This window comes from Panthera uncia, assembly GCF_023721935.1.
Source record: "Panthera uncia isolate 11264 chromosome C1 unlocalized genomic scaffold, Puncia_PCG_1.0 HiC_scaffold_4, whole genome shotgun sequence".
NCBI lineage: Eukaryota > Metazoa > Chordata > Mammalia > Carnivora > Felidae > Panthera > Panthera uncia.
In genome coordinates this window covers 90,526,753-90,597,949 of record NW_026057585.1, presented here as the reverse complement: position 1 = coordinate 90,597,949, position 71,197 = coordinate 90,526,753, and the positions used below count along the sequence as shown (strand labels likewise).

The 71,197-nt window shown below is 45.5% G+C and overlaps 1 protein-coding gene and 1 non-coding gene across 2 annotated transcripts; one reads left to right on the top strand and one right to left on the bottom strand.

The window, feature by feature from the left end:
- Positions 1-24,199: 24,199 nt before the first annotated feature.
- Positions 24,200-58,877, top strand: MICOS10 (mitochondrial contact site and cristae organizing system subunit 10). The gene is made up of 4 exons (XM_049617947.1): positions 24,200-24,349; positions 54,903-54,950; positions 56,006-56,115; positions 58,634-58,877. Exons 1-4 carry the CDS (start codon positions 24,286-24,288, stop codon positions 58,646-58,648), a joined length of 237 nt encoding a protein of 78 aa, XP_049473904.1. The 5' UTR covers positions 24,200-24,285; the 3' UTR covers positions 58,649-58,877.
- On the bottom strand, positions 39,096-39,202 carry LOC125913791 (U6 spliceosomal RNA). Its single transcript, XR_007455090.1, has one exon. It is a non-coding gene; the product is annotated as a U6 spliceosomal RNA (small nuclear RNA).
- Positions 58,878-71,197: the final 12,320 nt, after the last annotated feature.

The following is a 71,197-nucleotide window of genomic DNA, read 5'->3' as shown; positions in this document are numbered from 1 at the left end:
TCGTGTTTTAGTGTTCCATTTTCCAGATTCATAAGGAATCCCTTTGTCTTTCTTCTTAAGCCATCTGTTTATCCATAACAACTTATCTGATTTTGCTTTTGTAAACTGAACTAAACCATTTAAAATATCTGATCTTCAGGCGCCTGGGTGGCTTAGTTGGCTAAGTGTCCAACTCTTGATTTCGGCTCAGGTCATCATCTCGCAGTTCGTGAGTTCAAGCCCCACATTGGGCTCTGCACTGACAGCACAGAGCCTGCTTGGGATTCTCTCTCTCTCTCTCTCTCTCTCTTTCTCTGCGCCTCCCTCTCTCTCTCTCTCTCAAAATAAATAAATAAACTTAAAATAAAATACCTGGGGCGCCTGGGTGGCTCAGTCGGTTGGGCATCCGACTTTGGCTCAGGTCATGTTCTCAGGGTTCGTGGTTCAAGCCCCGCCTGGGGCTCTGTGCTGACAGCTTGGAGCCTGGAGCCTGCTTCGGATTCTGTGTCTCCCTCTCTCTCTGCCCCTCCCCCACTCACGCTCTTTCTCTCTCAAAAGTAAAATAAACATTAAATAAATAAATAAATACATAAATACATAAATACATAAATACATAAATAAATAAAATACCTGATGTCCTACTTCTTACCAGGATAAATTGATTGTACATCAAGGCATCAAGAGCCATATTGGAGAATGATGTTCCTCAAATCAGGTATGACAAGACTTTTTAAGGAATACATGTTGGATCTACTTATGGAGTTAATGCCTACAAAGATCTCTAAGAAACCTGACCTGGTACCTGGTTTACAAGTGCAAAGGTAGGATATTTGGAATATTTGGGGGACCTCAAAAAGAGAAGAACTCACCCAAATTTACAGCTATGACAGGTGAAAGAAATCTGGGTTGGGTTTCTTAACCTAGGAATAACAAATAATAGAGCCTCCTGAAATTCCAGTTGGAGATTCCTTACGAAAACTTCCAGACAAAAGTTAATTTTGTAATTGTTTAAAACCGAATGGCTTTAAAGTTTGCAAAGCAAATTTGGGAGGTCCTTAGGGCAAATTAATACACTCACCGCACCTGTATAAACTATCAGACCAGATTATGAGGCCAGGCTTTATTTTGTGATCAAGAATAATTTTTCTTTGAGATTATTATGATCATAAGGGGTTTTGCAGGGACCACAGGGACAAGTTGGGAGGACCTTGAAATTTAGTGGGCATCTTGCCTGGCCGGTGAACCAGTTACCTCTGCCTTTCCTTACCACTGAGCTACTTTATAGCTCAAAACTGTAGAAAGTTGACAGTAACGGAGATGCTTCTTGTCTATTGAAATGCAGATTGTGTCTAGCAGAGTGTAATTGATTACCTGTGGATACTGACCAACCTAGCCAGTTTTGCATTTGTTTATAGATTAATTTCATTGCTCCTTATCTCCCTATAATTGTGTATAATTACTCCCTATCTCCCTTTAATTGTGAACCTAACTGGTTCCCCCATCATCTAATAAGTTCCATAAAATCTTCAATACAGGTTCATCCCATATCCTTATGAGAGTCAACATGTTATCTTTATTGAAAATTATCCTTTGGGTCTCTGTTATGTAGGGTGCATAGAACAGTGCCTGATACCCAGTACAGGCTCAATAAATGTTAGCTTTTTTTTTTTTAATGTTTATTTATTTACTTTGAGAGGGGGAGGGGAAGGGGCAGAGAGAGAAGGAGAGAGAGGATCCCAAGCAGGCTCCACACTCAGTGAAGACCCCAACGCGGGGCTCGAACCTACGAGCCGTGAGATCATGCCCTGAGCTGAAACCAAGAGGTGGATGCTCAATGGACTGAGCCACCTGGGTGCCCCAATGTTAGTTTTTTAGGTAAAGGATTCCAATTACCCCTATCTTACAGGTGAGGAGAATAAGGTGCAGGGAAAGTAAACAAAGTTGCTTAGACGACACAGCGCGTCAGAGGTGGAACAGAACTAGAAGTCAAGTCTATCTACGCCTCCAAGCCCCTGATTTTTTGTCCCCCTCCCACAGTCCTCTCTGGCTGTGCTCTGCTAACTCCCACTCCTTCTTCAGAGATGGAGTCTTTCTGGATCCCTCTGGACCAGGTTAGCATCTCCATCCCCAGCTCTGTATCCTCCCCTATTAGGCCCACAGCCTAAATATGTTGCAACCATCAACGTCTTCATCTAAAGGATGAGCTGCATCGGGCCAGGGACCGAGACCTTTTCCATCACCATCCAGCTCAGAGCCAGCATGCGGCAAATGCCCACGTGCGAGTGCAGGAAGTAAGACATCCTGTAGCCATGGCATTTTCTCCCCCTGGGAAGGAGAGCAGGGGTGCTTTCTGGAACTGCCTAGAAGCCCTCAGCATCTCCGTTCTCTGCCAGCCCAACGCTCCCTGGGCTCCTGTCGGCTCAAGCGGCATCAAACCTCTTAAAGAGGATGCCCGGAGCCACCAGCCCCTCAGGACTTGAGTTCCTGGGTTTTGTTGTTGTTTCCCCACCCCCCAAATCAAATTCCAGAAATCCAGGTTTAAAAATAACCAAGAAATGCAATCTTCTCCACCAAGCCGCTTGGCAAAAACAAATCCTCCACAAAGACCAGTGTGCAGTCTTACTTACACACTTACTCATTTTCAGACGCCAGCTCAGCTCTGTTCTGGGTGGGGAGGAAGAGGGGCCCGGGGCTGAAGGGCAAGGGCACGGGAGCCAGACACAAGCTGGGCTGGATATTGGGACGACCCGGCACGGCAGGCACACGCCCTTGTGGGAAGGCAGCTGTTTGGGACCTGCCGTGAAGTCCGGTTTTCCTTGGAGTCCCAGCCTGCTGGTCCCCAGCCCTGGATCGGGCAGAAGATCAAAGCAGCCCTGGAAAACGGCCTCCATTAGTGATCCAGAATTCACTCTCCTTCCCTGGGGAGACATCAGCTTCTGCTCGAGCCTGCCTTTCCCCATCATTACTTAGGGAACTGGCTGGTGGTAATAGGGAGTAGCATTTAAACTCCTGCTAACAACAACCTCAAACTCCTTCCTCTTTTCTACATGGTCTATTTTCTGACCTGTCATCTTTCTTAATGCCTATTTTGTGGGCGAGAAAAATGTGTGATGGAAGAGAGGAAATTCAGGACCAGGGAAGGCTTGGAAAACTGTCAAAATTTCATATTTCCTCCTCCTTTGAATCAGCATTTATGTCCCTCAATGGGGTTTTCCTGCATATGCTTGTATAACTCCCTTTTAAAACAATTTTTGCTGTTTTTTCCTTTCCCTGCCCCTGGGTAAGTCATTCCAACGACTACTTTCCACCTCAAAAGAAAGTAGTGGACAGGAAAAAAGTGGTCGTGTGGTCTGTTGGCTACAACTCCCAGTGGAGCCGGGAGCCTTTGGTTCTATTCTGAGCCTTTTTTGGGAACAGGACGAAGGAAGGGGACGCGAGCCTTGCCCTTTTACGGGAGCTCCCGGGACCCTGTGCCAGCAGGAGGAAGTTGCTTACTTCACATCAGAAGGGAGCCGGAACCGGCATTTATGAAACACCTACGAAGTGCCAGGCCCACTTAATCCTCATAAGGTTGTGAGATAGGTTTTGCGACTTCCACATGACAGATGAGGAAGCTGAGGCTCAGAGAGATGTGGAGCGGCCCCAGGGTAGCACAGCTTGGCAGCTGGGAACTCAGCCTGGTTCAGATTCTTAGGTCTGAGCTGTTTTCACTACAATGTGCAACCCGCCAACCATGTAACATTCATTGAGTTACTGAATTTATTGAGCACCTAGTATGTGCCACACACCCCCCCCATTGTAATTGTGATCAAAGCAAAGATCCTTTTTTTTTTTTTAATGGAGCTTATATTCTAGTTGGGGGTGGGGCGGAGGCAGGAGGTAGACAAAAAATACACATAATAAATACGTAAATTATGTAACATGGTGTGTCTTATATGCTGAGGACAAAGGAAAAAGTAGAGGTGGCTAGGGGTATTGGGAGGACTGGAGACCCAGTTGTACACTTAGGATAATCAAGACAGACCTCATGGAGGTGGTGATGTTTGCGTGAGGATTTATAGGAGAAATTGGCGGGGCGGGGGGCACCTGGGTGGCTCAGTCGATTGAGCATCCAGCTCTTGATTTCAGCTTGGGTCACGGTCTCACGGTTTGTGAGTTCAAGCCCCACCTGGGGCTCTGTGCTGACAGTGTGGAGCCTGCTTGGGATTCTCTGTCTCTGCCCATCCCCCACTCCTGCACGAATTCTCTCTCCCTCCCCCCCCCCCTCAAAATAAATAAACCCTTTTTAAAAATAAATAAAAGAGGGGCGCCTGGGTGGCTCGGTCGGTTAAGCGTCCGACTTCGGCTCAGGTCATGATCTCACGGTCTGTGAGTTCGAGCTCCGCGTCGGGCTCTGTGCTGACAGCTCAGAGCCTGGAGCCTGTTTCAGATTCTGTGTCTCCCTCTCTCTCTGACCCTCCCCTGTTCATGCTCTGTCTCTCTCTGTCTCAAAAATAAATAAACATTAAAAAAAAAATTAAAAAAAATAAAAATAAATAAAAGAGAAATGGGAGTTGGGGGCGGTGTTTGAGCGAAGTTATCACTGTCCGAGGCAACAGTCAAGTCAGTGCAAAGACAGGAAGGTGGGAGTTTGCCCAGTGCGTTTGACCGATAGCAAGAAGGGGAGGGTGTGTGCATGTCACAGAGATGGCAAGGGGTCCTTACCCAGGAAAGGGCCACTCTGGTGTGTTGGGTTGTGTTGGGAGTAGACCTCAGGTGCGGGGAAGAAGCAGGGAGAGGGGGAAGGGGCTGTGGCGGTGGCCAGCTAAGAGACCCTGCCGTTTTGGAAGCAGTGGAGGTGGTGAGTGGAGGTTGGATTCTGGATTTATTCTGAAGGCAGAGACAGCAGGGTTTCCTGATGGGCTAGATGGGGAGTGTGAGAGGGAGACGTCGGGGCACCTCCGAGGTTTCTGCTGGCCAGAGGAAGGTTTTGGGTGGGGCAGATCTGGGCAGGGAAGGAAGACCAGGAGTTCTGGTTTCGGACATAGTGAGTTCGAGACGTGCAACCTCTCTCCATACGGGGCCAGATAAATAACATCCAGGGCAAGACTGAAGAGGCCAATTTATGAGGAGTCTCCAAACAAACCAGCCAATTTCAGAGTTTCCCCAACATCGCCTTCCTCTTAACCAGCTTTTTTTTTTTTTTTAAACTCGGTGCGGGGGAGGGGTGTCCATGAACTTGGATGGGAAAAAATTACATCTCCCCCCGCCCCCAACCTCTTACTGGAATGTTGCATTTCCTTCGATTATGAATGTAGGCAACGAACCTCAGGAGACTTAGCAAGGCTGGCGACTGCTACCAATAAGAATCACAGACGTTTTCGTTTTACATCATCGGTGCCACAGATTACCCTCAAATGCCTTTTATCGTTATCACTTCTTTGAACTTATGGTAATTATTAGATGTCACCCCATTTTATGATTTCATGCGTTAACAAGCACGTGTATTACCGCCTCATAAATTTGAATTTGAGACATTTTTGATGACGATATTTTATCATACTTAGTTTCCCTGGTAATCTTATGCATTTTATTGTTTGGGGAAGTCTCATCAGCTCCCCCCGACTGTCACAGGGGTCCCTGGCACAAAAGAGTTAAGACCCTGATCTAGGTTAAATATCCTTGATGAGAGAGGAGCAAATATAAATAAATAAGTCACTAAAATCTCTTGATCTGGGGCAGGAACCATGCCAGGAATTTTATAGACATTCCCTAAGTTAATCCTTACAGTTGCAAGGTGGATATTCTCATTATTCCCCTTTTACAACTGAGGAAATTGGGGCTCAGAGATGTTAAAGTCACCCAGCCGCTCGCTCAGTGAAAAATCGGCCATTCAAACTCAAGGCTATATCTAAAGTCTGTGTTTATATTTTAGTAAGACAAATTGGCTCCTATGTTGAGTCCTACGGGCCCCTCTGGGTCAGCACAGTGTCATAGCCAAACAGCAGGGTGGTATTGGGTAAGAACTGAAGACTGGAGTTGGTCTGCCTGGGCTAAGATCCAGCCTGTGTGGCTTGTTTACCTGTGACCGTGGCTGAATTACTTGCCTGTGCCTTCATTTCCGTGTCTATCACATGGGCCCGATGGTGATAAAAATGCCACCGGCAGAAATGTGTTGTGGGGTAGATTGTGACATCTAGAACAGTGCCCAGAATGTAGAAGGCGCTTGCTTCATAAGGATTTATTTTTCTTAAGAGAGAAACAGATGGGATTTGAATGTCAGTGCAACTTCTTACTAACTGTGTGGTCTTGGGCAACTCACTTAACCTCTCTGAGCTTCATTGTCCTCATCTGTAAGTGGAGATCATAAAACCTGCCTCGTAGGGTGGTGGTTAAGAATCAAATGAGATCATCAGGGTGCCTGGGTGGCTCAGGTGGTTAAGCGTCCGACTTGGGTTCAGGTCATGATCACACGGCTCGTGAGTTCGAGCTCCACATCAGGCTCTGTGCTGACAGCACAGGGCCTGGAGCCTGCTTTGGATTCTGTGTCTCCCTTGCTCTCCGCCTCTCCCCCGTCTCAAAAATAAATAAACACTAAAAAAAAGTAAAGAAAGCGTGTGTGTTGAAAAGAAATGAGATCATTAATACAAGATGTTTAGACATTCACTAAGGAGTATAAGCAATCCGTAATAGATACGTGCTCAATAAATGTTAACATTAATTAATTGATTATTATCTTTCTACCTCTTTTCAACCTTGTCAGTTTTCCTAGTCCTTACTCTGGTCTTTATTAAGCTCTCCCAATCCCATTCCTTTACTTGGGAATTTTGTGGAATACCTAATATAATCGAATGCTTAAGGTTAAACCCAGACATTTATCACGCAAATATTTACTGAGCTCTTTCCATATGCCAGTTTAAGTTTATTATTATTGTTTTAGTAATTTACACACCCAACATGGGGCTCAAACCCATGACCCTGAGATCAAGAGTCACATGTTCCCCCAGCTGAGCCAGCCAGGTGCTCCACCAAATTAATATTTGACAATAATAATTTCATATCAATATATTGGACATAGGTCCATACTGTCTTGTTCTAGACAGATCTTCTCTACACTGGGCCCCGCAGCTCTCTGGCCCCATCCCTCACCACCGAGAATTGCTTTCTTCTCTAGACATGCAGTGCCCGTTCACAGTCCTATGCCTCTGCACATGCTTGGCCCTCTGCCTGGAACGTCCTTCCCACCTGACAAATGCTTCCTTGTTCTTTGGGGCCCGAGTCAAATGTCCACTTCCTCCATGAAGCCTCCTTGGTCTCCCCGAGGCAAATGGCCACCGTACCTGAGCCCTCCCGGGGACGTCTGCTTATTTTACCTAAACAGCACCAATTTCATAATTGTCCTTAGTTGTCCTTTAGGGAACCATCCCCTCCTTGCTTTTTGGTCCAGTGGGTTGATCTTAACCCCACCTCATCCCTCATTCCAGGACAGAGCATGTGACTAGGACTAAGCGATCTGAGTATTCTATTCCCCTAGCTGGTGTGACCGGTTCAGGAATGGACTCAGAGTCAAGCCTAATCAGTGAGATTCGAACCTGGGACTTTTTGTTTAGGCCAGTTCTAATTAGGTTTCTGTCCCTTGCAATGGCCATCAAGAGTCCTGACTAGTACAAGCCATCCCAGAGTAAATTGTTGTATGATCTCCCTGTTACCTTCTGTCTGTTTGTCTTTCTCTCTCTCTCTGGACTATGAAATAATTCAGGGCAGAGACTGATTCTTGGGGCACCTGAGTACCTCGGTTAAGCATTGGACTCTTGGTTTCAGCTTAGGTCATGATCTCACAGTTCGTGAGATCATCCCTGAGTCCGGCTCTGTGCTGCGGGTGTGGAGCCTGCTTGGGATTCTGTCTCTCTCTGCCCCACCCCTCTCTCAAAATAAGTAAATAAATTTAAAAAAAAGATTGGTTCTTATTCATGAGATGATCTGGGGTCCAGGTCCCTTCAGATAAACGGCAGGAGAGTTGACAAAGTCCTGGAACAAGACTGTGTGTATATATACTCTTTCCGTCCCATGTGGATGGGAACTGCTTCTGGTCCTTCTGTCCGGTAGGGAGGGAAAAGAATGCATTTTACAGTTCGGTGACCCTGTACCTCACATCTGAGTTTGCATTAATCTGCTCTAGCAAAAAAGACCCCACATCTGGCACAACAGGTGCAATCAGTGTTGCTACTTGGTGGGGTTGACAATAGTCCACTGTCATCTTCCAGGCTCTCTGCTTTTTGCAAGGACCACAACAGTGAGTTCACGCTCCACTGGCGACAATGGTGGTAGTCACCTTTGGCCTTGTATCGTTTCTCCAGGGCTTTCGTAGCCTCCGGCAACAGCCGTCCAATTCCAGTCTTTGAAACTGTCCAACACCTGGTATATTGCACCCTGTGGTTCATTCTCCTCTCCTACTTCCTTCCAGTTCACCACCGGTGACGATTTGCCTAATTGCGCCACACCTGCATGCCAGAGGTCACCGGTACTCTGCAAACCACCAATGACAGCGTCTTCATGGCCAGGCAACCGGCAGGTGATCCAGCTCTGAAATCCCATTTTACTTTGTTTCCTAAAGCCACTTTCAGTATCGACGGACATAGGTTACGTTCCTCTGTGAAGTTGGCATGCAAGAAGCTTTGGGAGGGGGTGTGATGGGGATGCTCTCAGGAACGATACCTGTAAACGAGTGAGAGAAGCAGCATCGCACAGAGGGAGAAGCCGAATAGCGACCAAGTAGCTCTGAAGCTCCCAATAGAGCCGCAGGGAATTCTGAGGTGGATTTTCAGGGTTGTCTGATCGAAGCAAGGGGGCTAGGCATTTATTGTCCCTCCTGGACCGGTCATTCACGCAAGACGCCTTCAGGGAGGGCACTTGATCCGGGGTGAGGCACGCCTCTTTGGCTGAGCTGGGGCAGTGAAGGCCTTGGCTAAGGATTGCAGGATCTGCGGGAACACCACAGCATCCTCTACGGAGACTCTTTCTCATACGGGTATGCAGGTATCCCACGCACATGTTGTATATTAGATATTGTGAATATCTTTTTTTCAGCCTGTCATCCGTCTGTTAGCTCTCAGTGTCATTTGTTGAGCAGACTCTCTTAATTATGATGTGACCAAATTAATAGATTTCCCCCCTTACTGATTTGTCCTCATTCCTTAGGTCGTGAAGATATCCTCCTACATTATGTTTTTTCAAAAAATATATTTTTACTTTCAAAATTGGATCTTTGGTCCTTCCAGAGTCCACTTTATTTTGTTTTTATTTTTTTTCTTAAAGTTTATTTATTTTGAGAGAGAGAGAGCTGAGGAGGGGCAGAGAGAGAGAGAGAGAGAGAGAAGTAGAGAGAGAGAATCGTAAGCAGGCTCCATGCTGTCAGTGCAGAGCTGGAGGCAGGACTCGAACTCACAAACCATGAGATCATGACCTGAGCAGAAATCAAGAGTTGGGTGCTTAACCAACGGAGCCACCCAGGCACCCCAGGAGCCCACTTTATTTTTTTTTAATTTTTTTTTAACATTTATTTATTTTTGAGACAGAGAGAGACAGAGCATGAACGGGAGAGGGTCAGAGAGAGAGGGAGACACAGAATCTGAAACAGGCTCCAGGCTCCGAGCTGTCAGCACAGAGCCCGACACGGGGCTCGAACTCACGGACCGTGAGATCATGACCTGAGCCGAAGTCGGCCGCTCAACCGACTGAGCCACCCAGGCACCCCAGGAGCCCACTTTAAAGGTGGGTATGATGTAAGCATCCTATTTTCTTCCTTTTTCCTCTGTATCATGAAACAGTTCTCCTTATTTTCTTCATCTCTTTGCCCTCTGCTCTCACCACTGTCTTAAGATGCCACATCTGAAGAGAATCATTGACCTCTTAATACTCTTCTTCCGAGGGCACTGGTAATGAGCACCGGGTGTGGTATGTAAGTGATGAATCACTGAATGCTGCTCCTGAAACCAATATTGTGCTGTGTGTTAATTAACTAAAATTTAAACTAAAAAAAAGAAAGAAAAGAAAGAAATTTCAGTACTTCCAGGGGAGTGACTTTCTGACTGGTAGGTCCAGCCCTGGCCTCTCTTGTCAATGCCAGTGACAAAGTTCAAACGGAACACTGGGCATTTTTAGTATGTCCAGATTCAAATTAATCTCACCCGTCAAAGACATTTTATGTGACTCACCTATATTTTATACATTTCCAGACCGTCCAACATTCTAGCACAGTATCTTCTCCCAACTAGGTGCTCAACCTACATTTATTCAAAGAATGGGAGCCTCTTTTATGTTTAGTCACATTAAAAGCCAAAGTCAATTATTTTTATTCAAAAGATCCGAGTGACGTAAATTTCAGAGGCAAGTTCAGCCACGAATCAGCTTATCTTCCTCCTTGGGGAAGAGAGCAGCCATCGCCTGGTTGGTCTCCCTCCTCCTGTCTTGCAGTATCCTTCTCTCTGAGATAGAGTAGGGAAGGAGCAAGAGAGTTGGCATCGGCCAGAGCCATAGCCACTATGCCCTACTGGCAAGATCTTAGTTTTGGAGTCAGAGAGAGCCTGCGTTGAAATTCTACACCCTCCCCTGCTTCCGTATCTGTAAAAGTGGGCAGGTAAGAAGGCTCAAGCCAGATGGCTATTAGAAGAATAAAAGAAGCAACACATTGAGGGTGCTTTGCACCCAAAAGATGCTAAAGAGAATTGTGAGATCCCTTTTCCTTCTCTCTTCTTGTATCCCTCTCCTGCGTTTGGCTTCAAGACGAAGACAGAAGTATCTGAGCTCTCAGGATGAATGGTCCCTATCTGAGCATCCTGCATCACCAAAAGGGAAAGTCGGACTGCAATTCTCATTAATCTACACGACCTGCTGGGACGCCTGGCTGGCTCAGTTGGTGGAGCATGCCACTCTTGATCTCGGGGTTGTGAGTTCGAGCCCCACGTTGGGTGTAGAGGTTACTTAAATAAACCTTAAAAAAAATCTATACAACCTTCCCCCTGCATCCGTAAGGCAGGTTGAGGGAACTACACCTGCCCCCAATTTACAGATCAAGAATTGGAAGTGTCAGGTACCGTCCCTGGAGCATCAAACGAGCACTTTACAGTTTATAACAGCTCAGCCCTCAGGCTCTTTAGGAGGAAGCTTGCTCGGAGTTTCAGATGGGCCGCGGAGGAGATAACATCAAATTGTCCATCCACCATGATCCTTTCCAGTGATGTGGGCAGCGTATTCAAGCTGGCGCAAGTTCAACTCACCAGAAGCATCCCCCATTTGTCTCGGGAATCCTTCCAGGCCACCTCCTTGGTTTTCCACCCTGCTACTCTTTGTTCATAAATTTCTCAGTCCTCAGCTTTCTTTGTTTTGGCTCCATACTATGGCTCCCATCCTCCACCCACCTCTGTGCTGGATGGTCCTCTGGGCTTGACTCACTCTCCCGGCTCTCAGCAACCACACGGATCCGAGTCGTTGCTCGGTCTTTGTGCTGCAATCTCCCACACTGCTCCCACCAGTGAGAAGCAGCCCATCTGTCAGAGCTGCTGGATGCGCCCTGCCTCTCACCAGGACCACAGGGGTCACGGTGGCTGCCAGTTTCAAGATGGCAGAGTAAGGGCATCTCTGCCTGCCCCCCCCCACCATCGTTAAAAAGCACTCCAAAACAGGATATGAAAACAAAAGTATTGTTTATTAAACCAGGAGAAAACAGCAGCCCCTGATCACACAGGGATCAGGAAAGAAGAAAGGGCCAAGCACCCCATGAAGGGCCAGGCATCCATGTAGACATCAGAGCATTCTCCCAGAAATACCAGACTAGACTGGGAAGACAGAGGGTTCCTCTTCTGCATTTGTTTGCGGAGCTTAGCATAGGACTAATCAAACGCAAGGGGAACAGTTAGAAATGGTTTTCCTATGTTGCTAAGTGGAGCTGCCTTTATTTCTCTCAGAGAGAGGGCCCCTCCACACCCAGATGCCCAAGAAGAAAACCATGAGCAATAATACCCTGGCCTTGATATTTAGCATTTTGTTGCTTCAAATATTGTTACAAATTCGCGGAAATCTGCTCTTTCATTAGCTCAGTCTTAGTCTTTCATTATTTTCACATGAACTTGGTTCCTACGGCAGTCAGGACTTGATAATTACATTTAGCTCTTTGCCAGTATGAGTAAGGAACCAGGTAACAGCCCTGACATTTAATATTTAATTGTTTTTGATCAGCGTTAATTAGTCGCAGATGCACACCAGATTCCCATTGAATTAAATACCCTTGGGAACATATTGCGGGCTCAGGGACTCTAACCACATCAAAAAGTAAACGTTCAACTTTAGAAGTTGGGCCCTGGAGACCCAGGCATCCATGGAGAAGAAATTCCAGATGTCTCGCATTCTCCCTCTCTCGTCAGAAGTAAACCTCCTCCTTCCAGCCCCGTGGAGTCTAAAACCTCAGGGTTCTGCGGGGGGGGGACTTCCAGGCCGCATCCTCTGTCTACACCACCAGTTTCACCCTTTTGCCTGAGTCATTCCCATCTGCCTACCGACATGAGGAATCTCTCTGACCCTAAACACCTGCTCTGGACGCCACCGCCTCTCACGCTATTACCCCTTTTCTTTACTCCTCCGTAGAGAAGAACTCGTTGAAAAGGTTGTGTACACTTACATTTCCAACGCGTCTCCTCCTGGTCAAGCCCACTGTCTTCGGTCTTTGGCCCTGACCCCTCCAAGGAAACTGTCCTTGTCAAGGTAACCAAAAGAACCACCCTTGGTGCGAAATCCAATGGCCGGGTCTTCGTCTCCCTTCAACCAGGTCCTTCACATCCTCTTTCTTGATGCATTTTTTTTTCCTTCATTTGGCTTCCAGGAAACCATTCCTGTTGGATTGCCTCCCACCCACGGGCGTTCCTTCTGATTCTTGTTCGCGGATTCAACCTCCTCTCCTGAGCCTTTGAATGTTACGGTGCTGTGGGCTCAGCGCTCAGTCTTCCTTTCTCCTCTGACGATGCTCGTTCCTTAGGTGATCTCAGAGAAGCACACACATGCATCGAACCCCCCGTTTTTATCTCCGGCACTGACCTCTCCCTTGCTTTCTCTGCATTTCCACTTGAATGTTGGCTGAGCCTCAGTGCCTTAGAAATCAGAGACTGAGGGGGCACCTGCGTGGCTTATTTGGTTGAGCCTCCAGCTTCAGCTCAGGTCATGATCTCGTGGTTCGTGACTTTGAGCCCGTGTCAGGCTCTGTGCCGACAGCTCGGAGCCTGGAGCCTGCTTTGGATTCTGTGTCTCTATCTCTCTCTGCCCCTCCCATGCTCATGCTCTCTGGCTCTCTCTGTCTCAAAAATAAATAAACATTAAAAAAATTAAAAAAAGAAATCAGGCCACACTCACACTTGGGCCCACTCTACAGGAGAAGCATAATCCCAGGGCGGAGAGAGAGGGAAAAGGGAAATGAGGCAGGGAAGGAGGGAAAGCAAACACAAGGCAGTGTGTTATCTAGCCAGCCACATGTTCACAAGAGAACACGGCTAGTGGCTCAGTCACACGGGAACATTTCCAGAGAGGCTGGGTGTGTGTGTGTTGGGAGGGACCACAGCACCTCAGTGCTGCCTCTCAGGAAGGAGGTTTATTTCTGGCCGGCAGAAGGAAAAAGAATCCTTCTGTTGGCTCCTTCTTATCTCTCATCCCTCAGTGATAAAAGCTTCCCCCTGCACTCGTGGGTTGTGGTCCTGACCTTTGTGGACTCCTTAGGATGCCGACTCTCTCAGCCCTGGTTTAGAACTTAATTTAGGCTTTGAAGTGTTTGGAGGAGCTATAGCCTCAGTGTCTGGACATGTGGGCCCCGTGGGGGCTGCTTATGCAGGTTCTGGTACAGCAGGCGTGATGGAGACGAGCTGGAGCCCGGTCCTTGCACCGAGAGAGACTGGGGCAGCAGTCTCAGCAGGAGGCCACTAGCTGTGGTGGCCATGTCCTTTGAGTGTGCAATCAAGGGGGGTGGGGAGGATAAGGGTTGGAGAAATATGGGGCAGCACATGAACTGGCTCTCCTAGGCAGTCCAAACTTAAGCTAGCCAGAACCGAATTCCTGTACCTGTTCCTCCACCCAAAATCCTTTTTCCTGTTTTGGTGTGTGTGTGTGTGTGTGTGTGTGTGAGCTTTGATTCCTCTCTTTCCACTTGCTCACTCCCAAAATCTTACAACCCTCCTTAAGTCCTCTTTCTTTTTTCCTCCAACCCACATTCCATCTATTAGCAAATCCTCTCAGCTCTACCTTCAAAATATACCCAGAAGTCTCCTTTCCCATAATTCTTAGATGATCGCAGCTCTCCGCTTCTTTGTCCCAACATTCTATTCTGAACACAACGGTAAGAGTGATGCTTTTCAAACACAAGTGAGATGGTTACTCCTCCCCTCAAGGCTTTAATGTCTTCCTGTCTCACTCAGAGTAAAACCAGGCTTTGCCATGGCCTACAAGGTTCTGGGCTGTCTGCTTAAAAAAAAATTTTTTTTTAACATTTATTTATTTTTGAGACAGAGAGAGACAGAGCATGAACAGGGGAGGGTCAGAGAGAGAGGGAGACACAGAATCTGAAACAGGCTCCAGGCTCTGGGCTGTCAGCACAGAGCCCGACGCGGGGCTCGAACCCACAGACTGTGAGATCATGACCTGAGCCGAAGTCGGACGCTTAACCGACCGAGCCACCCAGGCGCTGTCTGCTTCCAATTTTGTCTCCTGTTTGCACACTCTGTTCCAGCCACACTGTGTCTTTGCAGGACCAAGCAGACTCCTACACCAGGGCCTTTGTACTTGTTCCTCTCTGTGCCTACAAGACTCTCTCCCCGTTATCTGTGTGGCTTCCTTCCTCAGTCCTTCAGAGACTCTAACCTTGTGTTCCACTACTTCTCAGCTGGAGATGGCTCCATGGAGGAAGGGACCGAAGGATGGGAAAGATAGGAAAGCAGGAAGGAAGCAATGGTCCCTTCGGGAGCTTGGTGGAAAGCCCAAAGCACTTGCAGGGATAGTCTGGCCAACAAGGAGACCTTATATATGGGAGAAAGGCCCATGAAAAGAAAGAATTGAAGGGGGAACCGTTTTTGAAAGGCTTTGAACGCTAAGTAAAGGAGAGAGTTGTTTATTCTATAGGCAAAGTCATCCAACTGAGAGTCAAAGTCCGTTCATTTAAGTTTCCATTGAAAAATCTCTTCCAACTGGGACCTCTGAGTCATTGTCTGCTCTGGTGGTAAAAACATAGCCACAAAGGAAGCAAGAGAAACCAGCATTGACAAAGGCACAACAAAGCTGAGAAAAATATGTGTTCCTGAGAAGAATCTTCTGGGCCCATTCAGGAGGTTGATAGGAGAAGCTAGTCTTCCCCAGAACCACTGTTTGAGAGCTTATATATCCCATGATTGGCAACTGAGGGTTGGAAATGGGATTTCAAAACCAACCCAATAGGGAGAACACGGGAAGCTTGGTGTCCTCTCTGGGTGCTCTTGGGTCAGGCCTACCTGACTCAACCACTTGGCTCTCTTGACAACCGGTGTTGTAAGGTCAAGGAGGTCAGCGACTGTGGGTACCACTGCCCTCTGCTGGAGGGACTGGAGTCCTCCTCAAGACCTGTATTTGGATCCAAGTCAATGGTTCTTAACTTTCTTTGGATCCTGGGTCCCTTTGAGAATATGAGGAAAGCTATGGACTTAGAGAAAACAAGATATGACCTCATATATGAAGACTTGCGTAGAGTTACAAGGATTTGTAGAAAGACCCTCTGAAACCCATCCATCAACCCTCCTGGTAAAAGCATAACTTTTCTTTTTCTTATTTATGTATTCATTTAGATTGTTTTAAATTAAAACATAGTTGACATACAGTGTTACATTAGTTTCAGGTGCACAACAGAGTGATTTGACAAGTCTATATGCTATGGTATCTATGCTCACCGGAAGTGTGGCCACCTGTCACCATACAGTGCTATGACAATATCACTGACTACATTTCCTGCGCTCTGCCCTTTATTCTTGTGATTTACTCATTCCATAACTGGAACTCTGCCTCTCCCATTCCCTTCATTCATTTTGCCCGTCCCCCCAACCCCTCCGCTCTGGCAACCACCAGTTTGTTCTCTGCACACATGGGTCTGTTTCTGCTTTTTTGTTTGTTTGTTCGTTCATTGTTTTGTTTAGATTCCACGCATAAGTCTAATCGTAGGGCCTTTGTCTTTCTCTGATGTATTTCGCTTCGCGTAACACTCTCTAGTTCCATCCACGTTGTTTCGATGGCAAGATCTCATTCTTTTTTGGGACTGAGTCATATCCCATTGTGTAAATACCTCACATCTTCTTTATCCACTCATCTGTGGATGGACACTTGAGTTGCTTGTATGCCTTGGCTCTTGCAAATATGCTACCATAAACATAGATGTGCATATATCTTTTCAAATTAGCGTTTCTGTTTTCTTTGGGTAAATACCCAGTAGCAGACTGACTAGATCATATGGTATTTTGATTTTTAATTTTAAAAAATTATTTTTATTTACTTTTACAGAGAGAGAAAGAGAACATGAGTGGGGGAGGGGCAGAGAGCGAGGGAGAGAGAGAATCCCAAGCAGGCTCTGTGCTGTCAGCGCAGAGCCCGATGTGGGGCTTGAACTCACAAACCCTCGAGATCATGACCTGAGCCAAAGTTGGATGCTCAACTGACTGAGCGACCCAGGTGCCCCTCTATTTTTGATTTTTTAAGGAACCTCCATCCTGTTTTTTTCAGTGGCTATACTGACTTACATTCCCATAAAGGTGTAACATTAGAAGCAGACAGACCTAAGTGCCAGGTCAGGGCTGAGACACCGCACCTCTTTGGCTGTGAGTCAGAAGAGAAATAAAGAAGAGGTTACCCAACATATTTTCTGCCGAGAATGCCTTTTCCCCTCCTTGGATCCCATATTCAGAAATATTTGCTCTACCAAACGGGTTGTGTTGACTAAGAAACCCCACATTTTTTATTAACCAAATGGAACAGACAAGTGATAGCTGGTAACCTCATCGTGGCTGAGTTCATCTAATCCAGACAAAAATCAAAGCTAATTCGATATTAAGTTAGCCAGGGGAGCTGTCCTATGGACAAATCCATGGGTTTGGTTGGCCCTTGAGATATCAACACTCGAGCTATAACGATTACGTGTAGCACCAACTGTTATTCTCAAGCTCGCACACTTAAATCCAAACTAATTCAGTGATGGTATCTGTCTCCGATTCACACTCTCTCACAAGTCCCTTTCCATGCCCCTTGAGTGTGTACCTTCCAATGCAGGTAAATGCACCTTTCAATGTATTTTTCCAAGCATTCCCTTAGACTCCAACTTTCTCCGAGGTTAATCCAAACACCTACTGACTGCAAAGCTACACTGAGGTCTGTTCTGGTTGTTACTCTTGAGCCAGGTCCCACCCAAGACCCTCTGGCCTCCAAGGCAGGGCTATGTGAGGGCACAGAGCATCAATTGAGCACCGCTTAGTACCCGGTGTGGCTAGTGCTAGAGATGTAAAAAAGGGAAAAAACATCATTCCTGCTCCTCCTCCATTATTTCAAGAAATATTAATTAAATGCCTTCAATGTTATCAGACGCTATGTGACGCACTAGGGATATAGTGACAATGAAATCCCTGCTTTCGTGGAACTTAAGGTCTGGTGGGACAAATAGGGCAGGGGAGGGAGAGGAGAGGAGTAAATGAACAAAGAAGATGTTTGCAATTTTTAAAAATTTAAATTTATTTAGGGGAGAGACAGAGACAGTGCGAGTGGGGGAGAGGCAGAGAGAGAGAATCCCAAGCAGGCTCTGCACTGCCGGCACGGAGTCTGAAGTGGGGCTTGAACCCACAAAGCCATGAGATCATGACTGAGCTGAAACCAGGAGTTGGAGACGCTTAACTAACTGAGCCACCCAGGCACCCCGTCGTTTGCAAGTTTTGATATGCACTAGAAAGGAAACAGAGAGGGTGATGGGGCCAGAGAGAGTGAATGGAGCCAAAGCAAGGATCTCTCATGGGATTAGCAGCCAGGGTCCTGGTAGGAAACATGGGGTACGCTCACAGTGGGACACAGAGGGGAGTTTAATACCTTGGAATTAGTAACAGTGGGAGCCATTACCAGCATTATGTCCACCTACAAAAGGAAGAAGGGAGAGCTGATGGGGGGGCCCATTTGGTGAGAGCTGCCACATGTATGTACACAACGACCAATCAGTGGCAGCGTAGACTGGGATCCAGCTCGCGACTCTCGCAGTTACCGTAACAAAGTATCTCAGACTGGGTGGCTTAAAACAACAGCACTTTATTCTCAGTGCTAGAGGCTAGAAGTCCAAAATCAAGGTGTCTGCAGGGTTGGCTTCTTCTTGGTGGCTCAGAGGGAGAATCTGTTCCATGCCTGTCTTCTAGTTGCCAGTGATGGCTAGCGGTCCTTGGCGTCCCCTGGCTTGCTGCCACAAAAGTCCAATCTCTGCCTTCATCGTCACTCGGCCATCGTCCCCGTGTCTGTTTGTGTCCGTATTTCTTCTCTTTTCTTGTTTTTAATGTTTATTTATTTCTGAGAGAGAGAGAGAGAGAGAGAGAGTGAGAGAGAGCGCAAGTGTGGGAGAGGACGAGAGAGAGAGGGAGACACAGAATCCGAAGCAGGCTCCAGGCTCTGAGCTGTCAGCACAGAGCCCGATGCGGGGGCTTGAACCTATGAACTTCGAGATCATGGCCTGAGCTGAAGTCAGACGCTTAACTGACTGAGCCACCTAGTCAGCCCCACATTTCTTCTCCTCTTATGAGGACACTAGTCATTTTGGATTTAGGGTTCCCTTTATGATCTAATAACTAGTAACGTCTTCAGTGACCCAATTCCAAATAAGGTCGTATTCTGAGGTTTCAGGAAGGACATGAATTTGGGGGGACGGTACAGCACACCTGCTTCTTTCTTCTTTTTCTTTTTTTAAAAAGTTTATTTAATGGGGCGCCTGGGTGGCTCAGTCGGTTAAGCGGCCAACTTCGGCTCAGGTCACGATCTCGCGGTCCGTGGGTTCGAGCCCCGCGTCGGGCTCTGTGCTGACAGCTCAGAGCCTGGAGCCTGTTTCGGATTCTGTGTCTCCCTCTCTCTGACCCTCCCCTGTTCATGCTCTGTCTCTCCCTGTCTCAAAAATAAATACAAACGTTAAATTAAAAAAAAAAAAAAGTTTATTTAAAACTTTAAAACTAAAAGCCGCCTAACCTGGGGCTCGAACACATGAACCATGAGATCATGACTTGAGCCCAAACCAAGAGTTGGATGCTTAATGGCCAAGCCACCCGGGCACCCCCCCTGCTTCTTTGCAAAGCATTAAGTTTGCAAAATGTCTTTGTCATCTTCTCCTCTTTCTGGGACCCTTTCATGCCGTTTGAACCCCCCACTCCTGCTATAGTATGTGTTCAGAACACATGATTGAGTAGCTTCATCACTTGAAGAAGCAAGGATTGTCCCAGTAAGATGTCACTGCACACCTACAAGATGGGCAACAATTTTAGAGTGTAATCACAAATCAACTGTGGGGGAGGATGGAAACTGGTGCGATCACTTTGGGATAAAGGTGTCAGTGTCTCGTAAAGCTGGAGATAAGCACACTCTAGTGCCTTCCTTGGTTACATGTGCTATAAAAATATGACAGTGTGCATCAGGACACATGTGCAAGAATAAGATGCTTTTTTGGTAATAATCTCCAAGTGGAAACAACTAAATATCCATGGGGCTGCTTTTGCTGTATCTCAAAGGGGTTGGACTATCGTGTTTTCCGTAGAATATAATGGAATACTGTATAGTAATGAATCAATTATGTACACACAACACAGATGAATCTCAGGGCGCCTGGGTGGCTCAGTCGGTTGGGCGTCCGACTTCGGCTCAGGTCATGATCTCGCGGTCCGTGAGTTTGAGCCCCACGTTGGGCTCCGGGCTGACAGCTCAGAGCCTGGAGCCTGTTTCGGATTCTGTGTCTCCCTCTCTCTCTGACCCTCCCCTGCTCATGCTCTGTCTCTCTCTGTCCCAAAAATAAATAAACGTTAAAACAAAAACAAAAACAAAAACACAGATGAATCTTAAAGCATACTAATGAACAAAAGAAGCCAATACCGTAAAGCGAGATTCCGTTTACATCAAGTTCCAAACTAGGCAAAATTAAACCGTGTGTTTTAAGGATGTAGGATCAGATGACAACACTTAAAGAAAAGCAAGGAAACGAATGACGTACAAGTCAGGATAGTCCTATGCTTGTAGGGAGGTAAGGGATGTGATCTGGCAAAGGGCTCACCCAGGAGTTGGCTTCTGAGGTGCTAGAATGTTCCTTTTACAACAGTTTATTTGTTACATGGCATTTATGCTTTCAGCACTTTTCTGTGTGCTTGTTACATTCCACACAAACACATGTAAAATATGGGGGAAGAGCTCCTGGGCTTTGGAACTAGACAAAGAAGCTACTTAGTAGCTGTGCTGTTGAGCTCTGGACACATTACCTTTTAAAGGGGCAAAACCAACCCCTCTTGGAGAGGGGAGACTTGAAACAAAAGCGTGTGAATCTCCTTGTAAGAAAGTTCACTTTTAATTACAGGGAAACTGAAAAAAACCTACTGGAATCTAAAAAGGACCTTTATTTATGCAGGTGCTGTGCTGTAAAATATTCTAATCCTCGTTGTTAATGAAGCTGGATTTACAACCTAGTAAACTAAACAAAGAGCTTATGTTTAGTTGAGTAACCAGTTGAGGGTGAAATCTAGTGTGCCTAAGTGACAGTTTTCGCTTTTTTTATTTGTCTTCTATTCAGTGTAAAAAGATGCTGACTCTCTTGCTGTGAAATCACTTTATTCTAAGACACTGTCTTTACCCATCTGAGGTACAAACTTCATCTTTGGGAAACTTGTTTCATATGGTTGGGAGGAATCCTAGCCGAGTGCCAGTTAGGAACCAAGCACTTGTAGTTTGTAGTTATTAAAACATTTTGTCATGACGTTGTTATCCTTTGAAGACCTCCTTACTTTGTGTTTGTGAAACAAGATGTTGTTCCAGGACCATCTCATATTTTCCCTGCTCCAGCCCTGGAGTCTTAGTCAGTTTTCTAAGGAGTCCTAGGTCCCGTAAGTACAGAATGGTATTTATTTGTTTGTTTGTTTGTTTGTTTGTTTGTTTGTTTTCCCAAGCAGGCTCTGTGCGGTCAGTGCAGAGCCTGAAGTGGGGCTCGAACCCATGAACGAAGAGCTCATGATCTGAGCCGAAATCCAGAGCATGATGCTTAACTGAGCCACCCAGGTGCCCCGAGAATGGTATTTAGAAGCCAAGAGCTAGGCTTGCTTATTGCTACTGATGTGTGTTGTTGCTTTTAGGCTCTCTCAGCAGACAAGATCAGGAAACACACACACACACACACACACACACACACACATTTATATCTATCTCTATTAAATTAAACATGAGTTCATTCTGACACATTCAATTCTAATCTAATAGCAAAGAGTTCTTGCAAGGGTTATCCTGTTCCATGTTTGTAACCCCCTTCTCCAGCATTGGGAAATTTATTTTTTTTTTAATGTTTATTTATTTATTTTGGGAGAGAGAGGGGGTGGGACAGAGAGAGAATCCCAGCAGGCTCCTCACGGTCAGCTCAGAGCCCGATGTGGGACTCCGTCTCACGGACTGTGAGATCACGACCTGAGCTGAAACCAAGAGTTGGACGTTTAACCGACTGAGCCACCTAGGCTCATTTCACCCAGGGAATCTACTTTTAATCATTTCAAATATGCTTGTTTATAATTCATGTATTGCTGTTTTTTAAAAATATATATGTTCCACACTTGTAGTGGTCTTTGTTCTCCAAGAACTATAAAAACTCCAGACTTTTTATTTATTTTATTCATTCAACCAACATGTATTTAGCAAGCAAATGTGTCAGATAATGTTCTAGGGGTGGGGCTACAGCAGTGAACAAAATATTGTGTTGGTAAGGGAACCGTGGAAAGAGGGAGTAATGGATAGAAGGCTAGGAAACAGCAAAGCTGGGATCTGAACTCAGACAGCCTGGCTCCAGAATTCAGGCTAGACCATCTGCCTCTGATTGCTCTTGTAAGTTGCTCTCTGCCTTCTACAAAAGTTTACAACTCTCTTGAATCCAATAAAAATGCCTCTGTCAGTTTCTAAATGTACACAATGCACAGCCTTGTGAATCTCCCACATTTCTTCTCTGAGACTCAGTTTCCAAATTTGGGAAAATGAAGGTAGTCATTTCGACCTGCTGTGAGGATAAATGAAATTATATGAGATGCCTGGTGCTATTTGTGATAGGTCATAGGTATTTAGTGAAGTTAAATTTTTTTTTTTCTTTTTCAACACAAATGCTATACTATACAATTTCCCCGGAACAGAGAGGGTTTTTTGGTTTTGTTTTTTATTGTTTGTTTGGTTAACTAGGCTCCACACCCAATGTTGGGACCTGAACTCATGATCCTGAGATCAAGAGTTGTAGACTTGATTGACTGAGCCAGCCAGGTGCCGCAAGAGAGTTTTTTACTCTAATTCATTCAATCAATCAACCACTCATTTATACATTTATTCATTCTTACATCCATTCAAAAAGCATTTATTGAGAATGCAATATATATCAGGCCCTCTGCTAGGCATTGTGGATACAGCAATGACACAGCCCTCATTCCCAAAGAGCTCACAGTCAAGAGATAAACAAAGAATTACAACACAATCTGATATGTAGCTCGGATGAGAGTTAGAGAAGTGGTCATGGAGGAAGGCTTCCTGAAGGAAGGGGCTTTGTCATAGCAAGGACTGGTACAGCCGTTCTGATGTTAAAGTTGCCAAGAATAAATGAATAAATTAATGGGTGAATGAATTCAATTCAGTTTACCAAGCACTTCATAGAAGATCCTACTGCCCATGGCATTGTGCTCTGAACAGGGAGTGTGCAGATGGAGAGGGGCAGCTCAGGCCCTTAATGAGCTTCTAGTTTTACTGGCAGACACAAACATCTATAAAGAGATGTTTTGGGGCACCTGGGTGGCTCAGTCAGTGAAGCTCTTGATTTTGGCTCAGGTCATGATCTCACAGTTCGTGGGGTTGAGCCCCGAGTGGGGCTCCATGCTGACAGCTGCAGTCTGTTTGGGATTCATTCTCTCTCTCTCTCTCTCTCTCTCCCTCTGCCCCTCCCCAGCTTGCACTCCTTCTCAAACTCAAAAGAGAGAGAGAGAGAGAGAGAGAGAGAGAGGATGTTTCAATAGCATGTAGAGAATTCTATAGGGTAGGCAAGCTGCTTTGATAATAAGAAAACAGAGGGGGTTCTAAGCTCTATTAGTAGATGAAGGGTGACTCTAAGGTTTTAATGTAGGCTTCCTAGAATGAACTTCTTGAGTCTTGGATATATTCAGCAGGTGAATAGAAGTCATTGACAGCTTCGAATCAGAGGACTAATATGGTCAAATTTGTATTTGTGCTAGGATGGGGGGTGCAAAGGGGAAAGAAAGTCTAAAATCAATGACACCAGCAAGGAGGGTGAATTATGAAAAGGAGGCTTGTGGTGGACGTTTGATCCGGAAACAGAATTTGACAGTGGTTGCAATTCTCAGGGAGAGTATGTAGACAGCAAGGTGAACGGATGTGCTTCTTGGAACCAACACTCTTTAAGCAGCTGGCAGAGAAAAAGCTGGAAGGACACCTAAAGAGGAGAGTCCGGAGCAGAACCTGGGAGTCCGAATGAATAAGGAGAAGACACAGACAAGGAGGACCAGGAAGGAGGGCGCAGTTGTGCCCAGTGCTGTATAGAGAAAGGTTCCAAAGCATCCGTTCGATCTGGCCTAGGTGACCTATGCCAGAACAGTCTCCGTGTTAGTGGTGCAGGCGGGAGTCCCACTGCAATAAACAGTGAATGAGGGAGTAGAAAAAGTGAATGAAGAAACCAAGCGCCGTGCCCTCACTTGCCCTGGGAAATTCCAGGGCCGACGTCGGGAGCTGGTGCGGAGGAAGGGCCTTCCCGACAGGGCTCGGGATGCAGCCTGGGAAGCCTGTCAGCCTCCCAGCCCTCAGGTAGGCGCGGCTCCAAGGTCAGGGTCACCTCGGGCCTCCAGGCAACCCCGTCACCTTGACGACCAACTGGAAAAAAAAAAAAACCCGGAAGGGGCGGAAGCAGTCAGGTTATCTCGCGATATGTGGCAGGCCGGAGCCGGCCTTCCGGGCCTTGAGGCCGAGGCCGGCTCTCGCGAGACTTGCCTGGAATCGAAGCGCGGGGCCCGACCTTAAGGAAAGTGGGAGCTGCGGGTGGGGAACATGTCGGACTCCGAGCTCGGCAGGAAGTGGGACCGGTGCATGGCGGATGCGGTCGTGAAGATAGGTGAGAAGCCTCTCGCCCCTGCAGGCCCCTCCCGGAGCGGAGCGGCCGGCTCCAGGCCCCGCTGACCAGGAGGGCGGGAGGGAAGCCCCTGGGGAGGTCAGGCCGACCGGCCTGGTCCAGCCCCTCCGGCCAGGGACAGCTGCCCGAGCCGGGCGGGGGGTCAATCGGACGGCGGGGGCCCGGGCCGGAGGACCCTGGGCGTCCGCGCGAGGTGGGAGGGGAGGAGTCGCAGCCCCGAGGGAATAGGGGACGGTCGGGCTGGCAGGTGGCAGGAGAGGTGCAGAGCTCATCGAGTAAAAAGCGGTCTGCAGGGCACAACCTCGTGCCGGAGGCTGGAAATTCTCCTCGGGGGCCGCATCTCCCGCACGGGGAGTGGAGCCGGGTCAGGGTCACAGTGCTGTCCTGCCGAGACAAGTGCCTTCTAAAGAAGGTCATGGGGAGCGTTTTATAGACAGGCCCTCACGGGAGTTGCTGTCATTCCCGAGTTGTATTTATTTGATTATCTGATTTATTGGCATCAGAGTAGTCTGCGCCCTGAAATTGGAGACATAGTGATCTGGAAAGAGAATAGCCCAGGGAAATAAGAGATTGGACACTTCTTGGTTCTCGATGTAACTACGCGGAGCCTGTTAACATGTGCTCAGTGACGACACAGATTGTGAAGTCACTGCATGGAGGGGAGGGGAAAGACGGAAGCTAATTTATTATTGAGCGTGTACTAAGTGCCAGACACTGCGCTCGGTGCGCAACTTAATACATTATCTCACACCGGTAGTGCAACGGGGAGGCAGGTGAACGAATTGGTCCAGGGTCTAATAAATGACAAAGTTTCTAATAAGTAGCAAAGTTGGAAACTTAACTCAGGTTTTCTGGCTTCAAGCCCCATGCTCGCTCTTTGTTACTAATTCTTACTATCCAGATTTGATATTTTTGTATGGAAAATTTAAGAGGATTTAAGATTGTGCCCATTGAATGAAAATGCTGAAAGAGATTTAAGATTGTAAGCACCATGAGAACAGAGATGCTTTCTGGTTTATTCATTGCTGTATCTCCTGCCCCTTTCTAGGTTTTCCAGTGCTTAATAAAAATTGTTGAGAATAAGTTAATAAGTGGAGTACTACTTACTTGATCAAAGCTGTCACTTCGCCCTTGAATTTACTTACCAGCTGTGTGATTTCGGGCAAGTTGTTTAACCCTCTCGCCCTCTTGTTTCCTCATTTGTAAATGGACAATAGTAATTATTACTATCTCACAGAGTTATTAAGGCTGCGAGTTAGTCTAAGTAAAGGCTTGAGTATGAGCCACTGAAGAATGAGTTATTCTGTAAGTGAGCCAAGAAATACAGTTTTTGTGATTGTAAACAGCTCACATTTAGGGGCGAAGATGTAACCGTGGATATCCTATGGCCACATTAAGGGAGGTGTGTGGGTGGCTTAGTGGGTTACGTGTCCAATTCTTGATCTCAGCTCAGGTGATGATCTCCCAGTTCATGGGATTGAGCCCTGAGTCGGGCTCTGTGCACACAGCACGGAGCCTGCTTGGAATTCTCTCTCTCCCTCTCTCTCTGCCCGCCCCCCCCAGCTTAGATGCTCTTCCTCTAAATAAATAAATAAAAACCAAGCCACAATAAGTACTACAAAGTATGATGGCAGTAGTTAAGAGGGGGAGGCAGACAGCTGAGTTGGAAATTACCAACTCTCGCCCTTCACCCCCATCCTCTCTACTTTTGTAGCTTTGGGTAGGCTCGCTTCCTTCACTGTGAAATGGAGATTAAAGGGGCGCCTGGGTGGCTCAGTTGGTTAAGCGGCCGACTTCGGCTCAGGTCATGATCTCACGGTCCATGGGTTCGAGCCCCGCGTCGGGCTCTGTGCTGATGGCTCAGAGCCTGGACCCTGTTTCAGATTCTGTGTCTCCCTCTCTCTGACCCTGCTCTGTCTCTCTCTGTCGCAAAAATAAATAAATGTTAAAAAAAAAAAAAATTAAAAAAAAAAAAAAAAGAAATGGAGATTAAAAAAAAACCCAAAACAGTTTTACCTAAAAGGATTAGGAAGATTGAAGGATAGTGAAGTAATCAGATACTCAGCCCAGTGCCGGGCACTTCCTCAGTCAGCAGACGGTAGTAGCAATCACTGTTGGTATTGATATTGTTGTGCTGCTCAGGATCACCTGAGGCAGTGAGTAGCGTCCCTGTCATTCATGAGGTGGGACACTGGTGGGGGGTGGGGGATACAGGGGTGAAACAGTTAAATGGGGGCACAGTGATACACGATTATAGATAAAAGTTAAAATGAGTGGCTCAGGCTCCTTCTGCTGTAGAGCTGTTATAAAGCAAGTAAGTGCAGTGATGGGCTGAGGCCATCCAGCGAGAGTTTGCAAGGAAAATGGGCTTTGACCTGACCTTTGGAGAATGACTTGGACTTGGATAGGCCGGGAGGGTGGGAGAATTTGAACAGAGGCCCAGTTGAACTTTTATAGAGCAGGACACTGAAGCGTGGAGAGGTTAAGAAGCTAGGTGTGGAGGAGCAGGGGTTAGAACGTAGCTATTCTGAAGTCAGCATCCCTCCTCCCTGAAGAAGGGTGGTTTAGGTGGAGTCAGAATTGTGAAATGTCTTAGAGAAATTCCACTTTGTCTTAAAGGCTTTTGAGTTGCCTTTGGCTTTTTCACATGCATTCTGCATATTCCACACAGGCTGTCTTAAAAATCTTGTTACTGGGGCGCCTGGGTGGCGCAGTCGGTTAAGCGTCCGACTTCAGCGAGGTCACGATCTCGCGGTCCGTGAGTTCGAGCCCCGCGTCAGGCTCTGGGCTGATGGCTCGGAGCCTGGAGCCTGTTTCCGATTCTGTGTCTCCCTCTCTCTCTGCCCCTCCCCCTTTTCATGCCCTGTCCCTCTCTGTCCCAAAAATAAATAAAAAACGTTGGAAAAAAAAAATTAAAAAAAAAAAATCTTGTTACTTTCTGCCTCTAGGGCTCATTAGTTCTAGGCTGGTGTAGAATCATGGGATGGTTTTAAGCAACAAATAATTATTGGGTTCCAGGCCAGTCAGTGGGCAAATGGAGAAGCAGAAGGCATTTCATTTGCCTCAACAGGGAATTGATGTGATATCAATGGAATTTTGGTATGATTGTTCTGGCGGTGTTTTATAAAGAACAGATCAGGAGTTGAAGCCAACGGTGCTGTGAGTGCGCCTGCACTGTCAGACCAGAAAGGAATGAGTATATTTGAGAAACTTCACACTTTGTTCCCCATTTATAAAATGGAGACAGTAATTCCCACCTCCTCTAGGCTAGAACAGTGCCAAATTCATAGCAGGAACCCAGTAAATGCTTTTTTCTTCATCTTTCTCTCCAAATGGTTAACTTTGCCTTATTCCATTTCTTGCAAAGAAGACTCCAAGGTTAGAATGTGGTTAAGGGGTGATTCATTGATCAGAACTTGGAAGTAAAAAGTAACAAGACTCATAACTGATCACGGGGGTGGCAGGAGAGAGAGCAGTGAGAGCAAAGATCGTGATTCTGGTTGCTTTTCTGCTGACATGGTTGAACTGTTTGAGAATGATCATGCAGTTGAGAAGGAGGCTTTAATTTTGCAGAAGAAACTGAGTTCAGATCTGCAGGGCACAGTCCCTTTAGCAGGGGGACTTAGAGAAAGGGCGTAAGAGGGATGAAGCACCAAAGCACTTGGGGAGGCTTTAGTCTGAGAGATCTTTGAGACGGTGCAGATGCACACACTCTGTAGTGAGTGTCGGTTCCTAGTCCCGTAGGCAGTGAGGTTATGGAACTCTAAACCTCTTTGGCTGCTTGCTTCCTGGTCCTGCAGAACAGAGGTGGAGACTCAGAGTGGCGGCCTGCGGTAAGATAGGTTTTATAGCAGATGCAGGCAGGGAAGAAGGGCCAACAATGGGCTTTCAGCTGGATCTTGGTAATGTCATGCTCTGGCTTGACCGAGACGGAAGGGAAGCCAGGGTGAATGGACAGCTCCCTTTGTGAGCTCTTCTCTGGCTGCCTTAGACCTGAAGTGTTTTTGTTCTCTTCTCACTGGTTTGCTAAAGAATGACTATTTTCATTGCTCGTGTTTAGCTTAGAGGTAATACGTCTGAGTTAAAGAGCACATAAGCTTGTACTTTAGACAGTTCTTAAAACAAAACAAAACAAAACAAAACCCCCCAAACTGCCCTTCAAGGATCTCTTACTCTGAAGCTTGGGCAGTGCCTCAACAGAAAAGTCTCCTATGATTTCGTCCTGTAGGAAGAGCTGTATTTACTTACGAATACCTTTCCCCTGCCCTTCGCAGTTTTATTTTCCCTGTTAATTTTGGTTTTAAAATATCTATTTTGTGTGCGCGGTAGGATAGGTGGTTTCTAATATGGTTTGACCTAATATATTGAACCCATGAATCAAACAAAACAAAACAAAACACATGCTTCCCTGTAATAGGCACAATAGGCCATTGTTCCTGACACATCTGTTTCTCTCTTTCAGCTCTTGTTCCTTTCTTTTCCTTTCTCCCCCTCACATTTTTACCCTTCTCTTTGGCCTCTGTTCTTATTCCTGCCACTCATAGGCATTGCCTAGTTCCTCCATAAAGTTTGAAATTAATGTATCTTTTTTTTTTTAAATAAACTTGTTCGCATTGAATAAGTGCCCGGTTTGTTCTCCTTCACAGCACTGATTTTTCTTAATAGCACATATCACCATCTGAAATTTGCGATTTGTTTCTTACTTGAATGTGAACTCATGAGACTCAGAGGCTTTTTTTTTGTTCACTGTTGATCCCCTAACCCCTGGCCTAGAGGAGGCATACAATAATTACTGTTAAATGAATGACATGTATTGCTGAGAATTTTGCAGACTACATTCTCTGCCCATATTTGCTCCTCCTCAGTGTGTTTATTAAGTGAATAAATTAGCATTTAAATTAAAAAGCCAGAGTAGATTTCACGTGAATTTCTGCCAGTTCACATCTTCCATCATGTGTCCCTGTGATCTTGGGACTTTTACCAACTTTTTATTTCATCTGGGGATATAAATGATTGTCAGTAGATCTTAATAATAAACTAGTATTAGAGATGCCTGGGAGTAGTCAGCAAAGAAACATGAGGCAGAGAGCACTTTTGTATTTGAACAAGTAGAGGGTGATGTTGGTTTAAGTCATAGTGCCAAAGCCTTATTGCAGGAAATTAAAAAGGAGTGAAGAATATTACATTTTATGAATGGCATGTTCCATTAGGTTTTTTTTTTTTTTTTTTTTTTTTAAGTTTATTTCTTTATTTTGAGAGAGACAGAGCTCAAGCTGGGGCAAGGGCAGAGAGAGAGGGAGAATCTTAAGCAGGCTGCGGTGGTCAGCACAGAGCCCAGTGTGGGGCTTGAACCCATGAAACTGTGAGATGATGACCTGAGCCAAAATCAAGAGTCAGATGCCCAACTGACTGAGCCACCCAGGTGGCCCATATTCCGTTAGTTTTTATCTAAATGCATCGTTAATGGTTTTTTGCTAATTTTATGGATTTATTGTGTTTTTTTTTTTTAAGTTTATTTATTTTGAGAGAGAGAGAGGGAGAGAGAATATCCCAAGCAGGCTCTGTGCTGTCAGCGCAGAGCCCATCTCAGGGCTCGATCCTATGAACTGCAAGATCATGACCTGAGCTGAAACCAAGAGTCAGACGCTTCACAGACTGAGCCACCCAGGCGCCCCTTATGGATATATTTTTAAGTTTTATCAGATTTCTTGAATGCTCTGGTTTTCTTTCTCCACTCCGTCCACGGGCTGTGTTGTTTGTTTTCCTTGTACGTACTGAGTAATTTGTCTTGTGTGTACCCACATGAATAAATCACACATTCTTGTTAACAAGAATAGAAAGCATTGTGTCCTGCCAAAATAGAGGGCTTAAAAGCTCTGGGACAAGCTGGTGCCCTCAGCTTGTGCTCGTCACTCTGGACTGGATGGGCAGTTGTATGTTTTCTGTTTCCCTGGGAAAATAAGATTCCAGATGAGAAAATCCCAGCTATGAGACTTAGGGAGGTACTTCCCTGTGACTTGAGAATTTCTAAGCCCTGCAAGTGTGGGTCATGGAAGCACTGCCACTGCCCCCAGAGCCTTGTTATAATTCACTCAAGTGCTAGGTCTGTGCATGCCAGGCTATGACCTCACACCAAGCTGATGTCTGTGTGAGTGGCCAGGGTTGCAGATTTGCCTGAGGAAGCTTTGAGGAACATCTGATTCTGGTACTTCCCGGGTTCATATGGGGGTCCTGGCATCCCTAGTGTGACTTGAAAAGTTCTAAAATTGACTGTATCCCTTTTCCCCACGTTTCGTTCCCACTGTGAGGCCAGAGTATGGAATATCTAGTCTTCTAACCTGTGAATTGGTGGGGAGATCTCAAAGAGATCTTAGTTTTCTTAGTAGCAAGGAAAAGTGCAAGCCATGGACATTTGCAAGCACCCTTAGAATGTATTCCATTCAGTGGACTATGGGGGCATTCACGTTCTTGTACTTTTCCTTTCCTTGATTTTTTTTCATTAGAAATAAATATACCAAAAAACAAAAAACAAAAAACAAAAAAAAAGAAAACAATATACTAAGGGGTGTGCACCTGGCTCAGTCAGTAAAGTGTGTGACTCTTGATCTCGGGGGCCTGAGTTTGAGCCCCACGTTGGGTGTAGAATTTACTTTAAGAAAGGAAGGAAGGAAGGAAGGAAGGAAGGAAGGAAGGAAGGAATATACAAGTAAGTACCTATCTGTGCCTCAGTTTCTTCATCTATAGAATGGTAGTACCTTCCTCAGAGGGTTGTTATGAGTAAGGATAAAATGAAATACTCTCTATAGAGCTGATTAAGATATTACCTGTATTTGAAAAATATTAGCTCCAAGCATGTAAATGAAGGATAGCAGTGATAAGTTAAAATAGCTAACACGTTTGCTTTTATTTTGCTGTTGTGGGTAGTACTGAAGCCTAATGATCAGTATTGCAGCTTATATATATACTAGCGATCATTCATGTATATGTCCCCAAACAATTTCATACCAGGCCTTGTGGAAAGCCTGGGGGGTGAAGTGCACAGGTAGTAGGCACTGGCCTTACCCTGGCTCACCTTCTGGAAGAAGGAGTTCCATCTTGGAGAATATGTTGGCATTTAGTAGGTGGACCGGGTGGACAATTGTATTCTAGGCCTTGGAAACTGTCCAGGCGGTGTCCCAGAGGACAGAGAGGCTTTGACTTCTTCAGGGAATGATGATAATGGCTACCATTTATTGGACACTGTGCCAGATTCTGGCATCTTACATTACATTTTACATACATTATCTCAATTCTTTAAAAAAAAGTTTTGTTTTGTTTTTTAATGTTTATTTTAGGGAGATGGAGAGACAGAGACAGAGACAGAGACAGAGACAGAGCATGAGCCGGGGAGGGGCAGAGAGAGGGGGAGACAGAATCCGAAGCAGGCTCTGGGCTCCTAGCTGTCAGCATAGAGCCCGATGCGGGGCTCGAACTCCTGAATCGTGAGATCATGACCTGAACCAAAGTCGGACACTTAACTGACTGAGCCATTCAGGTGCCCCTATCTCATTTAATTATTATGCCCTTATGGGTACTCTCCCCTTTTTTCCCCATTTTTTTTTTTTGTTGTTGTGATGAAATATACCATCTGAGCCATTTAAAATGTATAGTTAAATGATATTCAATACGTTCATAATGTTGTGCGGTTATTGCCACCATCCATCTCCATAACTCTTCATTTTGTAAAACTGTAACTCCTTTTACCCATTTAACAACAACTCCCTCCAGCCCCTGGCAACCTCCATTCTTTCTGTCTCTGATTTTGTCTACTCTAAGTACTTCATCTACATCGAATCATACAGCCCTTGTCTTTTTGAGACTGGTCTCTTTCACTTTGTGTGATGCCCTCAAGGTTCATCCATGTTGTAGGATATATCAGAATTTCCTTCCTTTTTGGGTCTGAATAAGATTCCACTGTGTGTGTGTGTGTGTGTGTGTGTGTGTGTGTGTGTGTGACATTTTGCTTATTCACCTGTCGATGGGCACTGTTGTGAATAACGCTGCTATGAACATGGGTATACAGCTGACCTTGCTTTCAGTTCTCTTGGGTATATACCCGGAAGTGGAATTGTTGGATCATATTGTAATTCTGTTTTTTACCATTTTGAGGATCTGCCCTCCTGTTTTCCACAGCAGCTGTACCATTTTACATTCCCACCTGTACTGCACAAGAGTCCCAATTACTTCACATCCTCACTGACACTTATTTCCTTCCTTCCTTTCTTTTTATTTTAAAGTTTATTTATTTATTTTGAGGGAGAGAGCGCACGCACACCCTCCTCATGAATGAGATCATGACCTGAGCTGAAATCAAGAGTTGGATGCTCAACAGACTGAGCCCCCAGGCACCCCCCATTTCTTCTTCTTCTTCTTTTTTTTTTTTTTTTTTAATATTTATTTTTGAAAGAGAGAAAACGAGCACCTGGGGGAAGGGCAGAGAGAGAAGGAGACACAGACTCTGAAGCAGGCTCTAGGCTCTGAGCTGTCAGCACAGAGCCCAACGCGGGGCTCGACCTCAGGAGCTGTGGGATCATGACCTGAGCCGAAGTCGGATGCCCAACCGACTGAGCCACTCAGGCTCCCCCGCCCTTTTCATTTTTTAATAGTAACCATCCTAATGGGTGTAAGCTAGTATCTCATTGTAGTTTTGATTTTCATTTCCCTGATGATTAGTGATGTTGAGCATCTTTTCATGTGATTACTGGTCATTTGTATGTCCTTGAAAATGTCTATTCAGGTCCTTTGTCCATTTTTGAATTGGTTTATTGTTGTGTTTTAGGAGCTCTCTATATATTCTGGATAGTAACTCCTTATCAGATGGATGATTGGTATATATTTTCTCCCATTCTGTGGATGTCTTTTAACTCTGTTAATGTTGTCTTTTGAATCACAGAGTTTAAACATTTTTGTGAAGTCCAGTTTGTCTGCTTTTCCCCTTGTTGCCTGTGTCTTTGGTGTCCGAATGGGAAAAACTCCGTTTTTTCCTTATTCCCACACTCGCAGTACATCTGGCACCTGACGTGTGGGTTTTCCACAGCAAGTGGCTCCCTGACCCCAGCTGAGTGTCTTATAATTCACTTCAATTCTGACGCTCACTGGACCCCATGGGTTAGGGCTCAGTCACGTAAGACTCCCCCGCCTCAGATGCCAGTCACAAGTCCATGCTGTTGCCTGTGCCTCTGGCTGGCTGGCTATGAATCACAGTTCCCATGACCCCCTCCCAGGGATTGGTAATTTGCTAGAATGGCTGGCAGAACTCAAGGAAACAGTTTACTTACTAGATTACCAGTTTATTACCAAGGATATTAAAGACCATGAATGGACAGCCAGATGAAGAGACACACAGACTGGGGACCCGAGGTCCAAAGTGCAGGAGCTTCTGCTTCTGTGGAATTGGGGTGTGCCACCCTCCTGGCACGTAGATATGTTCACTGACCTAGAAGTTCTCAGAACCCGTACTTTGGGGATTTTTATAGAAGCTTCATCATGAAGGCCTTGCCTGATCAGTCATTAACTCACTTTCCAGTCCCTCTTCCCTTCTGAGAGGATGCAGGGTGGGGCTGCAAATTCCAGGCTTGGCTTGGTCTTTCCCGTGACCAGCTCCCACCCTGGAGCTATCCAGGAGCTCCGAGATTTGCCTCATTAGAACAGACACTCCTATCACCCAGGAAATTCCGAGGGATTTAGGAGCTCTGCCAGGAATTGGGGGCAGAGACTAATATATGTATTTTTTGTTATTTCAGCGTCGTATCCAAGAAATCATTGCCAAACCCAATATTGTGAAGCTTTTGCCCTGACTTTTCTCTAAGGGTTTTTTAGCTTTTACATTTAGGTCTTTGATCTGTATTGAGTTAATTTTTGCATATAGTGTCAGATAAGGAAGGTTCCAGTGTCATTCTTTTGCATGTGGATCTCCAGTTTTCTCTGCACCATTTGTTGAAAAGACTGCTGTTCCCTAAATGATCTTGGCACCCTAGTGAACAGTGATTTGACCATGTATGCAAGAGTATATTTCTGTGCTCATTATTTTATCCCATTGAGCTGTATGTCTGTCTTTATGCCAGTACCACATGGTTTTGATTCCTGTAGCTTTGTAGTAAGTTTTGAAATTAGGAAGTGTGGGCCCTGCAGGTTTGTTCTTTCTCAAGATTATTTGGGCTATTCAGGGTCCCTTGAGAGTCCATGTGCATTTTAGATCGGTTGTTCGACTTCTGCAGAAAACTTCTTAGGATTTTGATTAAGGATTGCATTGAATTTTAGATTTAGAATTTTAAATTGAATCTAAATTTGTTTCTAGTTAACAAATAGAATACTGCTTATTAGTATTCAATACTATTTATATTTATAATATTTATATTAATACTATTAGTATTAACACCATTTATTCTGTTACAGAATACTATGGTATGGATATACCACATTTTGGTTATCCATTGCCAGTTTATGGACATTTACGTTGTTGATACTTTTTGGCTATTATGGATAATGCTGCTGTGATCAAGTGTACAAGTTCTTACCTGAATGTATGTTTTCATTTCTCTTGGGTGTGTATGTATCTAGGAGTGGAATTGTTGGGTTGTGTGGCAACTCTTTGCGTAGCATTGAGAAAAACCACGGAATGTGGGGCTGAGGACGGACATGGTTGGATTTCTGATTTCAGAAAGATGAACGAAGTAGAAAGGACCAAGATGAAGGCAAGGAGATCGGTTAGTATATTACTGCAAGTTCATGCCAAAGATGAGATGGTCCAGTTAGAGGAAATCAAAACCAAGATGGGGCCGGAGGAGTGGAATGGAGACAGATGTCACAGATGTTACGGTGTCATGCATTGGTCATATTTATGGAACCTGAAATGCTCATGAGCAGGAGGAGTCAGGGTGATGCCAAGCCTATGTAAATGGAGAATGGCTTTGCCCTTGACAGGTGGGGAGCCCAAGCAACATTTTACAGTTTATTAATTTCTGGTATGTCTGGAGATGGGTCTCTGGTGATATGCAGCTCAGTCAACAGAGATGAAATTGCTTTTGCCCTGCAGTAATCTTCACGAAAAGAAAGGGTTTGGCCTTATTTCTTCCCTGTTAAGAAAGTAGGACAGAAATGACTTAGCAGCTGACTTGCCTTTGAATTAGCCAGCAGATTTTGTGTATTCCTCCAGTAATCGATCAAGTGTAGTGAAATTAATTAAGGCTGTTTTTTTAAGGCCACTCTCATGTTTAAAAAAATGCTGTACCGAAAGAGGCCATTGAGTAAGGTCATGGAAAAAGGAGCAAATTATTGTTTGTCTTTAAATATCAGTTCATCTGATAAATGTGGCTTACCACAAAGTATTGGTGGCTCACCAAAAATTGCCTTTTGGTAGCCTGTGTTTGGAAACTGATACGTTGCCATTTCATGGAGTGATATCACTTAGGCTAAACTAAAATACTTCAAAGGTTTTTGGTTGTTTGTAGGTTTGGGTTTCAAATTAGTACATGTTAATTGTTGAATCGGTCACCATATTTTGTTTGCTATATGTATTTCTAAACAGTTTTTGAGAGCAAAAATACTTTTTCCATTTGCGACAGCAATATGGATAATGGAACATTGTGATCTTGCTAGAGGAGAATTTTCTGTTAGTATTATAGAATAATGTAATTAGGCACCGTATGGAACTTGAAAACATATTTAAATTTTTGTTCTGGCTGTGGTTTTATGCTTTCCTAAAATGTGGCCTGAAACCGTTTATTAGTAAATATGCTGAATTGCTTTCTCTGGCAAGTGCATTTCAGTGTTGAATCCAAGTGAAAATACAAATATTTACTTATAAAAGTCTTTTGGTGTGGTAATATTTTTACTACAGCCATTGACCCACTAGTAAAATGTTAGGGCATTGCTAGATTGGATCCTGTTTATTTAAAGGCCAAGAGAGGGAAAGAGAGCGGAAGTAACATTAAGTGAATGCCTGTTACGTGCCACCGTATTTGTTACACTAACATATTATCCCTTTTCTACCCTCCTAGCAACTCAGTGAGGAAGTTTATATTCTCTCTCTTTTTCTAGCAAGAAAAACAATGCTCAAAGATTTTTATAGAAATTGAGAAGCTGATTTTTAAATCTAAATTAAAATGTAAACAATCCGAAGTAGCCAGGGCAATTTTTAAAAAGAAAAGCAAAGTTGGAAAATTAACATTACCTGACATCAAGACTTACTACAAAGCTACAGTAAACAAAGTGTGGTATTGGAGAAGGGAAACACATCTAGATCAGTGTCCCGAAATAGACCCATAAATATATGGTCAATTAAAGATGATGCCAAGGCAGTTTAATGGGAAAAAGAAAATCTTTTCAACAGATGTGCTAGCATAACTGGATATCCATATCCAGAGAAAAAAATAAACCTCATTATTGTGCATAAAAATTAACTCGAAAGGATCACAGACCTAAATGTAAAATGTAAAACTATAAAACCTCCAGAAGAAAACATAGGGGAAAAAGTCTCTGTGACCTTGAGTTTGGAAAAGATTTCTTAGGTCATGAAAGCAAAAGTCACTAAGAAAAAAAATGATATGTGGCATTTGGTCAAAATCTAAAACTTTTGTTCTTTGTTTTGTTTTTTTAAAATGTTTTATGTTTATTTATTTTTGAGAGAGAAAGAGAGACAGAGCACAGCAGGGGAGGGGCAGAGAGAGAGGGAGACCCAGAATCCAAAGCAGGCTCCAGGCTGTGAGCTGTCAGCACAGAACCTGACACGGGGCTCGAACTCCCGAATGGTGAGATCATGACCTGAGCCGAAGTTGGGCACTCAACCGACTGAGCCACCCAGGCGCCCCAAACTTTTGCTCTTTGAAAGACGGCATGAAGAGAACAAAAAGGCAAGCCACAGAATCGGAGAAAATATTTGCAATACATTATATCTGATAAAGGGCCTGTTTCCATAATAAAGAAAGAACTCTTAAAATTTAATACTAAGAAGACAGCCCATTTAAGAAAATGGGTAAAAGGGGCACCTGGTGGCTCAGTCGGGTGAGTGTCCGACTTCGGCTCAGGTCACAGTTTCATGGTTTGTGGGTTCAAGGCCCACGTTGGACTCTGTGCTGACAGCTCAAATCCTGGAGCCTGCTTTGGATTCTGTGTCCCTGTCACCCCCCTCCCCCCCACCTTCCCCACTCATGTTCTGTCTGTCTCTCTCAAAAACAAACATTAAACATTTTAAAAATGGGTACAGTGTTTGAAAAGAATCTTTACAAAAGAAATTATTATGCTAATGGCAAGTAAGCACGTGATAGGATATTCAACTTCATTGGTCATTGGGGAAATGCAAATTAAAATCGTGAGGAGATAGATCAGCCTCCACACCCGTTAAAATAGTTAAAAAGACTGACAACACCCCCTAAAATTTGACTGGGATGTGGAGCAGCTGGAGGGTTGTATGTTGGTGCATCCACTTTGTAAAACCGTCTGGTGGTTTCTTATAAACATGCCATCTAGTCATTGTACTCCTGGTATTTACCCAAGAAAAACGAAAACGTTTGCTCACACAAAGTGTGAACGTATGTGACTATATGAATATTCGTAGCAGCTTTATTCATGATGCCCCCAAACTGGCAAGGACCCATATGTCCATCAGCAGGTGAATGGGTAAACAAAATCCAGACTATCCATAAAGTGGACTATTCGGTAGTAAAAGGAACAAGTACTAACACATACAGCAAGATGTATACCTTTCAAAATCATTCTGTTGGAGCTAGACACAGAACACTGTGTGCTGTATTCCATTTACCTGCTTGCATTTGTACATACACTTCTAGAAAATGCAAACCAATGTGTGATGACAAAGCAGATAAGCGTTTGCCTGGGGCAAAGGCTGGAGGGAAGGGTGGACCGCAGAGGGGCACCAGGAAGCTTCCGGGGGTGGCAGCACTGTTCGGTTTCACGGTTCTCGGTTTGATGTGATGGAATACTCCGTGGCAATGATAATGAACGACCCACAGCTGTTCGCAAATGTTAGACTAAAGTACTTACTGTGTGATTCCACTTATGTAAGTTTAAAAGCAGGCAAAACTACTCTATACTATTAGAAGTCAGAATATGATTACCCTTGGATAGAGAGCTTTGGATAAGGGAGGACCAGGCAGGCTTCTGAAGATGTTGGTAATTTGCTTTGCTCTGGCTGCTGGTGACTTGGGTGTGTTTAGTCTAGAAATCTATCGAGTGGTGCCCTTAATTGTGCAGTTTCTATATGTATGTTGTATTTCAATAAAAAGTTTTTTTTTTTTTTTAATTTTTTTTTTCAACGTTTTTTATTTATTGTTGGGACAGAGAGAGACAGAGCATGAACGGGGGAGGGGCAGAGAGAGAGGGAGACACAGAATCGGAAACAGGCTCCAGGCTCCGAGCCATCAGCCCAGAGCCTGACGAGGGGCTCGAACTCACAGACCGCGAGATCGTGACCTGGCTGAAGTCCGACGCTTAACCGACTGCGCCACCCAGGCGCCCCTCAATAAAAAGTTTTTAAAAGACATGTGCTGTCACAGAAAGGTGTCCTTGGTAATTATAAAGTGAGAAAAGCAAGTTGTAAAACATCATGCATGATATATGATCCTGTTTATATAAATGGAATGATAAACAATAAACTTAATCCAAAATATCTCTCCAGAATGGTGATGATGCTAGGTGGGGAGGATCATTAATTTTGCTGTTTTTTTTTTTTTTTAATATGGAATGCTTCATGAATTTGCATATGTCATCCTTGCACAGGGGCCTTGCTAATCTCTGTATCATTCCAGTTTTAGTATTATGTGCTGCCGAAGTGAGCACAATTTTGCTGTTTTTATAATGTAAGTAAATAAATGAGAACAGTTTCTGTTAAAAAAAAAAAAAAAAAAAGCGGGGCTCCTGGGTGGCTCAGCCAGTTTAACATCTGACTGTTGATTTCAGCTCAGGTCATGATCCCGGGGTCGTGGGATTGAGCCTTGAGTTGGGCTCTCTGCTGAACGTGGAGCTTGCTTAGGAGTCTTTCTCTCCCTCTCTCCCTCTCTCCCTCTCTCCCTCTCTCCCTCTCTCCCTCTCCCCCTCTCCCCAACTCACATTCTCTCAAAAAAAAAAAAAAAGTTATTTAGGGCCACCTGGCTGACTCAGATGGTAGAGCATGAGACCTTTGATCTCGGGAATGTAAATTTGAGCCCCATGTTGGATGTAGAGATTACTTAAAATCTTAAAAAAAAATTTTTTTTTAAAGCTACTTTACTGAACTAGTAACTAAAGTCACTTCATTTGGGTCCTATAATTGAGAATGATGAATAATCTTTACATGAATATGTGAAGTCTAGTTTTGATATTTAATAGGTTAGTCCTTCAAAGTAAAAATCTGTTTAAGCTTTTCACCAACTTTGAAATTATATTGGTATCTATTTTTTGTTAATTTTTATTATTTTTTTGGTTTTTAAAATTTACATCCAAATTAGCATATAGTGCAACAATGATTTCAGGAGTAGATTCCTTAGTGCCCCTTACCCATTTAGCCCGTCCCCCCTCCCACAACCCCTCCAGCAACCCTCTGTTTGTTCTCCATATTTACGAGTCTCTTCTGTTTTGTCCCCCTCCCTGTTTTTATATTCTTTTTGTTTCCCTTCCCTTATGTTCATCTGTTTTGTCTCTTAAAGTCCTCATATGAGTGAAGTCGTATGATTTTTGTCTTTCTCTGACTGACTAATTTCACTTATCATAATACCCTCCAGTTCCATCCATGTAGTTGCAAATGGCAAGATTTCATTCTTTCTGATTGCCAAGTAATACTCCATTGTATATAGATACCACATCTTCTTTTTCCATTCATCCATCGATGGACGTTTGGGCTCTTTCCATACTTTGGCTATTGTCGATAGTGCTGCTATAAACATGGGGGTGCATGTGCCCCTTTGGAACAGCACACCTGTGTCCCGTGGATAAATGCCTAGTAGTGCCATTGCTGGGTCGTAGGGTAGTTCTATTTTTAGTTTTTTGAGGAACCTCCATACTGTTTTCCAGAGTGGCTGCACCAGCTTGCATTCCCATGTTAATTTTTTTTAATGTTCATTTTTAAGAGAGAGAGAGAGCGAGAGACAGAGTACAAGTGGGGGAGGGACAGAGAGTGAGGGAGACAGAATCTGAAGCAGGCTCCAGGCTCTGAGCTGTCAGCACGGAGCCTGATGCCTGGCTTGAACTCACAAACCATGAGATCATGACCTGAGATGAAGTTGGGCGCTTAACCGACTGAGCCACCCAGGCGCCCCATATATTGGTATATGTTAATGCAGTTTCTTGTTGGGTGACCTGTTATTGAGTTTGCTCATGGTGGATGTGATGGCCCATTGTTGCTTTGGAAGGCCCCAGTTGTATAACCTCCGTGAATTCATAAACTTAAAGAAGGATGGGTTGTTGGAACCAGCAAGAACCTTAGGGATTCATTTGGTCCAGTGGTTTTTAACTGTCTTCCACAGCATCTTAGTGGTTGTCTCTGGGTGGGAGTAGGTAGGGAGAGGAAGATGAGGGGACGTGAAGCAAGTGGTTTTCTGGTTGGGCCTCCAGCCTCTCCCCTTTTCCCCAACAGAGCAGCTCCACTGTGGTCTGTTTTATTTACCTATTTGGGAAGATAACTTCATTGCTTTCAAAAAAGGTGGGGTGGGAGTGCTGATAACCACTAACTTTCTTTAACCCTCTTGTTTCAGAGATGAGCAAATTGATGCCTGGGGAGGTTGAGATGTGTTTTCCAGGGTCTGTTCATACAGGGTAATTTGTCTGGAACCTGTTTCTGCCTATTCTGGATACTGGACGGATTTGTCCAGGAGACTGCTTCTTTCATGGTCTTCTGATCCCAGCTTATGATCTCTCTCCTCCATCCAGATTTACCCACACACTGAGCCCAAACACACACCCTCTCCATTCCCCTACCACTTACCCATAACTTAGTTTGGAGCTTGATTTCTCCTGGATGTGGCTGGTTCCCATTTTAGCTAGAGACCATCCCTAACTGAGAGATGGCCATGAAAATCCTATAGCTTCTCCGTTAGAATAGACAGGGGAGTGCGTTTATCACCAGTTTTCAGAATGTGCTCTGTAGAGCCCTACAGTTTGTGGGGCCCCTTTGGGACAAGTATGGGTTTAGGAGGTGGGGTCTGGATGCAACTTGGACTCCTCAAATAGTAGCTTCAGCTTTATCTATTGCATGTACTAGGCTACCAGAGAGGATTTCTCTAGAAGGAAGGCTTTCTGCTTTGAAAGGAAGGCAGACGAGAAGGAAGGGAAGCCTTTCACTGTAAGGGTGAGGAAGGTGAAGGACGTTAGCTGGAGAAGCATTGCGGGATGGTGAAAAGCCAGGTGGGCTTGGCTGTCTCAGAGCCTCAGTTTCCTCGTCTCTAAACTTCTTTTTCTTTTTCTTTTTCTTTTTTTTTTTAAAGGAGGCTCCACACCCAGTGTGGGGCTCAAACTCATGACCCTGAGATCGAGAGTCGCGTGCTCTACCCACAGAGCCAGCTAGATGCCCCTCCTTGTCTGTACGCTTGGGATGCTAGTCCCCACATGGTTGTGATGAGGCTCAGGATAAGATAATAATCTAAATGGGTGTGGAAGCACTTTCTAGATTGTAACCGCCTAGATCAGTTTGTTCTCCACTGGGAGTGATTTACCGCTACCTTCTACCCCCTGGGGGCAACGTCTGGAAACTCGTGTGGTTGCCATACCGGGGGATGGGGCAGTCGGGGTGCTGCTGACACCTAGAAGGTGGGGGACAGGGATGCTGCCAAACATCCTGTGATGTGCAGAGCACCAAAGAATTGTACATGGAAAATGGTACACGGAAAAGAATTGAAGTTGAGAAACCTTGCCCCAGGCTTACGTCTCTATGGCTTACTCTCTATGGCTCCCCAGGCACAGCCCTTTCAGACTAATACTCACACAACACGGGTCATATATTCATACATCTCTAGGCGCGTACTCTTTCAGCAACTGAAATTGAGGTGAGAAATGAAGGGAAAAAAAAGAAAAGGAATAAACAATCATCAGAATGACCTTAAACAAAGCATAGTACATTGTTATAAGGGCCTTAAAAAAACCCCACATGCGTGCATATGAGAAGAGTATGGGGTGTGAGGGATATGAGTCAATGTTAATGAACGACGGGGAGCTGAGTTGCAAAATGGTGTGAGGCATGGCTGGGAGAGCTGACAGATTGCAGCGTTTGTTTAAAACTGTCCAGAATTTCCAGAGTTGCTTCAGTTGTGTATCTTCAGGTAGGATTTTATTTTATTTATTTTTTTAAACATTTATTTGCACACACCTGCGAACGAGCAGGGGAAGGGCAGAGTGAGAGGGAGAGAGAGAGAGAGAGAGAATGAGAATCTCAAGCAGGCTCTGAGCTGTCAGCACAGAACCCGACGTGGGGCTTGATCCCACCAGCCACAAGATCATCACGTGAGCTGAAATCAAGAGTCAGACGCTTATGTGACTGAGCCACCCAGGTGCCCCTTCAGGTAGAATTTTAAAACTATTGATTAATACTAACAGCATATATGGGAGGAATTGGAATCTACTGTGTTTATGTCAAGTTGCTTTATCCAACTTAAAGCTGCATTAGAATGCTTAGGGTAATTTATAATTATTGTAACACTCTGACATAATTGTTGACAGATTGGTAGACTTACTTTGACAAATGTTTACCAGTTAGAACAAGTGTTTCTGATTGTCAGAACCTGCACATGTAAACCACTCAATTTCTGTTTGCTGGATTTTAAATGATTACCCGAAGCAAATGATTTAAGCAACATAATTCACCTTTTACTAGGAAGCTTTCCTGAGAAAGCTGCTACTTTCTTGGCATCATCTCAAATGATTAAATTGAAATCCATTAGTTGTAGGGTTTTGTTTTTTTTTTTAACCATTTTAGCATAGGCCTAAGTGTGACAAACCCTGAACTCACGAGTTTATAAATATCCCACTCTCATTAGAAGCAAAACGGTATATTACTACACTGGTCATATATTTCCTTGACATTAGACTATATGCTACCAATCTTAGAAATTCCCAGAAAAGATTGGCTGTGACTGTTGAAAAACCACAACTTACTTTTCTCCTTGTTCCTGCTGCAACTTGAAATTCAGTTTAGCTCATAACTTCTATTTCAGAAGACTTTTTTTTCCCTTAGTTTATGAAAACTGAATTCTTGGTTTCTTTATGTATGCAAGTCCAGTGATTTGGGGAGGCTTACTTGTGGGGCTTTGTAGAATAATGATGCCTTTACGAAAGAGTGTAGACCGCTACTGGAAAATAAGGTCAGCTGGGTGCTATTGCCTAGCCTTAGAGTCTTGGGCACCTTATTCGAGCCAGATTTGAATAGCAGAGAAAACGTTGGTTTCTTACAGAAGACCCTGAAATTCAGGTGAATCCTTCCAACACCTTTTGCAAATGTTCATTTGGGACATTCCCCATTTGCACCAACAGTACCTTCATTGCAAAACCGTTGGTATATTTTTCAAATATTTGAGCCCCTCTTCTGTCTCTGTTTGCCTTTGCCCATGACTGTGTCTTTCCTTGAGGATCTTTTATCTATGAATCATCACGGAGTGTGGTCACTCCTGCTGCTCAGAAGTTCCTAACCCCTGACCAGAGTCCCGCTTTCACCTGCCCTGCTCACCTCGAATACCGTCCCTGTCAGTTCTGCCTCGCAGGGGATGCAGGGAAGGCAGAGGTGGGGCTGTTGAGGAGAGACCAGAGTATGCAAGGTAACATTTTTCAGTCTGATGGACGGAGGAGAGTCGGCGGTCTGGACTTGTCTCCCCGCTGGGCTGCTGTGACAGCTCTGTCCTCGTGGGTTTCCCATCTCTGATGGAGGCTTCTTTACCTCTGTCCCCGTTGCCGCCAGAGAGGGCCGTTGTCAACTGCACATCAGATACATTGTTCCTGCTTAATTCCCTCTCTTGCTTCCCTGCTGCTTATGACAGAGGCCGGGGTCCTTAGTGTGGCACGAAAGATTCTGGCTCCATCTACCTCACACTGGCTAATTTGGTAGCAAGGAGCTCCTTGCAGCCCTTTTCCCTTGCCCCTTCTCTAGCCCCCACAGTGGCTGGGGTATCTGTGCACCCTGCTTCTGTCACGGTACCTTGCATTTTGAGTTTGTTTTTTTCCTTAAAGACAAGGATGACTTTATTTTTTTTTAAGTTTATTTATTTTAATGTTTATTTTTGGGAGAGAGAGAGAGAGAGAGAAAGAGCGTGAGCAGGGAAGGGCAGAGAGAAGGAGACACAGAATCTGAAGCAGGCTCCAGGCTCTGAGCTGTCAGCACAGAGCCCGACGCGGGGCTTGACCCCATGAACCGCGAGATTATGACCTGAGCCGACATCAAGAGTCAGACGCTTAAGCGACTGAGCCACGCAGGCACCCCGCACTTTGAGTTTCTAATTATCAGTTGGCTCTAACTCTGGACGATAATCTTACTGGGTACAGGGCCTGGCATAGCACCTGGCACACAGTAGGGGCTCAGTTTGTGTGATGAAGGTAACGCTCATGCATAGTGTTGGCCAGGGTGAATTTGGGAAGGTGTTTCGTTTACTTTGGGGAGTCAAAATTATTGTAATAGCTTTGTGTATCTGTGAGGGGGCGATCAAGGACGTGTCCTTGGGAGTCAGGCTGCCTGGTTCAAATCCCAGATGTGTGACCTGGGACAAGCTAGTTAACCTTTCTTTGTCTCAGTTTCTTGGTCACTAAGACAGGGCTGATAAAAGAAGTTTGCTGTGAGGATTAGATGAGGTCATTGAACCCCGAAGAGTTAAGTGCTTAGTGAATGCCTTTCACTCATGTCTTGTGGTGTTCCTGAAAATGTTGTACATGTTGCGTTTTTACAGCTCAGTTATATTTTAGATTAAAGGAATTTGGTATTGGGGCGCCCGGGTGGCTCAGTTGGTTAAATGTCCGACTCCTGATTTTGGCTCAGGTCACGATCTCACGGTTCCTGAGTTTGAGCCCCGCATTGGGTCCTGCGCTGGCAGTGTGGAGCCTGCTTGGGATTCTCTCTCTCTCCCTCTCTCTGCTCCTGCCCTGCTTGTGCTGTCTCTGTCTCTCTCAAAATAACTAAATAAACTTAAAAAAAAAAGGGGGGGGATGGAATTTGGTATTAAAAGGTTATTTGATGGGGGCACATGGATGGCTCGGTCGGTTAAGCCTCCGAATCTTAGTTTTGGCTCAGGTCATGACCTCATGGTCCTTGGGGTCGAGCCCTGCATCAGGCTCTGCACCGATAGCACAGAGCCTGCTCTCTGCCCCTTCCCCACACATGCTCCCTTCCTCTCTCTCAAAAATAAACATTAAAAAAAAAAAAGGTTACTTGATGAATGTTATAAATAGCACCAGTGTTTTTCTAGTTATCCAGGTAGAAGTTCTCAGCATTTTCTTTGACAGCCTTTCCCCTTTGCAGCCCCCAAACTCCAGATCCGCATACACACACTTAATCAGTTCTTAAGTCCTGTAAAGTCTGCCAGCAAAATGTCTCTTCCTTTCCAAGTGCTCCTGCACACCTTAGTTGGACGAATCTTACTAAAGCACAGCCTCAGTCACATTACGTATCTCAAGAAACTGCCTGCTGAATTAAGAGCTGTCATGTTTTGGTGCCTTCAGAATGTCCCCTGTTCCTTCCTAGCCAGTATTCTAATTCATGTTTAACCTGTCTTTGCCTCAAGTCCATATAACCTTATAACTGAAATAGAAGCACTGGGTAACAGTTCCCACTTTTCAAAGAATAAACACTATGTATTGGAGTGATGTACTCCAGAGGTAAATAAACGGATCCCCTGTGTCTTCTGCTTAGTAAATGCTAGTGACTGTAGATGAAGTAAATGTGTAAGGAAAAGGAGTTAATGGTTCTTGTTGCTCCATGGAATTTTTCATTTGAGTCAGGAGTCGGTGACAACATAATGGCTATAACAACGTACGTGTCGGGTATCCTGAATCCCCGGTTCTTCCATTTCCTTTCCCAAAGAGGAGAATCCAGTTGCTGATACTGATGGGGATGGGCAAGAGGGATTGGGGGTGTTGGGAGGGAAGGGACTCACCAGAAAATTCCCTTTTGAGCAGTTTGGATGAATTTGGATTCATTTTATCAGCCCTCAGCCCGTTTGGATTCATTTGATCTCTAGCCAGTGCACAAAGGGAAGTACTTCCCGGCTTGAATTGTTGACTCTTTGTCATTGATTCTAAGTGATTTCAGGTTTTTGTTAGCACTCCTGAAAAGTCAGACATCTGCAGTTTCTGTTCTTTCTTGAAGGACTGAAGAGTAGCACAGTCATAAGTTACCTGCCAAGATCCAGAAACACATAGTTATCGTATGTAGTGATAGGCCAGGTGCCCTGGTCTTCTGCTTACCCATAGGAAGGAGCCACGTGTGTAGGAAGGAGCCATGACTTTGGAGTCCGACAGCCTGGGTTTGAACTCTCCTTTTTTGGTTGTGTGTACTTGGGTAAGTCGGTTCCACTGAACTGTTTCCTCTTCTGGACGATGGGACCATAATACACCTTAGAAGGTGCCTCTGTGGGTCAAATAAAATAATATCTAGAAACATAATACAGTGCCTGGCACTCTGTAAGTGTTAGTACCTCCAAAGCACCCACCCCCAAAAAGATGTAATGCGTTGCGTTCTTTATTGTGTTTCTTGAAATGTAGTAATTCTGCGTTTTTTCCAGTCTCTCTTAAATAAAGTCTTCAGAGCTTTTTCTCATTTCCCTACCTGCTATGCCCACATATGAATTTATTAACTAGTTATATGTCAGTAAAATGTGTGCCAGACCTGTTTCTTCTTTTGTGCCTTGGAAAGTCGTATGACTGTCAGAATTCTGAAGTTGGATTGTGTGCTACATGCACACATTCATTTAAAAGGACCCTTTTAGGGGCGCCTGGGTGGCGCAGTCGGTTGAGCGTCCGACTTCAGCTCAGGTCACGATCTCGCGGTCCGTGAGTTCGAGCCCCGCGTCGGGCTCTGGGCTGATGGCTCAGAGCCTGGAGCCTGCTTCCGATTCTGTGTCTCCCTCTCTCTCTGCCCCTCCGCCATTCATGCTCTGTCTCTCTCTGTCTCAAAAATAAATAAACATTAAAAAAAAATTAAAAAAAAAAGAAAGGGGGCGCCTGGGTGGCTCAGTCGGTTGAGCGTCCGACTTCAGCTCAGGTCACGATCTCGCGGTCCGTGAGTTCGAGCCCCGCGTCAGGCTCTGGGCTGATGGCTCGGAGCCTGGAGCCTGTTTCCGATTCTGTGTCTCCCTCTCTCTCTGCCCCTCCCCCGTTCATGCTCTGTCTCTCTCTGTCCCAAAAAAAAAAAAAAAACGTTGAAAAAAAAATTAAAAGGACCCTTTTAGTGAGCTTGGCTTCTCTGGAAGCACATCAGTAGTGACTCTTCCACATCTTCCTTCCCTATTTTGGCTTCTTTCTGCTGACTGGTTTGCTTGTTCTGATCAGAATCCCGGGAATTGATGTCTACCCGAGGAAGTCCTACAGATGTTCCTTCCAGCCCCTGTCTAATCTGGAGAGCCACAGGAAGGCGGAGGTCTTGTCGGATAGCCCCTTCTTCCTGCTTCCCACATACCCTACAGCGATGTTGACTTTTGAGAAGCTGATTGACACACACTGACTTTACCATCTCTGGGTCTTGGGCCCGGCACACTTTCTTGGTTAATTCACATGACTTGGCATTTCCACGTGGGCACCTGGGACAGTCCGTCTTTGGCTCAAAGCATTAAGTAACACAGTTTGGAGCTGACTTAAAACTGTTTATTTATTTATTTCTTTCCTCGTAAATTGGGCCCTGAGCATCTTTCATAAATCAGGAATGTTTCTTGGAGATGTAATTCTCACTAAACTCAGTCCCAAGGGTGCTTCTCTATAAAAGCGCATTCTTGTTCGTTCTGTCATAACAAATGCATGTGATGATTGTAATAGCATTGATAGAAACATGATTGAACAGGAAAGCATGTCCATTATAAACAGATCAGTTTGATACTAATCCAGGTTCAAAGCATAAATACAGCTTTATGAAACACAAGATAGCTCTAGGAAAATCTTTATTATATTTGAAGCAAAATGTTCTAGTTAACAATGAGTCTGAAGGAATCCCCTTTATTTATTTATGTATTTATGTATTTGTTATTTATTTATGATGTTTATTTCTTTTTGAGAGAGAGAGAGAGAGACAGAGCTCGAGAGGGGAAGGGCCAGAGAGAGAGGGAGACACAGAATCCGAAGCAGGCTCCAGGCTCCAAGCTGTCAGCACAGAGCCCGACACGGGGCTCGAACCCACGGACTGCAAGATCGTCACCTGAGCCGATGTTGGATGCTCAACAAGCTGAGCCACCCAGGCGCCCCAGAATCCCCTAGTTTTAGAAAGTGTATGTCACGACCTCATATGTTCCTATACAAAATTGCTGATGCAATTTTGCAGCTCCCACTCAGAGTTGGGAGAAAGGTTGTGACTTTCAGCTGTGACTCACCCACAGTGTGGTCTGTAGTCAAGCCAGTGGACTGTATTTTAATAGAGGATGAACTATTATGTGACACTTTTGACCTGTTTTGAGTTCCATTAGAGAAGTGACAGAACTTACTACCACTTACTGAATTCGAATTAGGTCCCAGACACTGCCAGATACCTTGTATTTTCCTGATACCGCAACTCAGCGAGGTTGTTTTTTCTCGATAGCCGAGTGGGGCGAGGCCAGGCGACGTTAGATAATTGAGCTGACGTCAGAGAGCTAGCTGTGGAGCAGTGGTCGACTCAGGCCCGCCTCGTGATGGCACTGGTCCTCTTGCCACGCCACTTGGAGGGAGACGAAAGCCCTCCTTGTTCTAGAACCTTTATCTTTTCTTTCAGACATTTAAGAACAGGGTTGCTTGGCACGTGGCTTCTAGGGATCTTAAAAACTCGTTTGGAATTCCTGAAGCTTCTCATACACACAGACTGCCAGTTGCAATGGTACTGAAGTTTTTGCTGATACATTTTGCTAGAAGTTATCGAAATTAAAATGGAGTTGCTTTGCAGTTTCGCTTACTCTTTAGGTACAATTGGTGACCATACATTAAGCTGATGAATTTAGGAGCTTCATTCAAAGTGTTAAATGTCAGGCGCCTGGGTGACTCAGTCGGTTGAACGTCCGTCCGGCTTCGGCTCAGGTCAGGATCTCGCAGTTTGTGAGTTCGAGCCCCGCGTCGGGCTCTGGGCTGACAGCTCAGCGCCTGGAGCCTGTTTCGGATTCCGTGTCTCCCTCTGACCCTTCCCTGCTCATGCTGTGTCTCTCTCTGTCTCTCACAAATGAATAAATGTTAAAAAATAAAAAAAAAGTTTTAAATGTGAGGCGCCTGGGTGGCTCAGTCCATGAAGCGTCCGACCTTGGCTCAGGTCACAATCTCAGCGTTTGTGGGTTCGAGTTCTGCGTGAGGCTCTGTGCTGACAGCTCAGAGCCTGGAGCCTGCTTCGGATTCATTGATTCTCTCTCCCCCCCCCCCCCCATCCCCCGCTCACGCTGTTTCTCTTTCTCTCTCTCAAAAATAAAAAAACATTAAAAAAAAATAAAGTGTTAAATGTAAGTCTACTTATCCTGATGAGCACTGAGTAATGTATAGAATTGTTGAATCACTGTATCGTACACCCGAAACTTCTATAACACTGTATATGTATATGTTACACTGTATATGTAATGTATATGTTAGCTATACTGGAATTAAAATTAAAAACTTACAAAAATGAAAAAAAGTCAGAAGAATAAATAAAAATGTTAAATGTAAGCCAGAGTGAGATCTTAGTTATCATATGTTAAGTTATTGATAAATAAAATGGGTCCCTGGTCTTTTTTGCCCCCCTGTGATCTTTCATAGAAACGCTTCGTAAGTGAATTTGTGAGAATTTGTTTTTGTGTGACTCCAGACAACGAGCTATTCCTCCTTAACTGCAAAGTCCATTGGCAATTGCAACTTTTACCGGGTTGATTCCGCAGGAGCAGGCACTGCCCCAGTTTGTTCTGTTTGGGGGCTGACATCCAGAGTACATTTCTATCCCCAGACTGCAATGAGATTATGTAGCCTGCTTGTTAATTCTTGCTGATTATGTTTGCTTCTTAATTATTGGCAGTGAAGTAAAGCTTCATGATACGTGGCATGGTGAGAGCAAAGATTTTTCTAAATAAAGTTGAAACCAGAAATTGTCTGTATGTCACAGTAATGGCCATCAACATATATTGATTTTCTCCCCTTTTTGACACAAAATGTGGCTTAAGGCATACGCAGGTGTACTGCGATTGGTTGTTGTTCTTTTAAATTTGTTACCAAATCTGCTTGGGCATAAGATAGGGCCGTATTTTATATGTCATTAGTGGGAGCGAGTTCCTTGTTTTGTTATTAAGATAGTATCAGATGAACTACTCAGGGATTGCTCCTTCCTAAAAATTTGGGTTTATCTACTAGCCGGTTTTATGATGTCTTTTTGGGCACTGAGCATGCATTGAAGTGCAGGGTTAGATTGATTTGGAGTAATTTCTTTTTGAAAGAATTTGTGCCAATTCTTTTTCCTCTCCAAAAGAAATGGTTTCGGAGCACGGGCTCCTTGCCTAATGTCAATTCCATAAGGCTTCTCGTGTGTGTGTGTGTGTGTGTGTGTGTGTGTGTGTGTGTGTGTGTGTTTCCTTGCCCCCCTCCTTCCCCTCTTAACTGGACTTTGCCATGAAGAAGATGTGTACCTATAATCAGGCATTTCTTTAGGTTTATTTGTCATTCCAGACAGCATTGACCAAAAGAACAGGCTTGAGTGGGGGGAAGGCAGTTATATAAACCTTATTCATAGTTAAATATTTGCTTCCAGGGAAGGTGAAAAATGCTTTGTACTTTTTCCTTTGGCTTTTTTCCTCTAAGAGAGCTTGTCGTGCAACAACACAAAAAAGTGGCCAAAGGCGGAGAAAACTCTTCTCTTTTCTACGTTGGGTTTGTTTTTATTGTAAGACAAACCTTTCATGTTTTATTGTTACGAAGTTTAACGTGGCCTCGAGGTGCCGATCTTTAGTGGAAACAGCTGCAGAGTCGGTGTCCCCTGATCAGGTGGGACTTTCTTTGAAGCAACATGTTGCTTTTAAAAGGAATCCAGCATGTGAGAACTTGAGCCTGTGAAACTCATCAGCGGCTGCACCGTTGCTAATCTGTCAAATAACCGAGATAGCTAAGTTTAAGTAAAACGCTGGCATTGAAAAATCAGTTTCTGTGTTATTTTTTTTTCTGGAGAGAACAGTCTTATTATTTTGTGTCTTAAAAATACAGAAACGGAGGAAAACACCACTCTAAAGAATTGAAGGTGTAGCAGCCCAGTGTCAGGCCGTAGAGCACCCTCCATCTTTTGGTCAGTCTGAGCTGTGATTTTGGTCTCCTACCTGCAGGTGGATGCCTCTGCTGGGAGCAGAACTGGGTGACTGGACATACACCTGCACTTAAACGTGTAAAGATTTCCTGTTCTGTGTGGGTTGATGTTGAAACATCTCTCCTCTCTGACGAGCGATGCTGGTAGCAGTGGGTTGCCATCATTCTTGGTCTACCACTTGGAAAAGTTGAGCATCAGAGAGCTTTCTTTCCTTGGGGAAAAATAGGAGAGACAGGCATGGAGTCAGAGGGACAAGAAAAGTGCTGGAATATTTTCCTTTTGGGCTTTTGATTTGTTTGCCAAAAAGTTGCCTTCCAGATGGAGAAGACCGAAAGCTCTGATTGTAAGCCATTATGTTTTTACTGGCCTACCTCCCCATCCCATTGCCCGGTTTGAAATCTGTAAGCCAGTCCAAATCCTTTACCTCATTTTCTAGTACCAATTTACTGTCTTACTCATCTTCCAGCTGCAAGGGGGTGAGGCAAGTCGCTTTGAAATTGAACCCTGTGCCATTTTATAAACCAGGCAACAGCATTTTCTTGCCAAGGAGTATCAATCGCGATCGCTCCCGTTCTCTGAAGCTCGTGAAGCTCGTCTACCAGGTAGACTTGTGTCTGTGACATGTGTGACAGGATTAGTCCGGGAATGAATCTGAACAAGCCCTTGTGGCCTTGTGTAGACTTGTTACTACCCTGGTTGCCTAGCGTTCTGGGCTGTTGTGTGGGAAGCACAATTTGCTTTTTGGCTGTATCTTACTTGACTGGCTGTAGACATCTCGACACTCCCAGTTTTCCCTTGGGAGGTAGTGATTGTTTAGGGGTTTAAACCGTAGGGGACTCCAGTGTCAAGGCACAGGGGGTACGGTGCCTTTGGAGTCGGGCAGACTTGGGCCCAGTTCATTACTCTGCCGCTAACCAGTATCCTTGAGCAAGTTATTTCCCGCATCTGAAAAATGGGGCCTAATACCGTATCAAGTTGATGTTTGGTTTAAAAGAGAATTTAGGGGCAGTGGCGAGAGAATGTTGGGTACGTGTGGGCAATACTAAAATGTTAGTTCCTTTTCCTCAAATGATGTCAGCTTTGAACAGGTTAACTATTGTGGTCTGTAAGCTCACTAGTTTTCCACCACTTTATTATATGGAAATTGGGGTGACATGAGTGATTTTCAGATACTGCATTTTATTTTTAATTTAGAGAGGGAGAGAGAGTGCAAGTAGGGGAAAGGGGGAGGGAGAGGGAAGGGGGGGAAGGGGGGAGAGAGAGAGAGAGAGAGAGAGAGAGAGAGAGAGAGAGAGAAAATCCTAAGCAGGCTCCACTCTCAGTGCAGAGCCCTACACAGGGCTCAGTCCCACAACCCTGGGATCATGACCTGAAATCCAAGAGTTGGATGTTCAACCAACTGGCCACCCAGGCACCCTGTAGGTACTGCTTCTTATGTATCTTTTAAAGTTGTTAGTATTTTTATTTATTTTATTTTTATTAAAAAAATTTTTTTAATGTTTATTTTTGATAAAGACAGGGCATGAGTGGGAGAGGAGTAGAGAGAGGGGGAGACACAGAATCCAAAGCAGGCTCCAGGCTCTGAGCTGTGAGCACAGAGCCCAACACGGGGCTCAAACCCACAACCCATGAGATCATGACCTGAGCCACCCAGGCATCCCTGTATTTTTATTTATTTTTTAATGTTTATTTATATTTGTGAGAGAGAGCACGAGCAGGGTAGTGGCAGAGAGAGGGAGAGAGAGAATCCCAAGCAGGCTCCGCGCTGTCGGCACAGAGCCAGATGTGGGGCTCCATCTCATGAACCACGAGATCACGGTCTGAGCTGAACCAAGAGTCAGACACTCGACCGGCTGAGCCACCCAGGTGCCCCAAGATACTGCTTTTTAAGGTTGAGCACCGAACCTAATGCAGGGTCTGTTGGACAGGGCAAAGTAATGATTTTTAATTAAAATTCCTATCCGTGTAGGATTTAGTCACGAGAAAGAAAGCGACACCGTGGCCACATACATGTGGCAGGGGACAATTACCAGAACTCATTCCGAGTAAGTAGCATAAGCAGTTTCTTCAGGCCACTATCAGCTGGGTCGCTGCTTGGGTGGATGAAAAATTATGGGAAGGAGGTTGCTTGTGCCGAAGTTCCGGGTTTGGAGCAGAGAGGTCAGGCTGGTCGACCGAGGAGAACTCTGAGTGTTGACACCGCAGTAGCCTAAAGTCATGATTAGAGAAGAAGCTCTTGGAGTTCCAGCAGCACAAACTGGAAAACTGTGAAGGCAAAGTGAGGAACGGGGGGCTTTTTTGTGGTGCTTAACTGTAAAGAGGTTGGCTGGGGGCGCACTTGGACCCTGGAGTAGACACTCTGTCAAGAGCATCGGAATACTTTTGAAAGGTCTGAAAACAATTGGCAAGTCTGAAAAAATTCAAAATCAGAGTTTGCTTCTCTTCCTTGGTGTGTGTAACTTTTCTGATAATGGCAAAATGAGTTTACCTCAAAGTCTGGGATGTGTATCACTGCAGTACAGGAGGTGATTTTTTGCCCCTAAACTGGTACCACATTTTAGGTAAAACATTTCTTTTAAAGGTTCTACATTCATCTTAACATATCTTACGAAAATGATACAGCTAGCATTCAGAGCTATGATTATACCAATGTTATTATTTATTATTGAAGTTCAAGCCATATTTACTTAATTAAATTGTGCACTGATTTTCTTATCTTTTTTTTTTTTTTTGTAAAGAAAACGATTGGGGCCCCTGGGTGGGTCAGTCAGTTGAGCGTCTGACTTCGGCTCAGGTCATGATCTCGCGGTTTGTGAGTTCGAGCCCCACATCGGGCTCTGTGCTGACAGCTCGGAGCCTGGAGCCTGCTTCAGATTCTGTGTCTCCCTCTCTCTCTGCCCCTCCTTTGCTCATGCTCTGTCTCTCTCTGTCTCAAAAATAAATAAAAACATTTAAAAAAAATTTTAAAAAGTTAGAAATGAGAAGATCAGCTCTGTACCAAGTTTTTTTTTTTTTTTTTTACTATGTTTTATAGATGTTCACATTTATGAAAGGTTCGTTTTATTTTTGTCACATTACTATTATGAGATTGAACATGTTTTTCCTCCCTCTTTGTAGGTACTGGTTTTGGATTAGGACTGGTTTTCTCACTTACCTTCTTTAAAAGTAAGTGTGACTTTTACTGCCTTTTCAACATAATGTCCTAGTGTGTGCATACACATAGCAGGGACGCTTCTGGAGGGCACATCCACATGGTTGCCAAGCATACACTTACGGGTTTAGGGAGGCCTCTGTCAAATATGCTAGACAAAGAACGTGGACTCAAAAGAGGTCAGGATGGGCTGGGCATCTCTAGACTTTCCCCTGGGCATTGAGTCAGGGTGCCTGATATCTTAAATATGATATCATTTGAAAAGCCTCTACTTTCTGCCAGTGAGTCATTTGGCCAAATCTGCACGCTCAAATATTTCAAATTAATTATACTTTTTTTTCTCAAGGAGGTTGAAAATGAGAGTCCAACTGGTAAGAAAAACAAGTGGGCCAGAAATACACATGCCTTTTAACCAGAAACGCTTTCGTTCTGTGTAAGAACTTCTGACGTTGGGATATTGAACAGAAGCCGGAGGGGTCCCTTTGACCCCTTTTCCATGAAGAACTTGAGCGGGGGGATACATTACTAGAGAATCACAATTAATACCTGGTGCTGATATAAAAGAATCATTTACAGTCTTGGCTTAAGTAAGCCTCACAACTTCCTGTCATCAAAATTCAGTTGGTTCAGTTTAAAACTCAAGCACCTTACTGGAGGGTGGTATTATTTCTGATAAGGTTAAGAAATGAGTTAAAATGAGCAAATGATTAGAACTGATGTTTGTTAACTAACTGGAATTTAAATAAAAGTTTGGGGGGAAAAAAAAGAACTGACATAGAAAAGTTAAAATGTTCGACTGTGTCTACTGTTTTCCGTGTTGTACCACTCATGAAGACCTCAAACCTAGCAGCATAGGTACCAGGTAATTATTTGCTAAATTAATAGGTTCACTCAAGGACTCCCTTTCCTGGTTTTTGGCCGTTGATTAAACATCGATAGAAATGAATGGCATCAGTAGGAGGCATGCTGAATATTTATGGAACCCTAAGCAATGTATTTAAGCCAGACAAAAAACTTTATCTTCTCTTAATCGTTCTCTATTGGGTTTTTCCCTTTTTCTGCTCACTAGGAAGAATGTGGCCCTTAGCCTTTGGTTCTGGCATGGGATTGGGAATGGCCTACTCCAACTGTCAGCATGATTTCCAGGCTCCATATCTTCTACATGGAAAATACGTCAAAGTACGTACAGAATTGATATTTCTCTTTCTTTTAAAAGACAAAGAGTTTCTCCTGAGTCTCTGAAGAATTCTTTGGAGCACATATACTTAATAGACTGTGCGTGTCACTGAGCTCCTGATTGCTCTTTGGCGTCTCGTGGTGTTGACCCCGCTTGGGTGCCTAGTCTCTCCTTCCACTGTCCCTCGAGATGCACGTGTACGTTCACACATAGACTGTCTTGCTAGCGACTGCAGCTGAAGAACCTGCCTGGAAATGTATCGTCACGGTAAAGTGGATCTGTCTTCGATACCTGCCAGTGGCGCTCACGTGCGACATCGTGGAGTGCCCCGTTCACGTCTCACACACGCTCGGGCGAAACCCAGCAGCTGGGACTCAGCCACGACTCTGCTTTTTATTGAGGAGGGGAGGTTCTTGACTGTAGTAAGTCCCAGTGATTCTGCCAACATCCTTGTCTACAGACATTTTTACTAATGCGGACACGATGAAAAACTGTAACGTGCCTTGAGAGGGAGGAAAGTAGCACATTTCCTAAGGGTCTCGTGTGTCGCAGCCTTCCCGTCGCCTTACCGTGCTTACCGCGGGGTTTAGGGGAAAGGATCTCGGGAGGCCGGGTGCTCAGGGACGCGGGTGTATTTAGTTATGTATCCCCAGGGCCCAGAACGAAGTAGACGCTCAGACAAAAGTGAAACGAAGGAGTGAAGGAGTGACGTGCACTGTATACCCCATTAGACGTGTTCGTGGCCCCAGGCTTCCTAAGGCAGAGTTTTTGCAGCAGCACCAGCTGCAGTGAAGAGTGTCCCGTTGCCTGGCTGTGTCGAATCGTCTCCTTTCTGGGTCACCGTGAGCTAGAGCCAGTTGATCTGGGCAGCCTTGGGGGGAGGGGGCGGGGAGAGCCCAGAAGCCAGGACACCCAGGCGTGGGTCCTGGGCCACCACCCGCTTGCTTCCTGTGTGATCTTGAGTTTTTGCTTCCGAGATTCTGTCTTCCGTCCATAAGAACAGGGTGGTAATTTCTACCCACAGGGTTGCTGTTAGAGTTCAGCGTGAACATGTTTGTAAGCCGTGAGGTGCTGTAGAAGGAGGCACGTTGGTGGGAATAGTTGAGGCCGACCAAGGAAGGGTGATTGGTTGGCTTAGCCGTTGTTCCACCCTGATAACAAGCAGAGCAGAAAATGTGGTGCAGTGGAGTGTCCCAGTTCTGGTCAAAAGCCGTAGCCGCAAGGGTCACCGGATCCCAGATGACCGTACCCGCCACAGCTCGGTAGCCTCTCTCTCAGAACCTGCCCACACTGTCAGCTGCCTGCCCGAGCGACCCGTGTGCGCATGCTCGCCGAGGGAGTCGGGAGCCGGGGAGCCTGGCTGCCCTGTCGCCTCCCTCCATGTTAGTGCGCCATCTCCGCAAAGCCAGGGTGAGGTAATCAGAGGGACAGCGCAAGGAGAGGCCGAGGCTGACGACGGGCAGTTTCCACTGCTCCCTGACCCTTCGCTTTCTTGGCACTCGGGCCGGATTTGGGAGAAGAGAACAGAAAGGAACAGGAGAGGAGCTTCAGGGCTTTTAATTGTTTAAAAGACTCTCTTTGTTCCGAACTGGGTTGTCATGGGTAATGGCTCAGGCGTGATTATATGCATATTATACATTTAATGGTGGGGAATTACTGTGGAAAATATTGTTCCGATTTTACAGCCTTGTGTGGATTGCTCCAGCGTGGCCTTGTAACTTTATCTGAACTTGAGTCTGTGCCTCTCTGCGCTGTCATCCTCCTCTCTGAAGAGAGGAGCGCGGCGCGGGGCTGTTGCAGGGCAGTCACTTTATGGTGGCTGCCTGTCGGGTGCCGGCGCTGCCTTGTGGGCCCTCCTCGGTGCCCCCGCTTTCTGTGCTTTCTCTAGCCCGCCCTCCCAAGAGATTAGTGGGAGAGGTTTTACTGCCCCTCGCTGAGCAGATGAGAAAACACAGATCTTACTGGGGTTGAGAAACTGGCCAGAGATCCCCTCATTAGTAGGGCTGCTTGATTCCAGAGCCACGCTCTGTCCGCTCACCTGTGACGCACCCTTTGAGGAGTTGTAGGAACGGTTGTCCAGGTACCGACTAGGCAGACCTGTTCTTTCCCTCGCTCCTCCCTCAAAGATGAGGGAGCTGCTCTTAAGAGCCTGGGAGGGGTGTTTATGGTCCTCTTGCGAGACTGTTTTAATTTTTTTTTTAATGTTTGTTTATTTTTGAGAGAGAGAGAGAGCACGAGCAGGGGAGGGGCAGAGAGAGAGGGAGACACAGATTCCAAGGCAGGCTCCAGGCTCTGAGCCGTCAGCACAGAGCCCGACGCGGGGCTCGAACTCCCGAACCGTGAGATCGTGACCTGAGCCGGAGTCGGACACTTCACCCGCTGAGTCACCCAAGCGCCCCCTCGTGAGACTGTTTTAAAGCAAGCTGGGTGTTGAGTTTTGGGCCCGTTGGTCCCTCGGGTTAGAGATGGCTGTCAAAATGCTGTGTGCGCACTTCTAATCAGAGCGTCCCTCCTCTGCAGGAGCAGGAGCAGTGACTTCCACCTGAGAACATCCCAGTGGGAGGAAAAGAGAAATCCTGTCTACGCCTCAGGAATACTGAAGTGCCCTGGAGTAAGCTGACATTCTTCTGTAGCAATGTTATCAGTAATGCTTTCAACTCCAGCACTGTTTATGTATTTGAAACCAAGTCTGTTTCTTGTTTTGTATTTTCTCTCTGGAAATTGCGAGAAGGTGGTCTTAAAAGAAATAAATTAAAAATAGGCAGCCCAGTGCATTGCCTGCGTTTCTTTGCCTCTGGTCTTTGAGCAGGAGGAGGACTGTATTTGGACTGCCAGCAGCTGTCGCCTTGGGTCCCAACCTCCCAGCCTTCCTGAAGCCACAGCCACCCTGCACCCCGTCTCCCCCCCCCCCCCCCCCCCCCCCATGCGTAGTTTTCGGAACCACTTCTACCTCGTGTAATGGGTGCGCGGACGTTGCTGCTGGGTTGTCTGCTGATGATGACAGACGTCTGGAGGAGCCTTGCCTTGCAGGAGCAGCTCTTTAAGATCTGTGTGTTGTCCTCACCAGGGGACCCGGCAGGGCACGTCTCAGTGTGCCCAGTGCACGAGGTCAGAGAGCTGGCTGTGTGGAAGGGTGTGGAAGCGGACCGCGTCGGTGGCTCACTCCATCAGCCACAGCTGATTGCCACAGCTTCGTGGAGCTGGACACAGTCCGGGCTTCGGCTCTGGGGGCTTTGTCCTGGGGGGCGGGGAGAACTCGTGGCCGGCCCACCTGGCTGGAAGGCCACGTTTGGGGTTAACTCCACACAGCAGCTGAAGTTTGAGGACGGAGGGGCCACTTCTAATGCCCCTCTGTGAGTTTATTCCTTTGGTTTCACCTGAACCAGGGAGGCTGGATGCAAAAGTAATACAGTAGCAATTTCTTCTGAAAACGTATGGAACCCAGAGGGCGCTCAGTCTCTCGGGTCGCATTTCTCTCTTTAGGATAAAATTAAGATGGGCAGAGCTTGATCCCACCTGTGCCTTTATCCTGTACGAGCTGGCGGAGCATCCTGAGCGAGCCAGGTACTGCTCCAGGCAGCAGAGGTAGACGAGAAAGTAAGACACAGGCCCCCCGCCCTTGAGGAGCTTAGAGTCTGCCGGCAACCAGACACGCAGACCCTCGACACGAAGCGGAGGCGTGCGGAAAAAGTGCAGTGAGAAGGGGGGAGAGAGAGAGAGAGAGAGAGAGATGGCCCAGTGGGCGAGGGAATACCACGGACTCATACTTGACGTTGACGGGGACGTTCCAGACAGATGAGGAAGGGCGGGAAGGTGGCTTACGTGAAGGCTCGGAATCACGCCGGGTATGGTGGTGGGGGGGGGGGGGGTAGTAGGGTAAGCAGGTACGTGTCGCCGGAGCGTGCAGGGCCCGGAGAGGTGTGGAGGGCGAGGCCCGGCACTGGCGTGGAACTAGCGTCTGACCCCCGTTCTGAAGCACTGATCAGACGGTTCCTGCAAGTGTTGTAATGAGTAGATTCAGGGTAGAAATACTCTCTCATTTAAACCTCCTTTCATCCTTCACCCCACGCCCCCTTTCCAGAAAGGTGTGCTGAGCTCTGGGCCAGACCGGGCAGCAGCGGCTCTCTGCCCTGCAAACTGTCCAGGCTCCTCTCCGCGCTTTTTTGTTTATTTGATTCACTTAAAGCCCCAAGTGGGCCTGAGCCCAGGACCAAAAGTCTTGGCCATGGCTTGCCTTAGCCTAGCCGTGCTGCTGTTTTGCACTCTGCCCCCTTCATTCCATGATCAAGACAACCCGTGTCATTAAAAGAAAAATAACTTTGCAACCTGTTTCATCCCTTACACTCGTTTTCTCCTTGTTTGCTTTAAAAGTTAATATTTCCGGGGCGCCTGGGTGGCTCAGTTGGTTGAGCATCCAACGTCGGCTCGGGTCATGATCTCGCGGCTCATGAGTTCAGGCCCCGCGTCGGGCTCTGTGCCGACAGCTCAGAGCCTGGAACCTGCTTTGGATTCTGTGTCTCCCTCTCTCTCCGCCCCTAACCCACTCGCATTCTGTCTCTGTCTCTCTCAAAAATAAATAAACATTAAAAAAAAAAAGTTAATACTTCCCTCCAATTTTTCCATCTCTATTCAGGCAGAGAGAAGAATAACAGGTCCCGTCCCGAAAAAGGAAAAAACAAAAAAAACAACAACAAAAAAACCCCAGGAAACACAGCATGCCCTTTGATTCTCTAGATACGTCAGAAGAACACGGAGTAGAAAAGGACCGTGGAAGCTGGCTTCCCTGTCTCATTAGCTGTTGGCTCGACATTCCATTTGGAGGATCTGTCTGCTCAGCATCCCCGAAACGCCGCTTGTATGTTTGAGAGACTGGTGAGCTCTGGGAGGGAATGGTTCTGAGCAGAGACTGGCCACAGGAAGCACTGGCTGTTTGCTCTCATCCCAGGGTACTTTGTATTCCTGCTGCGGAGCTCTTCGCGGACGCTGGCCCAAAGCACGGTGCTCCATCTTGCCCCCACTCCCTGCCCCCGTCTCGGATCAACCTTCAGAAAGCTCCAGCTTGTTGGCAAAGGCACGCGTTCTGTTTTACTTTAAGTTTCATTAGAAATTCAAGTCCTCCGGGGCTCTTTTCCCTTGTGGGGCTGTGAAACTTTGACTCTGCTCCTCGTCTGCCCTTCTGGAACCAAGTAGAAGGAAATTCATGGGTTTGGGGAGAGAGTGATGGGAACCCAGCTGGGCACAGGATGCTAGGATAAAGCTGTGGCGCCCCGAAAGTGGCCTGCTCTGCCAACATATATAAATTCATACAGTTTGAGCTTGACACTGTATAATTTGGCCCAGAACAATATGTATTTTGAACTCATTTAGGTGAATGACTTTGGCATTCCAAGTACGCACTGGGGGAGCCTTTATCAGGCTGCATTTGCCTTATGCAGAAGTGTAGGCCTTTGTTCCGAGAAATGGCCTCAGCACACACTCCAGTGGGCTGTCTCCTTAAGTGAATGTCATCTTCTCTCATCCACTTCAGAAGATCCAAGGACGCAGTCCTTGAAATCCTGCTTGTACGAAATGCAGAGATCGGTAACGAAGGAGATACCCGTGCAGATTGGCTTTTAGTTTCCCCAAACCTCACTGTTTACATTTTTTTTTTTTTTTTTTTTTTTTTATGTAACCAAGCCATAATTACATTTTACTTGTCGTGGTTCAACCTGATTGTATTGTTGAAGGACTATTTTTGAACCTGTCCAAATAAACTCTGCAAAGTATTTCCACAAGGATGTACTCCGTGGGGCCGGAACAGCCTTCATCGTGAGTGGTGCGGAGACAAAAACGGTTTCCTGTTGCACGCTTGCTAATTACATAAATGCAGAGGGGTGGAAGGGAGAAAGTGGAAGTTCTAAGAACCAAAAGGAATGTTCAGTTTAGAATAACAAGCTCATCTGGAAGCTATCACCACTTTTTTCTGGTAGCGTGCCGCACACTCTGCTTCACCTCGGACGCCGAAGGATGAGGTCAGGGTGGACACAGACCTGGGCGGGAGCAGGGCAGAGCTTCCCTGGTTCGCCGAGCAGCCTCTGTGTGGAGCCAGCGTGAGGGTCAGGGATCCCCGTTCCAGTCCGAAAGTGCCTCGAAGGAAGAGGGCAGGTGGGGAGCAAGGGAGAGGCAGGACTGTGCAGGGAAGAGCAGAGGTTTGGAGTCAGAGGAGCTGGGTCCAGTTCCCACTCCCCCACCTACTTGCCACGTGACTCTCTGATCTGTAAAGGGAGAAGAAAAAATAATAATAATTCCTACCTACAGGCTTTGAGGGTTGAATACATGTGCTCGCACCAGTACTGGAAGGAGGTTGTTGCTGAATCAGAATGGAGTACAGTATCATTTAATGGTGGTTGGGAGACTCTTCCGGAGTCGAAAGGGCGTAATCCTTGGGCTCAAGGAGTCAGTTCTTAGAGGCGGTATTAGCAAGCTCTGAGAGCCTGAAGTCTCAGATGAGCTGCTTGTAATAAAACAAACCAGAAGTTGTTAGCAAGCACTGCGTCCGCGTGAGCGTGAATACTTTTTCACGGTGCTCCATTGAGATACCCATGAATATGGCCACCGCAGCATCTCCCCTTGTGAAACCACTTGAGCTAAAACCCACGTGGGACGCTAGGAGGGAAGGGGGACAGGGGACACTAAGGAAATAGAATGGGGCCTTCCGACATGAAGGCTCTCAGTGAACAGTTTCGTTCAGGATAATTGGCTTCAATTGTGCCATCCTTACACAGGAGCTCGGAGCTGGGAGCTGGAAGTCGGGGAAGGTGATGTCAGGAACTCTTGGAGGAATTCAGGAGTGGGCAGGGGAGGAGTCCTTAATAGGCAAAGAAACCGGGGCTAGAAAAAGGAGCTCATTATCAATGGTGAGCCCGAGTCGTCTTTCCCTCTTCCTGGTCCAGCCAGTCTGAGCCAGGCAGGACTTCATTTGTCACTTCGAGTGAATGTGTAGTAATAGAATTTACGGGGCACATACTTGGTGCCAATCAGTGTTCTAAGGTTTCACATACATCACGATGCTTAATTTTTATAATATCCTCTATGAGAGAAATACTGTTATCACTTACAGGTGAAGAAACAGATTCTAAGAGGAGAATTTAACATGCCCCAGGACAAACAGCTACGAAGTGATACAGGCTGGATTTGTATCTGATTCCAGCTCACAACTGCTCAGTTAAACACTGCTTAAACCAGGAGGGGTCATTCAGAGGGGCTTACAGTGTTTAAATCCGATTTGACACACTGAACTAGTTGAAATCGATCAGTTTCCTTGGGTTTAAATTGAACAAGTTGATCCAGTTTCAAATTGCTGTATTTGTTTAAAAAAACAATTCCTATGTTTATTAGACAAACACAATGGTCAATCAGGATTTCAGGCCATCGGTTACTGATGAGTTTTGCTAAATCCTTGTAAATGTAATAAAGCATCATGGTATTTGACCTGTGTATCTTTAAAACTGAGCACTTTTCTGTTACTTTTTTAACTTTTTTTTTTTTTTTTTTTTAAGTTTATTTACTTAGCTGGGGAGGGCAGAGAGAATGGGAAAGGGAGAGAATCCCAAGCAGGTTCTGCACTGTCAGTGTGGAGCCCAGCGCAGGGCTCGAACTCACAAACCGTGAGATCATGACCTGAGCCAAAATCAAGAGTTTGGGGGTGCCTGGGTGGCTCAGTCGATTAAGCATCCGACTTCCACTCAGGTCATGATCTCCCGGTTCATGAGTTCAGGCCCCGTGTTGGGCTCTGTACTGGAGAGCCTGGAGCCTGCTTCGGATTCTGTGTCTCCCTCTCTCAAGAATAAACAAACATTTAAAAAATAAAAAAGAAATCAAGAGTTAGCTACTTAACTGACTGAGCCACCCAGGTGCCCCAGGGTTGTTTTTTTTAAACACAATTCACAAACAGTAAAATGCACCCGTCAGCTGGTAGAACATGAAAACCCTTTTTATAATGTATATACTGGTGATATTTACTACCTTTATATTTTAAGAGGCTAAATATTTTTGTGACTTGATGTGATATCATTCTACATGTACAGAAAGTTGTGACAATAGGGTACTCCTTTGTACTCTTTACCCGTGTTTACCAATCATTCATATTTTCCCTCATCTACTGTGTCACTCTGTGTATCTGTGTGTCTATAGAATTTTTTAGCCATATGAGAGTAAGAGGGAGACATCATGCCCATTTACACACAAATATTTCAGTGTATGTTTTCTAAGATTAAGGGTGGTCTTAGATAACCACAGTACGATGGTCTAAATCAAGGAATTAATGGAGCGCCTGTCTGGCCCAGCGGGTAGAGCGTGGGACTCTTGATCTCGAGGTCATAAAAATTTGAGCCCCGTGTTGGGTATAGAGATGATTTTAAAATAAAATCCTTAAAAGCAATAAATAAGTGAATCAGGGAGTTAACGCTGCTACGATGGTATCATCTAATCCACAGTACGTGTTCACATTTTGTAAATTGTCAAAATAATACAGTATCTTGCTTTTTGCCCAGTCCAGGATCACGTACTGTGTTTAGTTGTAAGGTCTCTTTCTTTAATCCAGAAACGTGCATCAGCCTTTCTTCTTGCTCTTGACATATTTGAAGAGTAGAAGCCAGTTACTTTGTAGGATGTTTCTCAGTTTGGGTTTGTCTGGTGTTTCCTCACGATTAGATTCAGGTTTTGCAGTGTCGGCAGAGACACGATGTGTCCTTTTCAGTGCATGATATCAGGAGGCACACAATGTCTGTGTGTCTTAACAGTGAACTTTGGTTTCACGGTGTAAGTGGTGCTTGCCTGGTTTCTCCACTGTAAATTTATTATTTTTCTTCGTAGTAATAAATTGTGAGGAGAAAATTTTGAGACCATAAATATCCTGTTCCTTATCAAGCCATCATTAGTTTTTAGCATCCATTGGTGATTTTCAGAATTCGTTATTCCTTATGACTTGATGTCACTACGAGGAAGACCTTTCCCTTCCCCCCAATTTATTTGTTCATTTATTTCTATCATTATGGACTCACGGGTCCTCATTTTATGAAATTGATTATAATCCACGATTGTCAATATTTGCCCCAGATTTGTGTATTAGGAGCTCTCCAAGCTGGCACCAGTTTTCTTTTGACAAACCCATTCAGTTCTTTAAGGACAAGATAGTCCGGACCATTCCAGTATTTTCTTTACCCCAGGCTCTGAATCTGGCCATTTCTCCAAGGACCTCTAGTTCTTTTTAGGGGAGACAGGAACCAAGATCGACAGGTGTGCACATTGCTGTCCGTGTGCCATTGTTCCTGGGCCTTTCAGCGGAGCTAGGAAATAGGGGTGTGTGTGAACCTTGAGTTCATCCTGATAACTGAAGTCCAAAAGCTAGGGTTTTGTCTGGCCTTACCCCATCCCATTTTGTAACTCTCTCATCTAACGGTGAGAAACCTGGCTTTAGGGATGTAATTTCTTTCTTTCTTTCTTTCTTTTTTTTTTTTTTTTTTAGTGTGTGTTTATTTTTGAGAGAGAGACAGAGACAGAGCACGATCAGGGGAGGGGCAGAGAGAGGGAGACGCAGAATCCGAAGCAGGCTTCAGGCTCCGAGCTGTCATCAGAGCCTGACCAGGGCTCGAACTCACGGACCGTGAGATCATGACTTGAGCCAAAGTCAGACACTTAACCGACTGAGCCACCCAGGCGCCCCTAAGGATTTAATTTCTAAAAAGCAGTATTAATTATCAATGAGATCTACTTGGCTTCTGTGTATGTGTGTGTATAGATGTGTGGAAACACGCAGTGATTCTTTGAGAGAGAGTCAGACTGAGAGTGCTGTCTGGGCTCTTGGCATGTCCTCTCTCCTTACCTTCTACCTTTTCTGCCGTCTCCTTCTCTGGATGCGATCAAGACCCCGAGTACATTTTTCTTACCGTAACATTTATGTAACAGTTTTATCCCTACTAGTTTTCAGTTAGGTACTTGAGTTTAATGTTTCATATATTTTCAAAACCCCTAAATTAACTTGCTCTGTCAGTGGGTGGCCCTGCCTGACCATTTGTATGGGTCAGTGACTTTCAATTGGAAGAAGGGCTTCCCCAGATGCTTACGATAGGGCATCCTGTGTTCTCTTCTGAGCTGCTTCCCTGGGTCAGACTTTGGTGAGAAAGTCACTCGATCTCTCTGGGCCTCATTGTAAGATGGTTGTAATGATCCCTTCCTGCCACACTGTACAAATGTGGGGTCATGCACCCTGTTATTTTGGAGAAAGGTGAAACAGCCAGCTAAATATTATTTTATGATATAATCAACTATGTGCCAAATTATGATCAAATGAAATCATCTTCCCATTTATGTATTTATTTTTTTAAGTTTATTTTGAGACAGACAGTGCACGTTGCAGAGGGGCGGAGAGAGAGAGAATACCAAGCAGAGCCCAATGTGGGGGCTCGAACTCACAAAACCGTGAGATCTTGACCTGAGCCGAAACCAAGAGTCCGATGCTTAACCAGCTGAGCCACCCAGGCGCCCCTCCCTTCCCATTTAAAATGGAGGGATATCACTCGTGATATCACACGACAGACTCGTCTACCACAGAAATAAAGCAAAGGCCCACTGCTGTTCCAGACTTTACTTCCCCTTCTCTCTGTGGTGGACTTCATGGATAAAACTCTCGTTCTTGTTTTACCAGGAAAAGGTCCCCTGTCAAGGAGTGTAAGGTAATTACAGAGCCTTCCTTGATCCATTTAGATACCAGGAGGTGAACGTTAGAACATGGCGGTCAGGGGCGCCTGGGTGGCTCAGTTGGTTAAGCGTCCGACTTCAGCTCAGGTCATGATCTCTCAGTTCATGAGTTCGAGCCCCCCCGTCAGGCTCTGTGCTGACAGCTCGGAGCCTGGAGCCTGCTTTGGATTCTGTGTCTCCCTCTCTCTCTCTCTCTGCCCCTCCCCTGCTCATGCTCTGTCTCTCAATAATAAATGTTAAAAAAAAAAAAAAAAAAAAAAGGACACGTCAGTCAGTAGCCACATCCCTCAGGGTTTCTCGACTCTTCTCCTTGGACCCCAAAAATGAGCCTTAAACTTCTTTTTTGGCCTGAAACTGATATGTAAAGCCTTACTCAGTCAAGGCAGGGGAGTCTTGGGGATTTCTTTCACCTTATCAGAATCTCTGTAAGACATTTGGTGGCCTCTCAGCCTCCAGCCTCACCCTCTTCCCCCCAGTTAATTTTTTTTTTTTTTTTAATTTTAGCGAGAATCTTAAGCAGGTTCCACACTCAGCACAGAGCGCAGCATGGGCCTTGATCCTGTGACCCTGGGATCATGACCTGAACTGAAATCAAGAATCAGAAGTTCAACTGACTCAACCACCCGGGTGCCCCTGTGTTTTGTTTTTTAAAGATTTTTAAAGATTTTATTTTTAAGTAATCTCTACCCCCAGCATGGGACTCAAACTTACAACCCCGAGATCAACAGTTGCACGCTCTACAACTGAGCCAGCCAGGCACCAGCCCCCCCACCACTCCACCATTTTTAAGTGTTTTAGGCACATTATTTCAGTTCAGAAATTTCCAGTGGCTCCCCACTAATGCACAGAATATTGGTCCAAATTTCTTAGCCTAGCATTCAAGGCCCTCCACCAACCAACTCCTATCTCTGCTCCTACTATATGCCCACTGCCCCCTCCATGAAGTAAGTTAAAGTCTAAGGGCAAGAGCTCTGGAGCCATACTTTTGGGGTTTGGATTCCAATTCTGACACTTCTTTGCTCTGGGGCCCTGGAAGTTACGTAACTCTGTGTGTGCCTCACTTTCCTTATCTGTAAATGGGGATGATGATAATACCCTCAAAAGGTTATTATGAGAACTAATTCATAAATCTATGAATTCATTAACATAAGAAAAGCTTTTTGAACGGTGCCTGGTATCTGGTAATGTTGGACAATATTATTATTTCCCCCCTTTAATCTGTTCTCCACGTGGCAGTCAGTGTTAAAACACAAATTGGATTATGTCAGTCATCTGCTCAAAACCTTCCAATGGCTTTTCATCCCATTTGGAGAGAAAGCCAAAGTCAATACAGTGGATGCCAAAGACTCTCTTGGCCGTCCCGGTACTTGTCTGACCACCATCTCCCTCGCTCCTCTGCCCTAGTCATTCTGTCCTTTCTGTGCCTGAACACACTGGCACGTTCCTACCTCAGGGCCTTTGTACTTGCTGTCCTCTGCTCATGGTCTCTGACCACTCTTCTCCCAGGGACCCGCAAAGCTCACACCCTAATCTCCTAGTCTTTACTCGATGTCTCACGCTCAGTGAGATCTTCCCTGACCACTCAGGTCTGTCTTTTTTTTTTTCTTTCAATGTTTATTTATTAATTTTGAAAGAGAGAGGGTGTGTGTGCAAGCGGAAAAGGGGCAGAGAGAGAGAATCCCATGCAGGCTCTGTGCTGTAAGCGAAGAGCCTGACGTGGGACTTGCTCCCACAAACCTTGAGATCATGACCTAAGCCAAAATCAAGGGTTGGACACTTAACTGACTGAGCCACCCAGGTGCCCCCATTCAGGCCTTTTTTTTTTTTTTCTAAACTGTTTATTTATTTTTGATAGAGAGAGAGAAAGAGTGAGAGAGAGAGAGAGAGAGAGAGAGAGATGTGCCCATGCACTAGTGGACAGAGACAGGACAGAGAGAGAGGAAGACAGAGGATCCTAAGCAGGCAGAGAGCCTGATGCGGGGCTTGAACTTATGAACCATGAGATCATGACCCGAGCCAAAGTCAGACCACTGAGCCACTCAGGCACACACACACACCCCCATTTGGGTTTTTCTTTTATATTATTATTTTTTTTTTTTAACACTTATTCATTTTTTTGAGAGACAGAGAGCGAGTGGGGAAGGGGCAGAGAGAGACACACATACACAGAATCCGAAGCAGGCTCCAGGCTCTGAGCCATTAGCACAGAGCCCAACGCGGGGCTTGAACTCACAAACTATGAAATTGTGACTTGAGCCGAAGCTGGCCACTTAACCAACGGAGCCACCCAGGCCCTACACACACCCTAACCCACTGCTCTGCTTTATTTTTCTGGCACTTCCTACAGTCTGTCTGTATCTTTACCTACAATGTTTGTTGGTTGTCTCCTCCCACTAGAATGTAAGCTCCCTGAGGGCAGAGATTTGAATTTGTTTGTTTTCTTGCTGTATCCTTAGCACGTGAATGGAGCTGGCACAAGGTGGGCGATCAATAAATATTTGCTGAGTGAGTGACTAATAGTATATTAACTCTCTTTCAGTCAAACTAGTTATTTATTCCTGAAACACATTTTCCCTGGGGTGACAAATGCAGCCACGCTTCATCTCACAAAAGCCAAATGTATCCATTTGGTGGTGGCTGTATGGAGGCGCTGTGTTAAGAAGGATTCTGAGGTTCTATCTGGGCCAATCTGGAAGGTGTTATGTTACTATTGTATGCTGTGGAGGTGAGGGCCACACATTTGTCAAACGCAAACCCCTTTTCCTGGCTTTTTCTTTCTTAGTGTGGACTGCTTTCTTGACTTGCTCAAGTTTTACTCCTACCTCAAGCCCCTGTTCAAATCCTGCCTTCTCCAGCAAGCCTTTCCTAGGCATGTCAGCCCCCTGGGACTTTGCTCTGCTGTTTCTCGTTGTTGTGTCTGTCGTTGTCTCTTATGGGGCAGGCATTACGCCTTCTGTCCCTAGTACCTGTCGCTGTGCTGTACGTTTAGTAAGTGGCCAATGAAATACGTTGTTTCCATCAAGATTTTTGTAGGGCGCCTGGGTGGCTCAGTCGCTTAAGTGTCTGACTCTTGGTTTCAGTTCAAGACATGATCTCAAGGTTCGTGGGTTTGAGCCCCACATCAGTCTCTGTGCTGACAGCTCAGAGCCTGGAGCCTACTTGGGATTCTCTGTCTCCCTCTCTCGCTGCCCTTCCCCTGCTCAACCTCTCTCTCTCTCAAAATAAATAAACATTAAAAAGAAAAAGGCTTTTTTGGGAGGTAAATAATATACTTCTGCAAGTTAGCTTAAGAGTGTAAGATACTCGAGAAACTCAAAAGACAGGTGCCTATCAACAATGTCCAAGGCAGTAACCAAGCCCTTAGCTTCTTCAGTAGCCAGAATTCTCTAGAATTCCACTTCGACCGTGATTCAGCTGCCTAGCATGGGTCCCTGTGCCTTAAGGTTCAGACTCCTCAGAGAGGATGTGACTGGCCCAGCCTGGGTCCACCCTGTTCTGGCCAGGAGGGCAGATTCAGGGGGAATGAACTTGGCTGCTAGGGAACTGTGTTTGTTTGATATAGTTGGAGGCCACTTCCCCAGTGGAGGAGCTGGACAGACACTCACCCAGATGATATTCTTTTGTGTCTCCTTTTTCTCCCCCAATTCCCAGGTTCCTAAGAGAGGGGATTTTTTTCAATGAATTCATCTGGAGCCTGAAAACCTGAAGAAAAAAAGCTGTTCTGTGGGATATTAAATCCACACAGAAGGACCAACTCTTGAGGAGGGAGAAGAGCTCTCCTCTCTGTGGATACACGTGGCCCCTGGGAGCTAGGAAGTGGAAGGAATGTCACAAAACAGCAGACAGGGGACACGGCCAAGGAATTGACTTGCCCATTGTGGCTCACCGCCACGGAAACCTTGTTTACTGTGTTTACCGTGGATGGGCAGCAGGGTGAGGGATTGAGGCACATGCCCCTTTTCTGACCACCCAGCTCTGGTGCCGCCACATGGAGGCGGGCGGGTGGGAGGGAGGGATGCTGGGTAGAAAGCAAACAAGTGTGGGGGGGGTGGGGGGCAAGGGGGTGGTTGGGGACAGCCCCTGGCCCCCCATCCCTGGCAGAATGTTCACTGTTACAGCTGAGTTCACAGTCATGACCATCATGCTGTGCTGCCTCCCCGGAGGGGAGAAGGGACAACCACTGGGATCAGGTGGACTTGCGTTGAAATTTCTGCTCCCAAATTCCCGGAATTCAGTTCTCATCTCTGACCCTCTTCTCTCCCCCGACCTCCCCCATTCTTGGCACTTGATCCCTCGTTTTGATTCTCGGCCTCCCACCCCTGCCTACGGAGGGTAGTTCAAATTTGG

Excerpts from the sequence above, each read along its gene's own strand:
- MICOS10 (XM_049617947.1), top strand. The coding sequence starts at position 24,286 with ATGTCGGACTCCGAGCTCGGCAGGAAGTGGGACCGGTGCATGGCGGAT. Across the intron at positions 24,350-54,902 it reads GGATGCGGTCGTGAAGATAG|GTACTGGTTTTGGATTAGGA; the intron begins GTGAGAAGCCTC and ends CCCTCTTTGTAG. Across the intron at positions 54,951-56,005 it reads CTCACTTACCTTCTTTAAAA|GAAGAATGTGGCCCTTAGCC; the intron begins GTAAGTGTGACT and ends TCTGCTCACTAG.